This window comes from Wyeomyia smithii, chromosome 1, assembly GCF_029784165.1.
Source record: "Wyeomyia smithii strain HCP4-BCI-WySm-NY-G18 chromosome 1, ASM2978416v1, whole genome shotgun sequence".
NCBI classification, from domain to species: domain Eukaryota; kingdom Metazoa; phylum Arthropoda; class Insecta; order Diptera; family Culicidae; genus Wyeomyia; species Wyeomyia smithii.
The window spans coordinates 105,372,379-105,444,467 of record NC_073694.1 but is presented as its reverse complement, the minus strand read 5'-3'; the positions used below and the strand labels follow the sequence as shown (position 1 = coordinate 105,444,467).

General features: G+C 43.1%; 1 protein-coding gene and 2 pseudogenes across 1 annotated transcript; 2 read left to right on the top strand and 1 right to left on the bottom strand.

The window, feature by feature from the left end:
* The first annotated feature begins 29,541 nt into the window (after window positions 1–29,541).
* LOC129719341 (5.8S ribosomal RNA) lies at window positions 29,542–29,689 on the top strand (annotated as a pseudogene).
* Window positions 29,690–48,547: 18,858 nt separating this feature from the next.
* Window positions 48,548–48,695, bottom strand: LOC129719338 (5.8S ribosomal RNA; annotated as a pseudogene).
* Window positions 48,696–53,878: 5,183 nt separating this feature from the next.
* Window positions 53,879–55,744, top strand: LOC129717040 (uncharacterized). The gene has a single exon (XM_055666885.1). It carries the CDS (start codon window positions 53,879–53,881, stop codon window positions 55,742–55,744), a length of 1,866 nt encoding a protein of 621 aa, XP_055522860.1.
* The last annotated feature ends 16,345 nt before the right edge of the window (window positions 55,745–72,089 follow it).

Here is a 72,089-nt window from a genome sequence, read left to right as displayed (position 1 = left end):
GATAATGATGTTTCATAATTTTTACATTTTGATACATAACCTCTAAACTAATCCGACTACAATGAAATTGAATTGGATTTTATGGGACGGCAAGACCTTTCGTTTGCAATTAATTTCATAAAAATCGGTTCAGCCATCTCTGAGAAAAGTGAGTGAGAATAAAAATCTGCACATACACACACACACACATACACACACACACATACACACACATACAGAAAATGCTCAGCTCGTCGAGCTTAGTCGTGTGATATATGCCATTCGGCCCTCTGGAGCACTTTTAAATCTTCGGTTTTGCAAGTGATTGCTATACCTTTCTAGGAGAAAGGCAAAACGTGATATTCAGACAAATTTTACAAAAACTCGTAGATCTCTGTAAAGTTTCATGAAATTCAGAGATCTACAACTTTGTCGAATACCGCAAAGCTCTAGCGTGTAAGGGAAAAAAGTTGGCATCGCAACGCCACCATTGCGGCTAAATTCCGAACCAATTCAAACTTCCAAAATGACGCCCTAACTATACCAAGAAACTTTGTAGAAGATCGGCAACCGATTGGACAAACCCTAAGAGCGCTATTAATATCGTTCCGCTAGATTCCATTTCTGGCTCAGTGTGCACTGGAGCCACAAATCGACGTTTTTTTCTGTGTGGACTCATCACGGCGACCAGAGCTTAGGCGGCATCCATAAATTACGTAACGCTCATAGTGGTGAGGGGGAGTATACTTGGGCGTTACGATTTGTTACACAGGGGAGGGGGGGAGGTGAGTTCAGCGTTACGTAACGAAAAATCTCTGGAGAGACTCTCAAAAACGAGCCTTTTAATCAAGGAAATCCTTCTGCAGCGTGACGTAATTTTTTTGGGGGGGAAGGTGTTGGCGTTACGTTTCGTTACACATGGGGAGTGGGGGTCCGAAAATTGGGTTTTTTTGCGTTACGTAATTCATGGATGTCGCCTTAGATCTATTGTGATATTGCCCAGGTGTTTTCTGTGCTCGGCACTTCATATTATTAGCAGTAACACTATTGAAGTAAGTGATACGCTTATCATTCATATCAGTGCTTGTGTGTAATTACCTTTCCGTTTCAAGCTTACTGCTCTACTATACCGAGCCTCTGTCCATCCTAGCAATATCGCCTAGTTAAAATTCCCTGGAGAGAACTTTCATATGTTACTCACACCAGTTTTATTATAATAGGGACTTATTTTTGTTAGGAGAAGAGTCAACAGGGGTACTGTAGAATCCAGATTGAAGGAAGGGTACGTGGTGGGGAGCCTGAGAATAAACCCACGCTTGAAGTCCTTTGACAACCAAATGGCCTGATTCTACTAAAATTCGAACCCACCCGCTTACCAAACCGGACACTGTAACCTTGCGGCTACGGAGCTCCCCGACGTTAGACAACATTTTGAATTGTAAGATGGCAACTTCCGGTTTCTGGAAAGCAGCCTGAAATGGGCGATCCCCATTAAATATGAGTATCTCCGAACCAGAAAGATGCACAGAAGCTAAAAATTGATCACAGACACTATCTTGAATTTTATAATGGTGACTTCCGGTGTCTGGCAAACAGCCAGAATCATGCCGATGACAGAAATTTTAAAGTCCAAAATGACGACTTTCGGTTTCTGAAAAACAGCCAAAATAATGAAATATTACCCAATATGAGTATCTCTGAAGCCAGAATATTACAAGGAGCTAAAAAATGACCTCAGACACCATTATGAATTGTAGGATGGCAATTTCTGGTTTCTGGAAAACAGCCAAAAATGGCTGAAATCGACCACAGACCCCATTTTGGATTCTAGGTTGGCGACTTCCGGTTCCAACCAATATGAATATATTCAGAATTAAGGCGATGTACAGAAGCCAAAAATCGAGGATGTTGTCATTTCGATAAAACCAATCATTTCAAACGATTTGTTTTTTGACTTTGATCATACCCTATGGCTGATTCGTCGTGCATTTGCAGACTTCAAACACATCGCAAGGAATCAATGAATTTGGAACGTTCAAATAGTACGATACCACATTTAATTATGTTGAGGCCACATATTTCGATCATAGCAGGTATAGTTTTGAATAGTTTCTTTTCTTTCCATAACTTTTGAGCCACATATCAAATTGTTATGAAGTTTGTTAGTGAAGTTACCATTTGTGATTGGACACACATACTCATTATTTACTAATATATATCATAAATACTTAAGGTACTAACGAATCCCTCCCCCCCCTCCTTATATGTTGTGTGTGTGTGATATTCAAAGTAATCCTTTGATACAATACTCGAACCAGCTACTTCCACTTCTCATTTAAATATTTCCCAAAATTTACTAAATAGCAGCGAGAATAATTTTGGCCAGGTTTTCACTCGAGTTACTCTTCTGTGCGATGTGTTTAAAGTCTCCAAATGCAAGACGTATCGGCCATAGGATATGATCAAAATCAAATAACAAATCATTTAAAATGATTGGTTTTATAGAAATAACAACATCCTCGACTTTTGGCTTCTGTTCATCGCCTTAACTCTGAATATATTCATATTGGGAGGTATTTAGTTGTTTTGGTTGTTTTCCAGAAACTAAAGTGGTCGTCTTTAAATACAAAATGGTGTCCAGGGTCAGTGTTTGGTTTCTTTGCATTATTTTGATTACGGAAATATCCATATTGAGCATTATTCGGTCATTTTCGACTGTTTCCTAGAAGTTGCCATTCAGCAATTTAAAATGGTGCCTGAGGTCAATTGTTAGCTCATTGCATCATTCTGGTCCAGAGATACTCATATCGGATAGTATTTGTTTTTTTTTATTTAGGCTGTTTTCACAAACCGGTACTCGGCATCTTGGATTTCAAAATGGTATTTAAGATAATTTCTGGCATCTGAGCGTCACTATGGTTGAAGAAAAACCCATATTGGGTGTTATTTGATCATTTCCGGCTGTTTCCCTGGAACCGGCTGCCGCTGTGTATCATTATAGATCCGGAGATACTCATGTTAGACGGAAATCGGCCGTTTTTGGCTGTTTTCCAGAAACCTGAAGTTGCCATCCTACAATTCATAATGGTGTCTGAGGTCAATTTTTAGCTTCTTGCAATATTCTGTCTCCGTAGATACTCATATTGGGTGGTATTTGGTCACTTTGGGCTGTTTTCCAGAATCCGAAAGTCGTCATTTTGGACTTTAAAATTACCTGTGAAATCCATTTCTGTCATCTGGGCGTAACACTGGTTCCGAAAACATCCATATTGAATGGTGTTTGGTCATTTCCGGCTGTTTGCCAGATACCGGAAGCCACAATCTTAAAATTCAAGATTGTGCCTGTGATCAATTTTAAGCTTCTGTCCATCTTTCTGGTTCCGGAGATACTCATTTAATGGGAATCGTCTATTTCAGGCCGTTCTCCAGAAACCGGAAGTTGCCATCTTAAAATTCTGTTGTCTGAAGCCAATTTGTGGCTCCAGTGCATTATTACGGTTCCGGAAATTTCCATATTGGGTGGTATTTGGTCGTTTGCCGCTGTTTTTCCGAAACCGGAAGTCGCCATTTTAGATTTTGTAATGGATTTTGAAGACAATTTCGATCGATTTTAACTTCTGTGTATCATTCTAGATCCGGATAACATTATATTGGGTGGAAATCGGCCATTTTTGGCTGTTTACCATAAACCGGAAGTTGCCATCTTACAATCCAAAATTTTGCCTGAGGTCGATTATGAAACAAATTTGTTACCACTAAAAACATTCACCTGCCGAATATGGTTCCATTTAGTTGGTTAGCTCTCGAGATGTGCAGAAATTTGTGTTTCATTTGTATGGAACTTCTCCCTTCCAAAGGGAGAGGTGTCGAACCATTATGGACATATTTGTTACCCCTAAAACATTCACATGCTAAATTTTGTTCTATTTACTCGGTTAAATCTCGAGATGTGCAGTAATTTGTGTTTCATTTATATGGCACCCCTCCCTTCCAAAAGAAGGAGAGATGTCAATGTATTATGGACATATTTTTTACCACTAAAAACATTTACCTGCCAAATTTAGTTCCATTTAGTTGATTGGTTCTCGAGATGTGCAGAAATGTGTGTTTCATTTGTATGGAACCCCTCCCTTCCAGAAAAGGGAGTGGCGTTCAGCTATTATGGATATATTTGTTACCCCTTAAAATATCCACATGACAAATTCAGTTTCATTTGCTTGGTTTGTTCTTGAGTTGTGCAGAAATTTATGTTTCATTTGTATGGGACCCCTCCCTTCCAGAAGAGGGAGGGGTCTCAAACTATCATAGGAACCTTTATCGGCACCAAAAACCCCTTAATACCAATTTTCATTTCGATCGTTCGGTAGTTTTCGAGCCTATATGGATCAGACAGACAGACAGACAGACCGGCTTGACTTTTTATATGTATAGATTATAACATCAATATTTTAGAACCTATAAAGTGAATATTAATTTATTGGATTAAAGCGTTCATGTAAATCTATTTAAACAAATAAAAGTTTGAATGAGAAAGGCAGAGTCTGACCGCTAGGTGGATTAATTTAAGTTTTTTACAAATCAAATTTTGAATGAGAAAAGCTGGGTCTGACCGCTAGGTGAATTGATTGGAAATTAATTCGGGTGGAGTTCACCCGAATTAATTTCTTACCAGTTTTTTCTCGATAGAAATTGAATAATTACTTCGTTTTCATCTGAGTACAGAAGTTTCTGAAGTACTCGAGTGAAAATAATACACAAAATTTGAAAAAAATACATAATTTTGTGAAGTAGATATCTCAGCGGGTAGCAAGTATTAGCAAACGATGTTTTTTTTCAAATTGTCCATCAAAAAATCTTTATTTTCTGAAAATTTGAAGGAGGTGTTTTTTGGTGTTTTTGTGATATTTCAGTTTGAATATAACCATAGGTTTCATATAAAAATATATTGCTATGTATATATTGCATGAAATACACGGTCGCGTGTAAGAAGAAAAAGTTGGTGTCGAAGCGCCATCACTGCGGCCAAATCGCGAACTAAACTGAGTGTCAAGTTGAAGTTCTTATTACACTGAGAAACTTCGCTGAAGACTGCACATAGGTTGGATAGAGTATCAAAGTGCTGGACCGTCTATTTCATGCAATAAATACATAGCAATTGTATTCTTATATTAAACCTATGGTTATATTCAAGCTGAAATACCACAAAAACACCAAAAAACACTTCTTTCAAATTTTCAGAAAATAAAGATTTTTTGATTGACAATTTTTAGAAAAAATCATGGTTTGCTAATACTTGCTACCCGCTGAGATATCTACTTCAAAATATTATGTTTTTTTTCAAATTTTGTGTATTATTCTCACTTAAGTACTTCAAAAACTTCTGTACTCGGATGAAAATGACGTAATTATTCAATTTCAATCGAGAAAAAACTGGTAAGAAATTAATTCGGGTGAACTCATAAAATTATCACAAAAAACCTAAAATAATCCACCTAGCGGTCAGACCCAGCATTTCTCAGTCAAACTTTTATTTGTTTAAATAGATTTACATGAACGATTCAATCCAATAAATGTATATTCACTCTTTAGGTTCTAAAATATTGAAGTTGTAATCTATACATATAAAAAGTCAAGCCGGTCTCTCTGTCTATCTGATTCATATAGGCTCGAAAACTACCGAACCGATCGAAGTGAAAATTGGTATTAAGGGGTTTTCGGTGCCGATAAAGGTTCCTATGACAGTTTGAGACCCCTCCCTTTTCTGGAAGGGAGGGGTCCCATACAAATGAAACATAAGTTTCTGCACAACTCAAGAACAAACCAAGCAAATGAAACCAAAATTGGCATGTGGATGTTTTAAGGGGTAACAAATATTGCAATACTAGTTGGACGCCACTCCCTTTTCTGAAAGGGAGGGGTTCCATACAAATGAAACACACATTTCTGCACATCTCGAGAACCAATCAACTAAATGGAAACAAATTTGGCAGGTAAATGTTTTTAGTGGTAAAGAAATATGTCCATAATATTTTGACACCTCTCCTTCTTTTGGAAGGGAGGGGTGCCATACAAATGAAACCAAAATTTCTGCACATCTCGAGAAATAACCGAGTAAATAGAACCAAATTTAGCATGTGAATGTTTTTAGTGGTAACAAATTTGTTTCATAATCGACCTCAGGCAAAATTTTGGATTGTAAGATTGCAAATTCCGGTTCATGGAAAACAGCCAAAAATGGCCGATTTCCATCCAATATAATAATATCCGGATCTAGAATGATACACAGGAGTTAAAATCGATCTAAATTGTCTTCAAATGCCATTTTGAAATCCAAAATGGCGACTTCCGGTTTCGGAAAAACAGCTGCAAACGACCAAATACCACCCAATATGGGTATTTCTGGAACCGTAATGATGCACTGGAGCCACAAATTGACTTCAGACAACATTTTGAATTGTAAGATGGCAACTTCCGGTTTCTGGAAAACGGCCTGAAATAGACAATTCCCATCAAATATGAGTATCTCCGGAACCAGAAAGATGGACAGAAGCTTAAAATTGATCACAGGCACAATCTTGAATTTTGAGATTGTGACTTCCAGTATCTGGCAAACAGCCGGAAATAACCAAACACCATTCAATATGGAAGTTTTAGGAACCAGTACCAAATACCACCCAATATGAGTATCTCCGGATGTAGAATGATACACGGCGGCAACCGGTTCCAGGGAAACAGCTGAAAATGATCGAATAACACCCAATATGGGTTTTTCTTCAACCAGAATGACGCTCAGGTGCCAGAAATTATCTTAAATACCATTTTGAAATCCAAGATGCCGAGTACCGGTTTGTGAAAACAGCCTAAAAAAAACAAATACTACCCAATATGAGTATCACTGGAACCAGAATGATGCAATGAGCTAACAATTGACCTCAGGCACCATTTTAAATTGCTAAATGGCAACTTCTAGGAAACGTCGAAAATGACCGAATAATGCTCAATATGGATATTTCCGTATTCAAGATGTTGCATGGAAACCAAACACTGATCCTGGACACCATTTTGTATTTAAAGACGACCACTTTTAGTTTCTGGAAAACAACAAAAATAACTAAATACCTCCCAATATGAATATATGCAAAATTAAGGCGATGTACAGAAGCCAAAAGTCGAGGATGTTGTTATTTCGATAAAACCAATTATTTCAAACGATTTGTTATTTGATTTTGATCATGGCCGATTCGTCGTGCATTTGGAGACTTTAAACACATCGCAAGGAATCAATGAGTTTGGAACGTTCAAGTAGTACGATACCACAATTAAATTATGTTGAGGCTTCATATATCGATCAAAGCAGGTATAGCTTTCAATAGTCTTTGAATTTCAATGGTGGTGATACGGTGAACATGGTAGCTTGTGTACCGCTAGTGTCTCAATTAAAAAGTTTTTTTTTGCGTGAAATCAAGTGCTTCAGGTGATCTAGTACTAGTGATCCGACGGCCAAATTGGATACCTAAACGGATAAGTAGAAGTGTCTTTGCATGCTTTCGATTTATTCGTTCTTTTATTGATTTAATTTGTGTCAGCGCCGACCATCGCGTCTATATCACATAGACGCTACGGCTGCTGGGTGAAATATTTATTGTTATATTTTTCCATTGTTCGCTGCCTTTTCCTTCGCCGTTGCTGCTGGACGAGTCCAGCCGGCGGTTGTTTGTGCGTTTGATATGGACTGTGCAAAACGTGGTAATATAGTTCGTGTTAGCGATGATCCCGTTGTTTGCGTGGGTAAGTGCAAGTCTCGATTTCATCGAGTTTGCACACCGCAATAGCGGCGAAAGTCGTTAACGATAATGAAAATATTGTTTTTAAATGTGCTGCATGTTTATCGGCCCAAGATGATGGCGGGATAGATGATGTTTTGAGTGGTGAGATGACAAAGATGATGGGTACTTTGTTATCTATCTCTGAGTCGCTTACAAATTCTCAAAGCGGAATCGAAACTAAGATAAACATCGCGGTTGCTAACGGTATCGATACTATTTTGAAATCGATCAGCAATTCTCTTCGTGAGAGCATGGCATGCATTGAAGCCAATGTTGCCAAAAAGCTTGAAGATTTCAAAATAGAAGTAATCGAAAATGTTAATCGAGAGAAAAGTGTGCCAATGAATAGAAAGAGATCTAGAACTGAGAGAACGGTTCACTCTGAACTGGACTCTATTCCCAATAAGAAAAAAATTATTTCGAATAAATATGAAGAACCGATTGAAGACGCGATTATGCAAGATAACGAGGTTTTTTCTCAAAAATCTCCGACATACGCGAATGTTTTAGCGGGATCGATTGGGAATACGGTAAATAAATTAAAGCGCGCTGAAAACCGTAAGACTCGGCCGGTCATTGTGATTAAACCAGTCGAGTCTTCTCAATCTAGTGAAGACACTAGAATTTTTTTGAAAGAAAATTTGGATCCGAAAGTACACAAAATGCTCGATAATTGCTGAGTGTGCAATAGGGGATAATATTGAAGACGTGAAAAAAAACATTGAAAGCAATTTAGGTGAAAGGTACAATGCTGTCATTCCTACAAACGCTAAGCCAAAATTGAAAATTGTGGGAATGAGTGATCAATATTCCCCCGAAGTCTTCATTGACTTATTGAAAAGTCAAAATGATGGCATCGGAATCAATGAAGTCAAAGTTATTGCGCAATTTGAAAATTCACGCTTCAAATACAATAAATATAATACAATTGTTGAAGTTGATAGGGACACATTCGACCGCCTGATGTCTGCTGGTAAAGTAAACATTGGGTGGGATAGGTGTTCTGTTCAAGAGGCCATTAATGTTCTACGTTGCTTCAAATGTGGAGAATTTGGTCATAAAAACACAGAGTGTGTTAATTCCGAAACATGCTCTAAGTGTAGTGCACAGCACAAGACATCGGAATGCTCATCAATTGATTTTAACTGCGTAAATTGTTTAAAATCTAATAAAGACTTCAATTTAAATTTGGACGCTAAACATCCAGCATATAGTACACAGTGTCCAGTATTTCGGAGACTGTTTGAGAAAAGAAAGAGCAACATGTTGTTAAGTAAATAGCAGCTGAAGAAAACGCAATGTGAAAGGAAATTAGAAATGATTTATTTGAATATTGCTGGTTTATCTACAAATTATGTTGCTTTACGGCATCTTGTGGAAACAACACGTCCAATGTTAGTATTGCTAGCGGAAACTCATATAGTGGAAGCTGATGCATTTGATCAGTATAGCATTCCGGGTTACAAAGTTGCTTTTTGCCTTTCACATTCCAGACATACTGGTGGGGTTGCTATTTACGCCAAGGAATCAATCAAATTCAATATTCGATTAAACGAATCTTTTGAAAATAATTGGTTCCTAGGAATATCAGTTGAAAGAGGCATGACGGTAGGAAATTTTGGAATTGTGTACCACCTCCCCAGTACAAGTAACCAGCGTTTTTTAGAAACTTTAGAAAAGTGGTGGGATAATTTTATTGACTTGAGTAAATTAAATGTTATTGCTGGCGATTTTAATATCGATTGGCTTAATATACCAAATTCGAAGCAATTGAGGCAATTAGCAGATTTTTTCAATTTACAACAAACGGTTTTTCAAGTTACAAGAATTTCCAGACACTCTCGTACATTAATTGATCACGTGTTTTCGAATTTTGATAATGTTCATTCTTTCACTGAGGCCGATTATAAAATCACAGATCATGAGACAATTTGTGTTGTACTTGAGAATGATCAAAACCGTGATAATATAGTAAAAATTAAGTGTTGGAATAGATACTCGAAGCAAGCAATGTCTCAGCTTGTTTCGAGAAGCCTGAATTTTCAGCCAATAACAGGGAATTTCGACAATAAAGCAGCTGTTCTAACTAACACGTTAAAAGAGTGTACCAATAGCCTAGTTTCCGAAAAGTGTGTTGAATTGCATAATTCGAACAGCTGGTACTCTTTAGAACTTTTGCGTTTAAAACGTAAAAGAGATAAAAAGTACAAAAAATTTTGCAGAAGTAATGATAGCAATGATTGGAATAGGTACACCGCTGCGCGGAATATATACTCACGCACCTTGAAAAAGGCACGATGTGAATATATACAACGGAAGATTGATCAACATCAAAATAATAGCAAAGAGTTATGGAAAATTTTAAAATCATTAATAAAAAGTCAAGATAGTTGCCCGCAAACCATAACTTTTAATGGCTTAGAAGAACATTCGGCGCGAGTGATTGCAAGTAAATTCAACAGTTATTTCGTTGATAGTGTTCAATCGATCAATCAGAGTATTGATTTGGTCAACGAACCTCTCGAAATAATACAGCCGGTCCATAATAACTGTAATTTTTCTGGTTTTCATCCTATTACTTTTGCACAGTTGAAAGATATTTGTTTTTCTCTTGAGATATCGGCTGGTATCGACAGTGTCAACGCAAAAGTAATACAAGATTGCTTCCATGTCATTGGACACGATCTGCTGGACCTTACCAATGAATCACTGCAAACAGGGCACGTGCCTCAGGTTTGGAAGGAATCACTTGTGGTTCCTATCCCCAAGATTAATGGGACGGATAAAGCCGAAGAGTTCCACCCCATTAATATGTTGTACACATTAGAGAAAATTTTAGAACTAGTTGTGAAAGGCCAGCTGATGGATTATTCAAAAAGTAATGATTTGCTAATTCCAAAGCAATCAGGTTATCGAGAGGGTCACTCTTGTGAGTCTGCTTTGAATCTGGTGTTAGCAAAATGGAAAGAAAAAATCGAGGCTAAAGAAACTATTTTTGCAGTGTTTTTGTATCTAAAACGCGCTTTTGAAACAATTTCTAGGCCCTTATTGTTACAAACATTGGAGCGCTTTTGTATCGTAGGGACAGCATACAAATGGTTTGAGAGCTATTTGTGTGCTAGAACTCAGAAGACTCGTTTTAATGATTCTGAGTCGGATTCCATTGCTAATACACTTGGTGTACCGCAAGGAAGTGTTTTAGGGCCCATTTTGTTCATTATTTATATTAATGACATGAAGCGAGTTTTACGGTTTTGCGATATCAACTTATTTGCTGATGATACTGTTCTGTTCATTGCGGCCAAGAATCCTAATGACGTTGTGGCACTTTTAAATCAAGATTTACATTATCTGGTGAATTGGTTGAAATTTAAACAGCTTAAATTAAATATTAGCACAACAAAGTACTTAATCATTTCTTCTGCCAACTCCAGACCAGACGTGAATATTGCAATTGATGGTGAGACGATTGATCGCGTAAACGAAATAAAGTATCTTGGAGTGATTATTGATGACAAATTAACTTTTAAGTCTCACATTGACAATGTCATCAAGAAAATGACAAAAAAATACGGATTTCTGTGCCGATTGAAAAATGAATTGACTGTTAGTAGTAAAATTAGTCTTTATAAGTCAATCATTTCACCACATATAGATTTTTTCCCATCCATATTATTTCTTGCAAACAATACACAAATATTGAGACTGCAGCGCTTACAAAATAAAGCTATGCGATTAATATTAAGATGTAATAGATACACTTCCTCGAGTTTTCTGCTGGACGCATTGCAATGGCTTTCTGTGAAGCAAAGAGTTTATTTTCTGACAATGGTGTTTCTATATAAAATTTTTAATAATATGCTGCCTCGATATTTGTGTAATCGAATTGATAGGGGAAGTGATTTTCATAGGTACAACACTAGAAACGCGGATGATGCTAGAACACCAAATTTTCTTTTTGGAAGATCACAGAACTCTCTGTTGTACAAAGGAATAAATTTTTTCAATTCGATGCCAAGACAGGTAAAACGTGCAGCAACAATGGCGGAGTTTAAAAGGCTTTGTATTTCACACATAAAGTCTGTTTTGTAGACAGATTATATAGAATTTTTTGTAAATTAATGACGAAGATTGTAAAATTTATGTAATTTTTTTTAATTTATTGGGTAAACTAAGCTATTATGTTCACTGATGATGATGGATTTTTGTTTGAATTAGTTGTATAATATTTAATAGTAGAGTTTAAAAAAGAGTCGACTACACATGTTTGAGCCACGCACGCGTAGACTGACATAGACAATCTGGATATTGAGTACATCAGGATTAAACCCCTGAAATTGAAACAAAAAGCATATCGGGTTGGAAAGTTGCTTTTTGGTATGAAATAGCATATATGCTGTTATTCTGATTTTTGATATTTATCTGTTTTTACGATTTTGAACTAGGGTTGGGAGAAAAAACTGAAAAGACTTGGGTTCGCCTGTGGACTGTAAAGCTCGTTATCGAGAACTATAGTATCACAGGATCTCTCTCGTTGTTTTGGATCGTTATCCAGAGTCAATTCTGATTAGTTAACACTCCTAAATGTTAGGTTCAATTCCTAACCAAGTCCAGATAATTTTCGAGTTGTAAACGTTCTGGATGAGCCTTGGATCCATGATGGTATTGGAAAATCGTTTTTTTATACTCATTGTTAAATTATTGGTATTCTTTTGGAGGGTTACTATGTCTGTATTAATAACCAGTCCGTTATTTGTTTGCCAACTAGTTACATTGTATGACTCTATATAATATCTTACTTAGATAAATCGACCAGCTCAAACCGATGTAGGGGTATGAGGTGGGACCATCATCATCATCATCATCATCATTAGATTAGTAGTCATATCCTATGGCCGATTCGTCGTGCATTTGGAGACTTTAAACACATCGCAAGGAATCAATGAGTTTGGAACGTTCAAATAGTACGATACCACATTTAAATTATGTTGAGGCTTCATATATCGATCAAAGCAGGTATAGCTTTCAATAGTCTTTGAATTTCTTTTCTTTCCATAACTTTTGAGCCACATATCAAATTATTATGAAGTTTGTTATTCGTAAGTTTGAGAGATGACTCGCTCGTATGACACTAGTTGTGTTCAAATAAGTCATGTAATCTTTGTGATAATAAACTTTCGTTATTTTATTAACAATTTCATACATAACGGTTGCTTAAGTTGGATTACAATCAAACGGAATGGGAACGTATAGGGCAGCCAAACTTTGAAACCACGTGTTCATTGATAATTCATCAGTTAACCCTTAACTAGCCCGCTCATCTAATAATAATATTGATCAATTCGGTTGTGTAGTTTCTGAGATAATAAAGTTTCGTGATTTTCACATTTCGGTATATTACAGACGAAGTTACTGTTGGATTAGAGTAAAATTCAATAGGGTGTTATGAGGCAGCTAGACCTTTCATTTGACACCAATTTTGTGGAAATCGGGTCAGCCATCTCTGAGAAAAATGAGTGAGTCCAAGTAATCTTCGGAATATGTTTCTTTTCATAGCTGGATTTCACAGTTTTAAACATAACAGACAAATTAATAGTCCGATTGCAAAACAAATCAAGAGGGTCTTATGGGGCAACTAGACCTTCCATTTGGCACGGATTTTATGAAAATTGGTCCAGCCATCTCTGAGAAACATGAGTGAGATTAAACAGTCTTCAGAACACGTTTCTTTTCATAACTTTTGAACCACAAATTCAATCTTTATAAAATTCAAAAGTTAAGGGTTTTTCAGGTAGCCCGTTCATTTGAATCTAATTTTGTTCAAATCGGTGGTGTGGTTTTAGAGATAATGATGTTTCATAATTTTTACATTTTGATACATAACCTCTAAACTATCAATCCGATTACAATGAAATTGAATTGGATTTTATGGGACGGCAAGACCTTTCGTTTGCAATTAATTTCATGAAAATCGGTCCAGCCATCTCTGAAAAAAGTAAGTGAGAACAAAAATCTGCACATACACACACACACACATACACACACACACATACAGAAAATGCTCAGCTCGTCGAGCTGAGTCGTGTGATATATGCCATTCGGCCCTTTGGAGCACTTTTAAATCTTCGGTTTTGCAAGTGATTGCTATACCTTTCTGGGAGAAAGGCAAAACGTGATATTCAGACAAATTTTACAAAAACTCGTAGATCTCTGTAAAGTTTCATGGAATTTAGAGATCTACAACTTTGTCGAATACCGCAAAGCTCTAGCGTGTAAGGGAAAGAAGTTGGCATCGCAACGCCACCATTGCGGCTAAATTCCGAACCAATTCAAACATCCAAAATGACGCCCTAACTATACCAAGAAACTTTGTAGAAGATCGGAAACCGATTGGACAAACCCTAAGAGCGCTATTAATATCGTTCCGCTAGATTCCATTTCTGGCTCAGTGTGCACTGGAGCCACAAATCGACTTTTTTTTTCTGTGTGGACTCATCACGGCGACCAGAGCTTAGGCGGCATCCATAAATTACGTAACGCTCATAGTGGTGAGGGGGAGTATACTTGGGCGTTACGACTTGTTACACAGGGGAGGGGGGGAGGTGAGTTCAGCGTTACGTAACGAAAAATCTCTGGAGAGACTCTCAAAAACGAGCCTTTTTATCAAGGAAATCCTTCTGCAGCGTGACGTAATTTTTGGGGGGGGGGGGGAAGGTGTTGGCGTTACGTTTCGTTACACATGGGGAGTGGGGGTCCGAAAATTGGGTTTTTTTGCGTTACGTAATTCATGGATGTCGCCTTAGATCTATTGTGATATTGCCCAGGTGTTTTCTGTACTCCGCACTTCATATTATTAGCAGTAACACTATTGAAGTAAGTGATACGCTTATCATTCATATCAGTGCTTGTGTGTAATTACCTTTCCGTTTCAAGCTTACTGCTCTACTATACCGAGCCTCTGTCCATCCTAGCAATATCGCCTAGTTAAAATTCCCTGGAGAGAACTTTCATATGTTACTCACACCAGTTTTATTATAATAGGGACTTATTTTTGTTAGGAGAAGAGTCAACAGGGGCACTGTAGAATCCAGATTGAAGGAAGGGTACGTGGTGGGGAGCCTGAGAATAAACCCACGCTTGAAGTCCTTTGACAACCAAATGGCCTGATTCTACTAAAATTCGAACCCACGACCACCCGCTTACCAAACCGGACACTGTAACCTTGCGGCTACGGAGCTCCCCGACGTTAGACAACATTTTGAATTGTAAGATGGCAACTTCCGGTTTCTGGAAAGCAGCCTGAAATGGGCGATCCCCATTAAATATGAGTATCTCCGAACCAGAAAGATGCACAGAAGCTAAAAATTGATCACAGACACTATCTTGAATTTTATAATGGTGACTTCCGGTGTCTGGCAAACAGCCAGAATCATGCCCAGATGACAGAAATTTTAAAGTCCAAAATGACGACTTTCGGTTTCTGAAAAACAGCCAAAATAATGAAATATTACCCAATATGAGTATCTCTGAAGCCAGAATATCACAAGAAGCTAAAAAATGACCTCAGACACCATTATGAATTGTAGGATGGCAACTTCTGGTTTCTGGAAAACAGCCAAAAATGGCTGAAATCGACCACAGACCCCATTTTGGATTCTAGGTTGGCGACTTCCGGTTCCAACCAATATGAATATATTCAGAATTAAGGCGATGTACAGAAGCCAAAAATCGAGGATGTTGTCATTTCGATAAAACCAATCATTTCAAACGATTTGTTTTTTGACTTTGATCATACCCTATGGCTGATTCGTCGTGCATTTGCAGACATTAAACACATCGCAAGGAATCAATGAATTTGGAACGTTCAAATAGTACGATACCACATTTAATTATGTTGAGGCCACATATTTCGATCATAGCAGGTATAGTTTTGAATAGTTTCTTTTCTTTCCATAACTTTTGAGCCACATATCAAATTGTTATGAAGTTTGTTATTTGTGAGTTTGAGACATGACTCGTTCGTATGACACTAGTTATGTTAAAATAAGTCGAGATCGTATAGGGAAGCCAAATTTTGAAACCATTAATCATAATTCATCAGTTAACCCTTAACAAGCACGCTCTTCTGATCATAATATTGATCAACTCAGTTGTGTAGTTTCTGAGATAATGAAGTTTCGTGATTTTCACATTTCGGTACATTACAGACGAAGTACCAGTTTGATTACAGTAATATTCAATAGGGTGTTATGAGGCAGTTAGACATATTAATTGACATCAATTTTGTGGAAATGAAGTCAGCCACCTTTGAGGAAAGTGAGTGTCACCAAGTAGTCTTCGGAATATGTTTCTTTTCATAGCTGGATTTCACATTTTTAAACATAACAGGCAAAGTAATAGTCCGATTGCAAAACAAATCAATAGGATCTTAGGCAACTAGACCTTCCATTTGACACTGATTTTATGAAAACCGGTTCAGCCGTCTCTGAGAAACATGAGTGAGATTAAACAGTCTTCAGAACACGTTTCTTTCCATGACTTTGGAACCACAACTTCAATCTTCATAAAATTCAAAAGTTAAGGGTATTTCAGGTAGCCCGTTCATTTGAAATTACTTTGCATTACCAGTCAGCTCCAGGTCGAAGTGTCCCTTGCTGTTCGAAGAAGTCGTCTCCATTCAACTCGGTCCATGGCTGCAGCTCGCCAGCCATGTCGTCTGCGGAGCTCCTCGCTCGCTGCGCGCCCCATCGCCTTGTTCCAGTCGGGTTGTTATCAAGAACCATTTTCACCGGGTTGTCGTCCGACATCCTAACGACATGCCCAGCCCTCCGTAGTCTCCCGATTTTCGCCGTTTGAACGATGAGTGGTTCTCCCAGCAGCTGATGCAACTCGTGGTTCATCCGCCTCCGGCATGATCCATCTTCCATCTGCACTCCACCACAGATGGTACGCAGCACCTTTCGTTCGAAAACCTCAAGGGCGGTTGGTCCTCCACGAGCATAGTCCTGGTTTCGTGGCCGTAGAGGACTACCGGTCTGATCAGTGTTTTGTAGATGGTGGCGGATTTTTTTCAAGCGGAGCGTTCTCCGGAGTCCAAAGTAGGCACGATTTCCTGCCATAAGGCTTTGACGAATTTCTCTGCTGGTGTCGTTGTCAGCAGTCACCAGTGAGCCCAGGTACACGAACTCGTCTACGACCTTGATTTCATCACCGCTAATCTGAATTCGTGGCGGGAGGTTGACACTGTCTTCTCTGGAACCTGTTCCTCTCATGTACTTGGTCTTCGATGCGTTTATGGCCAGTCCAATTCGTCCGGCTTCAGTCTTCAGTCTGATGTACGTCTCCGTCATCTTTTCAATGGTTCGTGCTACAATATCAATGTCATCGGCGAAGCTAAATAGCTGAACAGACCTTCTAAAAATCGGTCCTCTCGTGTCGATACCAGAAATTTTAAATTAATTTTGTTCAAATCGGTTGTGTTGGTTTCGAGATAATGATGTTTCATTATTTTTACATTCTGATACATAACCTCTAAACTAAAAATCCGATTACAATAAAATTGAATAGGGTCTTATGGGACAACAAGACCTTCCATTTGCAAATAATTTCATGAAAATCGGTCCAGCCATCTCTGAGAAAAGTGAGTGAGAATAAAAATCTGCACACACACACACACACACAAACCGAAAATGCTCAGCTTGTCGAGCTGAGTCGAGCGATATATGCCATTCGGCCTTTTGGAGCACTGATTGCTATACCTTTCTAGGAGAAAGGCAAAAATATGTTTCGTGTTACCGAGTTTATTTACAAACGGGTCGAAATAATTTATAATACTTACAGAATTATACTTTGGCATATTTACAGAAAAAGTAAAAGACGCGTAACAAAAATGGTTGTAATAGTAGTTTTGGTTTTTGCGATATCCTGGTGTCCAATTCAGGTAAATACAAATGTTGGTCAGAATTCTTTTTGGAATGATGTACAACGGATACATAACGAATTGATGTGGTGGAAAATTGCGATACTTCCGAACAATAAAACTGATGCTATACTGCGGGTATTATAGAGTACGGAAAACATTCGTAGATAAAATAGATAAAATAGAGCACGCTAACCTGGGGGCTAATGCGGTCTCGATCAGCTAGATTCGTTGAGAGAATTCGTTATCGATATTGTTTTCGGCACATTTTGCATGTTGTAAGATAGTCGAGAAAATTTCCAGCTCGAAAAGCTCAGAACCGTGTGGGAGAGCTTGCCGACCGACATCGCTAGCCACAGAACCACGGGGACCACTCTTTTATAGAATAGAACATAAAATAAAATAAAACAAGGAGCAAAAAATAATATGATTTGTTACAAATGTGTGCAAACGAGTAAAATTTTGACATCGTGGTTACGTAATTGATGTTTGTCATCCTGATAGTTGAAGTTTTCCCATGCGTTTGACATGCAAACAACTCACAACTAACTTCCATAATATACCCGTAATTTTCAACCAAAATGACACTATGGGAGCATGCATAGCCACCCCCCCTCCCTCATCGTAGCATCTCATCATAAAATTGCAGACTCCCTCTAGTAAACAACGTAGTTACAAACCCTCTCCACTACGTCATTTTTGCCTTTCTCATAGAAAGGTATAGCAATCACTGGAAAAACTAAAGGTATGAAAGTGCTCCAGAGGGCCGAATGTCGTATATCACTCGACTTAGTTCGACGAGCTGAGCATTTTCTGTATGTATGAATGTGTGTATATGTTTGTGTCCGTGTGTGTGTGTATGTGCAACTTTTTTTTCTCAATCACTTTTCTCAGAGATGGCGGGACCGATTTCCATGAAATTAATTGCAAATGAATAGTCTAGTTGCCCCATAGGTTGCTATTGAAATTCATTGCAATCGGATATTTAGTTTAGAGGTTATGTATCAGAATGTAAAAATCACGAATCATCAATATCTCAGAAACTACACAACCGATTTTAACAAAATAGATGTCAAATGAAAGGGCTATCTCCAGAACCCTTAACTTTTAAATTTCATAATGATTAAACATATGGTTCAAAAGTTATATAAAGAAATGTTTTCCGGAGGTAGTCTCGAACGAAATGTCTAGTTGTTCCATAGGTTACTATTGAATTTGATTGTAATTGGTTGGTAACTTTGTCTGTTATTTATAAAAAGGTGAAATCACGTTATAAAAGCAAAGCTTATACCAAAGCCTGCTCAAACTCACTCACTTTTCTCAGAGATGGTAAGACCGATTTTCACGAAATCAGTTGCAAATGAAAGGTCGAGTGGCCTTATAACACCCTATTGAATTTCATTGTAATCTGATTTAGGCACCGTGTTTCAAAACGTGAGTATCACGAAACTTCATTATCTTGAAAACTACACAACCAATTTAAACAAAACTGGTGTCAAATGAACGGCTGTCTTGGAAATCCTTAACTAATGATAAAACATGTGGTTCAAAAATTTTTAAAAGAAACGTGTTCCGGAGGCTTCAAAACTCATTCATTTTTCATAGATTTAGCTGAATCATTTCTGCCTTTTTCCTGGAAAAACTAAAGGTATCCAGAGGGTCGAATGTAGTATATCACTCGACTCAGCTCGACGAGCTGAGCATTTTCTGTATGTATGTATGTATGTGTGTATGTGTGTGTGCGTGTGTGTGTGTATGTGCAACTTTTTTTCAGTGGAAAAAATGTATGTATGTGTGTGTGTGTGTGTGTGTGTATATTTGCAGATTTTTATTCTCACTCACTTTTCTCAGACATGGCGCGACCGATTTCCATGCAATTAATTGCAAATGAAAGGTCTTGTTGTCCCATAAGACCCTATCAAATTTTATTGTAATCGGATTTTTGGTTTAGAGGTTATGTATCAAAATGTAAAAATCATGAAACATCATTATCTCTAAAACCACACAACCGATTTGAACAAAATTGGTTTCAAATGAACGGGCTACCTGGAAATTTTATAAAGATTGAACTTGTGATTCAAAAGTTACGAAAAGAAACGTGTTCTGAAGATTGTTTAATCTCACTCATGTTTCTCACAGATGGCTGGATCGATTTTCATAAAACCAGTGTCATATGGAAGGTCTAGTTGCCCCATAAGACCCTGTTGATTCGTTTTGCGATCGGACTATTACTTTGCCTGTTATGTTTAAAAATGTGAAATCCAGCTATGAAAAGGAACATATTCCGGAGACTACTTGGACTCACTCACTTTTCTCAGAGATGGCTGTCCCGATTTCCACAAAATTAGTGTCAATTGATAAGTCTAGCTGCCTTGAATTTTACTGTAATCGAACTGTAACTTCGTCTGTAATGTACCGAAATGTGAAAATCACGAAACTTCTTTATCTCAGAAACTACACAACCAAATTGATCAATATTACTATCAGATGAGCGGACTAGTTTTTTTTTGTGAAAGATTTGGACCACTGCGACCATTGTTTTGATCTTTTGTGGTAAGCGGACAAGGTAAGCGTTAACCGATGAATTATGATTGAACACGTGATTTCAAAGTTTGGCTGCCCTATACGTTTCCATTTCATTTGATTATAATCGAACTTAAGCAACCGTTATGTATCAAATTGTTAATAAAACAACGAAAGTCTATTATCTCGAAGATTACATGACTTATTTGAACATAACTAGTGTCATACGAGCGAGTCATCTCTCAAACTTACAAATAACAAACTTCATAACAATTTGATATGTGGCTCAAAAGTTATGGAAAGAAAGGAAATTCAAAGACTATTTGAAACTATACTCACTTTAATCGATATATGTAGCCTCAACATAATTTAAATGTGGTGTCGTACTATTTACGTGTTTAAAGTCTGCAAATGCACGACGAATCGATCAAAGTCAAATAACAAATCGTTTGAAATGATTGGTTTTATCGAAATGACAACATCCTCGACTTTTGGCTTCTGTACGTCGCTTTAATTATGAATATATTCATATTGGGTGGTATTGGGTCATTTTCAGCAGATTTGGTTTCAATCTGGCACCGGAAATACCCATTTTGGGAGGTATTTAGTTCTTTTGGTTGTTTTCCAGAAACTAAAAGTGGTCGTCTTTAACCCGTAAAGACCCGGGACGGAACTTGTTTTTTGAAAATGCTCGTTCTCAGCACTGTAACGGCCGATTTGGGAAAACTTGGAATTTTGTTCAAGGGGAATAGTTGCTCTAAGTTTTGGTAAAGGTGCCACCCCTCTGAAATACACAGATTTAGAGAAAAACGAGTTTGAATTCACTACGAATTACAGTCCCACTGCATAGTGGTGCAAACTACGAGCCTGTAACCTTGCTCCAGATTATGGTATATCGGATAACTTCAAACTCATAGTTGCTCAGACGTTGTAGAACACAATTGTGTGTACTTGTGTGTGTGTGTGTGTGTGTGTGTGTGTGTGTGTGTGTGTGTGTGTGTGTGTGTGTGTGTGTGTGTGTGTGTGTGTGTGTGTGTGTGTGTGTGTGTGTGGGTGTGTGTGTGTGTGTGTGTGTGTGTTTGTATGTGTATGCATACATACGTGAGCGTGCGTATAACGTATTTTTGTAACCCAGTTTGGGTAATTGATACTCTATTGAAACTCGTCTTGCAATGGAATATCCCTTACGGAGGAAAATAGGAAAACCTTCTCATGTACCGTAAACCGGTGTGAGATTGTGCCACTTTTTTCCAATGCCTCAAAGACGCGCTCGAAATTATTTTGGCTTATAAAATCGATTTTGGAGCATTACTGTCTCTCTGAAACTCCTTTAATTATTTATTCTCCGTTTCAAAAAAGTTACAATTTTGTGATAAATCCACTTAAAGGTGAGAAACCAATCTTATTTTTGCATATGAAAATCCACTATGTTCCGACTTCGCGGTAAGTTATATAAGAAACTACTTCACCGAAGACACCATATTTCTATCTGCCTATTAGAATGAGCTTTTGTGAAAGCAAGTCTTTAGTTCTCTATAGAATGCCCGTCAAAATCTTTCAAATTTTTCGACGTAACTTTTCATAGCAATTTTGTATAATTTTCGAATATTCTACAATTTTGTTCATCATAGTAAATCACACAATGTTACTCGAGGAAGTGAATTTTCATCTCTTATGGTAACATTATCATGTAATCATTAGTTATTGAGGATTTTATCAAAATATTGCACTAACTAAATTTGTGCAACGTTTCAATACCAATCTTTAATAACTAAAGAAGTATAAGAAATGAAAATAAGCTTCCTTCGGTGAAATTTTATGTTTTGTTATAGTAAATGGCATTGAAAAACTGTAGTAAACCGTTATAAAAAGATATTGCAAAAATAGGTCCTAAGGGGTATTCTTTAAAAAATTGTTGTTAAAATGTTTATTCTAAAATGTGCAACAACTTTGCCGAACAAACTGGATTTTTATATGCGAAAATAAGAAATGTGAAATTCGTTTCTCGCTTTTAAGTGGATTGAGCAACTAGCAACAAAATAGAAACTTCTATAAAATGGATAAAATGTAATGGATTGTTTGTGGCGTGCGACGCCACGATGCCTAGGTCTCGTCCGCCTAGAGACGGTAGGCCACCGACATACTGGTGGAGCGATACGATAGCAGGCCTACGCAGTGCATGCCTCCGTGCAAGACGGAGGATGCAACGCGCACGTTCCGACGAGCAAAGAGCGGAACGCGATGCCGCATTCAGATTCGCTAAAGCAACGCTTAAGAGCGCAATCAGAGACAGTAAACGAGCCTGTTTCGAACGACTCTGTGCCAGTGCCAATTCGAAACCGTGGGGTGACGCCTACAGGATCGTTATGACCAAGACTAGAGGTGTGCTAGCCCCGGCTGAACAATCACCAGCGATGCTAGAAACGATCATTCAGGGCCCCTTCCCAAGCCACGAACCAAGTCCCTGGCCTCCGGCTGACGAGTCACCACCAACCGTGAGTGACGGCAGCCGTGCAGAGGCAGACGATGCGGTAAGGGTGACAGAAGATGAATTGACATACTGGTGGAGCGATACGATAGCAGGCCTACGCAGTGCATGCCTCCGTGCAAGACGGAGGATGCAACGCGCACGTTCCGACGAGCAAAGAGCGGAACGCGATGCCGCATTCAGATTCGCTAAAGCAACGCTTAAGAGCGCAATCAGAGACAGTAAACGAGCCTGTTTCGAACGACTCTGTGCCAGTGCTAATTCGAACCCGTGGGGTGACGCCTACAGGATCGTTATGACTAAGACTAGAGGTGTGCTAGCCCCGGCTGAACAATCACCAGCGATGCTAGAAACGATCATTCAGGGCCTCTTCCCTAGCCACGAACCAAGTCCCTGGCCTCCGGCTGACGAGTCACCACCAACCGTGAGTGACGGCAGCCGTGCAGAGGCAGATGATGCGGTAAGGGTGACAGAAGATGAATTGATCGAGATCGCAAACTTCCTGAAGGTAGGCAAGGCTCTGGGACCAGACGGAATCCCGAACTTGGCCATCAAAGAATCCACCGGGTTGTTCAGGGCGGTTCTGCAGAAATGCCTTGACGACTGCCTCTTCCCGGACGTGTGGAAGCGCCAGAGGCTGGTGCTGTTGCCGAAGGTTGGGAAACCACCAGGTGACCCATCGGCATACAGACCAATCTGCCTGCTGGACACGGCGGGCAAGGTGCTTGAGACGGTAATCCTCAATAGACTGGTGAAATATACAGAAAGTGAGAACGGTCTATTAAGCAACCAGTTCGGTTTTCGAAAAGGTAGGTCCACGGTGGATGCAATCCTCTCCGTCACCAGAACGGCTGAGGTTGCAATCCAACGCAAGAGGGGCATTCGTTACTGCGCGATCGTCACGCTCGACGTGAAGAACGCGTTTAACAGTGCCAGCTGAGACTCCATAGCCTTAGCGCTACAGAGTCTCAGAGTGCCGACGCCGCTGTACAAGATTTTGGGTAGCTACTTTCAGAATCGAGTGCTAGTGTATAACACAAACGAGGGTCAGAAAAGCGTTCCAGTTACCGCAGGTGTACCGCAAGGTTCCATCCTGGGCCCGATACTGTGGAACGCCATGTATGACGGCGTGTTAAAACTAACACTCCCTCCAGGGGTGGTGATCGTGGGCTTCGACGATGACATAACTCTTGAGGTCTATGGCGAGTCAATTAGAGAGGTAGAGTTAAAGGACGCGCTATCAATGCGCGTAGTGGAAGACTGGATACACTCCAGGAAACTGGAGCTAGCGCACCATAAGACTGAAGTTATTGTCGTAAATAACAGAAAGTCGGAGCAGGAGGCATCGATCAGTGCTGGTGCATGCACTATCGCCTCAAAACGCTCGCTGAAGCTTCTGGGGGTTATGATCGACGACAAGCTCACGTTCGGGAGCCACGTCGAGTATACCTGCAAGAAAGCTTCCATGGCTGTGGCAGCGCTATCTCGCATGATGGCAAACAGCTCGGCGGTCCGTAGCAGCAGGCGCAAAGTCCTTGCTAGCGTGACCACGTTCATACTCAGGTATGGAGGACCAGTGTGGTCCAAGGTATTGAGTACCTCCTGCCATCGCGGCAAACTAGGGAGTACGTACAGGCTTATGTGCCTAAGGGTCGCGTGCGCATACCGAACAGTGTCGTACGAGGCGGTTTGCGTCCTGGCTGGCATGATGCCCATCAGCATCATCGTCAAAGAGGATGTAGAGTGCTTCGACCAACGCGACACGAGGGTTATACGCAACACCATACGGTCATCTTCAATGGCCAGGTGGCAGCGGGAGTGGTCCAACACTACAAAAGGTAGATGGACACACCGACTCATTCCAGAGTTAGCATGCTGGATTAATAGGCGCCATGGGGAAGTAACCTTCCATCTGACACAGATCCTGTCAGGCCATGGCTGCTTTAGGCAGTACCTGCATAGGTTCGGGTACGCCGAGTCCCCTATGTGCCCCGCTTGTACGGGTGCGGAAGAAAGCGCGGAGCATGTGTTCTTCACATGCCCGCGTTTCGAGCGGGTACGGTACGAAATGCTGGCAATAAGTGGGATGGACACCACGCCAGAGAACATCGTGCGTAGGATGTGCGAAAATAGGGATATCTGGGATGCGGTCTTCACGGCCGCATCACAGATCGTTAGTATTTTCGATCGATTTGCCCCAGTTAGTTAATGGTTAACTAACTGGCCTGTATAGGCTGCTCTGCTACCCATAGAGGTAAGTGCGAAAAGCACGACGGGCCCTCTCCCTGAAGTAATGCCTAACGGCGGTCCCGGGGAGACCAAGGGCTTTAGCTGTTCAGCTTAAGGTTGCTCAGCATGGGTAAAAGCAGACATACACCACAGTCCGGGTGTTTGGATACTCAGCACGCGATGATGACGGTCGATCATGCCAAGCACTGTATACGGGATGGTACACTACGTGCCGGCTACGTGACATTATCATTCATCGCACCCGAGACATACACCACAGTCCGGGTGTTTGGATACTCAGCTACACGCAATAATGACGATCGATCATGCCAAGCACGGTATACGGGTTGGTTCACTATGTGCCGTCTACGTGACATTGATTGTATGCCCGCGACGATGACGATCGATCATGCCAAGCACGGTGTACGGGAAGATACACTACGTGCCGGTGTTTTGTCTTCCCAGGTGTGCGCAAAAAACTGTCGAACTCTGTAATTATTATACATTTTCGTAATTATAGGTCTGAGCCTAAGTGTTCAAAATTAATATATAATATTAGTTACTTAGAGTTTAATATCAAATTTGAATTTAATTAAACTAAATCCTAATCTAAACCTAACGCTAAATTCTTAAATTTATCCTAATTACTTACGCTACAGTATAACTAAAACTAATTAAATGAATCACCCTAAAGATACGATACTATTACAATGAAACACATCTAAAATTCATCCACTGATAAGAGAACGAGAGTATGAACGCGTTGTCACACGAAGATCGATAAATAGGTGATAGATTATAAATGATAGAATGTAAGGACAGTACCGAATAAACCCCAAAAGAAGACGGATCAAATTTTTGCACTCTACAAGGCCTGTGCGTTTCTTTTTACTTGATATCGCCAATCTGAATTTGACGGGAAGAAGGCCATATTATTCCGTGGTGTTTGAACCGCTGGTGTGAAAGACCAGTCTGAAGCCTTTCTGGGCCGTGTCTCCGTATACGGAAGAAAATCCTCCGAATCCTCGCCAGCAGATTGGCAAGCCCCAACACTAAGGTTGATATCGAAAAAGTACGCCTTACTGATATCGAGCAGTCAAGTAGCATCGCAGCTAACCTTGTGAAGCTTCTTACGCTACCACCACGGCACCACGCGGGTTCGGTAACCGGGGAACCGGTGTCGTACACTGCATGGCCAGTAGATTAGCTAAGATTATGGGTGGCGAGCCATACACCTAGGCGTCTATCGTCTCGCAGGGCGAAGTATGGTACTTTACACCGGCCTTGTGTAAGTACAAGTGGGCAGGCTGACGGTTGGTGTGCCTGATGCCTGCCTGCGCAGCAACGTACTGGTCCTATTCGTTGTATGACGGTCAGATTAGCTTGGTTTATGGGCGGGCGAGCCTCACACCCAAGCGTCTACCATCTCGAAGGGCGAAGTGTGGTACTTTACACCGGCCTTAAGGTACAAGTGGCGATGCTTAGATTTGGCGTACTTGATGCTCGCTGCGGCGGGCTGTATACATATGTGTGCATGGTAGTGCAGCGTATGGGCACTGTACACTCGAGAGGGAAGTGCATGAATGTTATACGGCTACCACGTTACAAATGTAGCGGCAGTAGCATGTATTATGACCCCAACCGAGAATGCCGACCCACAAATGTGTGTGGTAAGCGCGCAAAGTGGGAATCTTTTGACTAGTGTTATGCTTCCGATATACGAGAACGGATAGACTGCGTTTGGTTTTCGCTGATGTCCGCATTCCACGTATATCGGATGGAATGCGAAAGAGGTTGAACGATACGATGGAAAAGCATTGCGGTGAGGTTGTACGGAGCAATATACACAATAAACAATAATATCGCACGCTAGCCTGGGGGCTAATGCGGTCTCGATCAACTAGATTAGTCAAGAGAATTCGTTATCGATATTGTTTTCTGCACATTTTGCATGTTGTAGGATAAGTACAACGATACACCGTGCCCCAGTGCTGTTTCGAGAAAATTTCCAGCTCGAAAAGATCCTCGACTCGATCGGGAATCGAACCCGATATCACAACCGTGTGGGAGAGCTAGCCGACCGACATCGCTAACCACAGAACCACGGGGACCACTATACACACACATGAGTAATATGCGCACACAAGGCCCGCTTGAGGGACACATCTATTGGGAGAGCGCGTGCGTTGCAAAGACGCCGCAATCGATCAGGGCACGTCAAAGCGTTTGTGAGCTAATTAAATGAATTCTGGTTGATCCTACCAGTAATATACGCTTGTCTCAAAAGTTAAGCCATGCTTGTCTAAGTACGAACAGATTTAATGTGAAACGGCATAAGCCTCAGGTTAACAGCTATAATTTACAAGATCATTTAACTAGTTACTTGGATAACTGTGGAAAATCTAGAGCTAATACATGCATAATGCAGGGACCTCGCGGAACCTGCGCAATTATTAGTCAAACCAATCGTCCTACGTGACGTGTTGAGTTGAAATCTGGATAATTTTGTTGATCGTATGGTCTAGCACCGACGACAGATCTTTCAAATATCTACCCTATCAACTATTGATGGTAGTATAGAGGACTACCATGGTTGCAACGGGTAACGGGGAATCAGGGTTCGATTCCGGAGAGGGAGCCTGAGAAATGGCTACCACATCCAAGGAAGGCAGCAGGCGCGTAAATTACCCAATCCCGGCTCGGGGGGGTGGTGACGAGAAATAACAATATAAGGCTCTTGTATGATGTCTTATGATTGGAAAGAGTTGAGCATAAATCCTTCAACAAGGATCAAGTGAAGGGCAAGTCTGGTGCCAGCAGCCGCGGTAATTCCAGCTCCACTAGCGTATATTAAAATTGTTGCGGTTAAAACGTTCAAAGTTTATTCTTGTCCAACACGGGTGCTACATCGGATAATGATCGTAGGTCACTGGATTGCTGCGACTATAAGACTGGGTGTGCGGTGCATTTGCAGGCCGGTGTGCGTTTGCGCGTGCATCGCGTTCGCCCGCCGTTCAGTGGCGTCTGATGCCTTTCATTGGGTGTTGGAGTTTCCCACAAGCCCAGCTGCTATTACCTTGAACAAATTAGAGTGCTCAAAGCAGGCTACTACTATGGCCGTGAATAATCTTGCATGGAATAATGGAATATGACCTCGGTCTCAATATTCGTTGGTTCGTGATACAGATCAAGAGGTAATGATTAACAGAAGTAGTTGGGGGCATCAGTATTACGGCGCGAGAGATTAAATTCGTAGACCGTCGTGAGATTAGCTAAAGCAAAAGCAATTGCCATGGATGCTTTCATTAATTAAGAACGAAAGTTAGAGGATCGAAGGCGATTAGATACCGCCCTAGTTCTAACCGTAAACTATGCCAATTAGCAATTGGGAGACGCTACATTTTGGTGCTCTCAGTAGCTTCCGGGAAACCAAAATCAGGCTCCGGGGGAAGTATGGTTGCAAAGTTGAAACTTAAAGGAATTGACGGAAGGGCACCACCAGGAGTGGAGCCTGCGGCTTAATTTGACTCAACACGGGAAAACTCACCAGGTCCGAACTTATTGAGGTAAGACAGATTAGAAGCTCTTTCTCAAAGATAAGGGTAGTGGTGCATGGCCGTTCTTAGTTCGTGGAGTGATTTGTCTGGTTAATTCCGGTAACGAACGTGACTCAATCAATTAAATAGAACGTTGTCAGTAGTCACATGACGATCCCGTTCGGTTGGACCCGGTTTCGCGGTGGTGGTCGGTCTTCCGGTCGGTCTGATCTGTGAGGTCATCGGTGCTTTCAACCGACGGTGTAGTGTGACCTGATAATACGTCAACTTCTCGAGGTTGACTTCTACTTAATGGGACGCTTTGTGTTCAGCAAAATGAGATTGAGCGATAACAGGTCCGTGATGCCCTTAGATGTTCTGGGCTGCACGCGCGCTACAATGTGAGCAGCAGCGTGTACCCTATCCCGAAAGGGACGGGAAATCACTGAAATGCTCATTTAGTCGGGATTATGGATTGAAACGGTCCATATGAACCTGGAATTCCCAGTAAGTGCTGGTCATTAGCTAGCGTTGATTACGTCCCTGCCCTATGTACACACCGCCCGTCGCTACTACCGATGGATTATTTAGTGAGGTCTCTGGAAGTGAACATTTGTTGGTCCCTCGCGGATTGCATTTGACTCGCTGAAGTTGACCGAACTTGACGATTTAGAGGAAGTAAAAGTCGTAACAAGGTTTTCGTAGGTGAACCTGCGGAAGGATCATTACTGATGCATGTCGTGCGAATCGACTGGCCATAGGACTCAAGTACGTGGGTCCACTGCGCGTGCGCTTCCCGTGCGCGTCGCGTAGAAACAATCACGTCCTACCATTGAGTGTTTTGCTCTTTACTACTGTCATCGTGCGCTTGCTTTGCCTGCTTGTGCGCACGGGTGGTACGGGCCATCGTTAGTCTCTCTCGGCGTATGTAGTGGTCCCATGCGAAATCCGTTTCAGACTAGTGGTGCGAGCCGGAGGCACAGTGCGCATTTTTTTTATGTTTTGATATGTTTTGTGCTATTGTTGATATTTTGCGAAAAAAACCCTAGGCAGGGGATCACTCGGCTCGTAGATCGATGAAGACCGCAGCTAAATGCGCATCAGAATGTGAACTGGACATGAACACCGACTAGTTGAACGCATATTGCATATTATACACCCAGTATGATGTACACATTTTTGAGTGCCTATATTTATCGATTCAACTATACGTGTACCCTCCGCACGTATGCGTAGTGATGTTTTCCTACCTTCATTGGTGGTAAAACATTGAAGATCATTGTGCTCGCCCACAATGCCGATATGTACAACCGTTACCCAAGTGTGGCAACGTGCCGGTTGCTGCGTCTAGGTAGTACAGTACGGCAAATAATCTATAAGTAGGCCTCAAATAATGTGTGACTACCCCCTGAATTTAAGCATATTAATAAGGGGAGGAAAAGAAACTAACAAGGATTCCCCGAGTAGCTGCGAGCGAAACGGGTGGAGCGTAGAGGCGATACCCGGTGCGGTGTCTGCCTGGTTCCGTGTACTGGAAATTTTGTCATCTGCCATAATCATAATCAGTCCCGATTCAAGTTCAACTTGAACGTGGCTTTTACTCCCATAGAGGGTGATAGGCCCGTAGAACGGCGCTGATGTTGGAAAATTTTTCCATGGAGTCGTGTTGCTCGTTGGTGCAGCACCAAGTGGGAGGTAAACTCCTTCTAAAGCTAAATATCGCCACGAGACCGATAGCGAGCAAGTACCGTGAGGGAAAGTTGAAAAGCACTCTGAATAGAGAGTCAAAAAGTACGTGAAACTGCCTAGGGCTCAAGCCCAGTGAACTCGATTATCCGAGGCGGAGATATTCACCTGTGGCTGGGCGGTTCGCCCCGGGGCATTTATCTCCTAACACAAGAGGACATTGCGATCCATTACAAACAGCTTGTAGCCCCCGTGGCAGCAAATCGGGTCCGACAGGTTGCCCCTAGGTGCTGGTTGTTAGTTCCACCGTAGCGACGTTCAGTTCTGAAGGCCTACGTCGCGAGCCGGAGCCTAACGCACGTGGTGTGCAGTCAGACACGTGATGGACCCTACGCGTGACACCGTCCTGTATGCCTTCTTGCATACTCCAATAACACCGTCCTGCATGCTTTCATGCATACACACTCCGGTTTTTGGTTATGGCGGACTGTCGATCGGCAATGAGCAAATCGAGGTACCTTCAGGACCCGTCTTGAAACACGGACCAAGAAGTCTATCTTGCGCGCAAGCCAATGGTGAGCCGCGTGCCCCTCCCGGGTGCGCTGGTGTTTTTATGAACAACCAAAGGCGTAAAAAACATAACTCCTTACCTGCTCGTTCCTACATCCCCGGGTGTTATAAACGGCATGCAGTTGGCGGGAGACACGTGTTCGCACGCGCCTTCCCGCCACCGTGCCATAACATACCGCGAGTGTGCAGGATGTGACCCGAAAGATGGTGAACTATGCCTGATCAGGTTGAAGTCGAGGGAAACCCTGATGGAAGACCGAAGCAGTTCTGACGTGCAAATCGATTGTCAGAATTGGGCATAGGGGCGAAAGACCAATCGAACCATCTAGTAGTTGGTTCCCTCCGAAGTTTCCCTCAGGATAGCTGGAGCACGCAACGTTTCGGATCCTATTCTTATCTGGTAAAGCGAATGATTAGAGGCCCAAGGTTCGAAATGATCTTAACCTATTCTCAAACTATAAATGGGTACGTACGATAACATTCTTGGTTGATGTTGTTGCGCGAACACGACGAGCGCACCTCTAGCGGACGCGTCCACTCAGTTGACGTAAAAGATACCGGTGTGCTTCGTGGGGTTATTACTACCTCTCGGTATAAGGTTTCCTGTTCAGCGTTCAGTCATGTCTTCATTCCTGGCTATAATGTAGAAGACGGAGCCTGTCGGGCCTTGCCGTTCCATGTCCTAGCGGGAGATTCGAAACGGGCTCGGCATCTGGCGTGCGTGGCTTTGTTGCTGCGTATGGCGGTGTGTCGGTTCCCGGTAGTAGAACCCTGCTCATGAGCGGTAAGGCCGCAGCTCAACTTTCATACAGTACGCAAATGACAGTAAGACATCTGAATATTCCAAGTCGTGGACAGTGCCAGGTGCGGAGTTTGACTGGGGCGGTACATCTCAAACTCCCTGAAGGTAGGCAAGGCTCCGGGACGGAATCCCGAACTTGGCTATCAAGGCGGCCATCAAAGAATCCACCGGGTTGTTCAGGGCGGTCATGCAGAAATGCCTTGACGACTGCCTCTTCCCGGACGTGTGGAAGCGCCAGAGGCTGGTGCTGTTGCTGAAGGTTGGGAAACCACCAGGTGACCCATCGGCATACAGACCAATCTGCCTGCTGGACACGGCGGGCAAGGTGCTTGAGAGGGTAATCCTCAATAGACTGGTGAAATATACAGAAAGTGAGAACGGTCTATCAAGCAACCAGCTCGGTTTTCGAAAAGGTAGATCCACGGTGGATACAATTCTCTCCGTCAGAACGGCTGAGGTTGCAATCCAACGCAAAAGGAGGGGCATTCGTTACTGCGCGATCGTCACGCTTGACGTGAAGAACGCGTTTAACAGTGCCAGCTGGGACTCCATAGCCTTAGCGCTACAGAGTCTCAGAGTGCCGACGCCGCTAAACAAGATTCTGGGTAACTACTTTCAGAATCGAGTGCTAGTGTATAACACAAACGAGGGTCGGAAAAGCGTTCCGGTTACCGCAGGTGTACCGCAAGGTTCCATCCTGGGCCCGGTACTGTTTTTTTTTTTCAAAGGTGGCGGGGAAATCTGCAAACAGACACCTGAGAAGAGAACTCAGGGTGTGGGGATGAGACTAGGGGAGAGATGCTGGGGTAGTTACACTCGCCCAGGCACCTACTGATCCCTGTCCCGACCCACTAAAACCCCTCCAGTCTCCAGCCCTGGTCTTCCCGGAACGACGGTTAAGTATTACGTCGGGGAGTGGCTTTTGTGCGTGATGCACCCACTTTACTCTTATAACCTCCTAGCTAACTACCTGGAGACTGGTAATTAGCTACCACTGGCGTGTTGGTGGTTGACCCGCCACACACGTTGCAGCTCCAGAACAATCTGAGAGGCGGCCGCACAGACCGCGTTCCAGATGTCCGGGTCGTCGCACATCCTCCGGACTAGATTGTCCGGAGTAGTGCCAGGCCCGCTCACAGCCATCATGATGCTTCTCGCTCTTACGAAACGGGGGCATACGAAGAAGACATGCTCAGCAGTCTCCTCCTCCTCCACGCACTCGGGATACATGGGGGACACCGCGTGTCCGAACCTGTGCAGATATTGCCTGAAACAACCATGGCCTGACAGGATTTGTGTCAGGTGGAAGTTCACTTCACCATGTCGTCTCCCGACCCAGCCGGATATCTCCGGTATGAGTCGGTGCGTCCATCTGCCCTTTGTGGAGTTGGACCATTCCCGCTGCCAGCGGAGCATCGAGAATGACCTTCTGGTACCTCGTATGCCCCTTGTGTCACGTTGGTCGAAACACTCTCTGTCCTCCTTGATGGCGATGCTGATAGGCATCATGCCGGACAAGACACAGATTGCATCGTATGACACCGTACGATACGCACTCGCAACTCTCAGGCACATGAGCCTGTAGGTGCTTTCCAGTTTACCACGGTAACTGTTAGTACCTAGCGCTCTGGACCACACTGGCCCACCATACCTAAGTATGGACGAAACCACGCTGGCAAGAAGTCTTCGCTTGCTGCCATAAACCGCTGAGCTATTGGACATCATACGAGATAGTGCTGCAATAGCCGATGAGGCTCTCTTACAGGCATAGTCGACGTGACTCCCGAACGTGAGCTTGTCGTCCACCATAACCCCCAAGAGCTTCAGGGATCGCTTCGAGGTGATGGTGCAGTCTCCGACTCTGACCACCGCCTGTTGCTCCGATTTACGGTTGTTCACAACCGTGACCTCCGTCTTATGATGCGCGAGCTCCAGTTTCCTGGAGCGCATCCAGTCCTCGACCTTGCGTATACAGTGCGCGGCCGTCAACTCGACCTCCTCGATGGACTCGCCGTAAACCTCCAGCGTTATGTCGTCTGCAAAGCCGACGATCACAACCCCTACAGGGAACTTGAGTTTCAACACTCCGTCATACATGACATTCCACAACACCGGGCCCAGGATAGAACCTTGCGGAACTCCTGCGGTAATTGGGACGCACTTCTGACCCTCCTCTGTGTCGTTAACAAGTATTCGATTCTGGAAATAATTTTCCAGAATCTTGTACAGCGACACCGGTACATGGATGCTCCTGAGCGCGAGCGCTATGGAGTCCCAACTGGCACTATTGAACGCATTCTTCACGTCGAGCGTGACGATTGCGCAGTAGCGTATTCCCCTTCTCTTGCGCTGGATTGCTACCTCCGCCGTCTTGGTGACGGAAGAGATTGCCCAGCGTGGACCTGCCCTTCCGGAAGCCGAACTGGTTACTTGCCAGACCGTGTACACCCTCCGTGTACTTCACCAGTCTGTTGAGGATGATCCTCTCAAGCACCTTGCCCGCGGTGTCCAGCAGGCAGATAGGCCTATATGCCGATGGGTCCCCTGGCGGTTTCCCAGCCTTCGGCAATAAGACCAGTCTCTGCCGCTTCCACCTGTCCGGAAAGAGACAGTCATCCAGGCACCTCTGCATGACTGCCCTGAACAGCCCGGGGGCCGTTTTTATCGCCAGCCTGATCGCCAGGTTAGGGATACCATCCGGTCCCGGTGCCTTGCTCACCTTTAGGGATTTGGCGATCACGATGAGTTCCTCATTCGTAACCCTTGCCTCCTCCCCTGCCTCGACACGGCTGTCGTCGCTCACGGATTGGATGCTCGGCAGGTTGGCCGACCATCTCTGGTCTATGTCTGAGATACTGGAACGTCGGACGTGAGACTCGACCGCCGGAGGCCAAGGACTTGGCTCGTGGCGTGGAAAGAGTCCCTCGGTGATACGCTCCAGCATCGCTGGTGATCGCTCTGCAGGCGCCAGCGCGCCTTTAGTCTTGGCCATTACGATCCTGTAGGCGTCACCCCACGGATTTGTATTGGCATTCGCACATAGCCTATCGAAGCAGGCCCTCTTGCTGGCCTTTATCGCACTCTTTAGCATCGATCTTGCCGAACTGAATGCTGCGCGGCGCTCTGTCCTCTCTTCTTCGTTTCGCGCACGCTGCATCCTCCGTCTTGCACGGAGGCACGCACTGCGAAGGTCGGCTATCGCGTCCGTCCACCAGTAAACCGGTGGCTTTCCATTCCTAGGTTGGCGAGTCCTAGGCATGGTGGCGTCGCACGCCCGCGATAGCATAGCAACTAGTTGGTCAGCAGTCGGGCGGAGCCAACTGCTCCCCTCGCGCTCCCTTCTCATTGCCTCTTCGAATACCTCGGCATCAAAGTGCGATGTCTTCCACCCGCGAACGGTCGGAGTGTTGGCGCTACCCGTCGCTTGCCGCCTCTCGTTGTTGTCTACACTAAAACAGACCGCCTGGTGGTCGCTATTAGTGTAGCCATCGTCTACCCTCCAGTTCTTGATCAGTCCTGGGCTGGAGAACGTCACGTCGATGATCGACTCCGCACCATTTCTGCTAAATGTACTTTTGTTCCCAACGTTGGCCAGATCTAGGTTGAGCTTTGCAAAAGCCTCCAACAGGATCTGGCCCCTCTGGTTCGTGAAGCAACTTCCCCACTCAACAGCCCAAGCGTTGAAGTCGCCCGCCACCACCAACGGCGTTAGGCCCGTTAGCTCCATGGATAGGAGGTCGACCATCTGGATGAACCTTTCGGTAGACCAACGTGGCGGAGCATAGCAACTGCAGTAGAACACTCCGTTCACCTTAGCAACTACGTACCCTTCTTCTGAGGTTGAGACAACCTCCTGAACCGGGAACTTGCTCGTCGTACATATGGCCGCCAATCTGGACTTATCCGCAACCCAGTTACCGTTTCCGGGAGGGATGCGGTAGGGGTCCGATATGACGGCGATGTCCGACAACGACTCAGTGGCTGCTTGGTGTAGCAGCTGCTGAGCCGCGAAGCAATGGTTCAGGTTCAGTTGCGTCACCCTTACGCCCGTGGTTTCGCAGCCGGCTTACCGGCTGGGCACCTGGGGCCTCCCATAAAGTGTTTGGCGTCCCGTTTCCCGGAACATACCATGCACTTGGGAGACTCCCCACAGTCCTTTGCTTTATGGCCTGCACCTCCACATCGCCTGCACAGCTGGCTCCTATCGGGCCCCTTGCAGGTCCAGGACTTATGTCCGCCCTCGAAGCACCGGAAGCAAATGTCTGGTTGCTGTAGTATGCCCAGAGGACATACCGACCAGCCGACCTTCAACTTGCCCTCTTTCAGGGCCAGGTTAGCGTCCGCCGACGGTAGTCGGAAGGTAGCTACCTGGGTCCCCGCCGGACCTTTGCGGAGGCGGATTGACTCCTTAGCCACCTCCACCCCGCACTTCGCTTTAAGGGCTTGTGCAATGTCGCACCCCTCAGTGATTTCGTCCAGGTTTTTAAGCTGGAGAGTCACTTCTGAGGTGAGTGCCCGCACTTGCACCTCCTTCCCTAGGACCTTTTCAGCTACCGTTTTGTAGGTAGCCCCCTTGTTCTTGGCGTCCTTCCGGAGCTCAAGTATCATCTCGCCAGTGCGAGATCGGCGGATACTCCGCACATCCGCCCCCAGATCCTTGAGCTGGGTTTCCCCCCTCATCTTCTTCAAGACTTCTGAGTACTTCGACCCATCTGTCTTGAGTATGAGGGCATCACCCCTACTCCGCGCCTTTTTGACCTTTTTTGGTCCTCTGGCTGCTCCGCCATCCTGACGCGTCGCACCTTCCCGACGCTTCCTACCCTCTACGGTAGTCCAAGGATTGCCCGTAGCCTCCACCTGTGCCTTTTCCGCGGTGGACCTTGAACCGGTTGGCGTGTGTTCCCGTGGGAGTAGCACGACCAATCGTTTCTTGGTGTTCCCGGGGGCCGTTTCCCCCGGGGACTGCCTCGTTCGCTTAGCGACCTGCCCCGTGGAGCAGACCGACGCGAACGAGGGGGCGTCTGTCTGCACCTCTTTAGATGCAGTCGCCCTCCCGGTCCTGGCCGCTTTCTCGGCCGCCTTCACCCGAGCTACGAGTTCTTCGTGCTCCTTTCTGGCTTCATCAATGGTGCTCCGAAGCAGGAGGAGGCTCTGCTTCAGGTCGCCAGCGATGTTTCGCCTGTTCGCCGAGAACTCGATTATGGCATCGAGTTGTTCAGACAGCGCCGCCACTCTTGGCCGCGTGTCCATGCACCTTTCGACGGCCTTGACTAGCAAGGGACCGTCCACCGAGATGTCTGGTGTGGACACCGACGGATTCGCCGTTTTTCCACCTCCAGACTTCGCCGCATCCGTCTCCGCCTTCTTCTGCGGAGACCGCTGGATGCCACCTCGTGCGAAGGGATTTGGTAACCCCTCCGCACCCGTCTCTTTTTGGTTCTTCGAGCTCATTTTGTTAATTGGGTCCCCCTTCCAGCCGCTATCCTTGTCCATAGATGAGAAGTCGCTTGTATGGTCCCATGGTAATCTATGCCGAAGCAGTGAGGCCATGGGTAAGGGGGGTCGCCATAGTACCTTATGAGCACTATGACGCCCCCGCCCGCGTAAGTCAGGAAAAGGGCATCTTGTCCTAGGACTAGTTCCCCCCCATCTGATCCTTCTCTGCCTGATTCCCACCAGGCAATGGACGCGGAACGTACTGGAAGGCCTGCCAGGTTTTACGGGACGGAGACCCCTGCACCGGGTACCATCTCGCCGTTTCAAGCCGCTGTCACGCGACTTTACTAAGGGAGCTCGATGCAGGTGCCAGCCCTTGGTCGTGGTTCCTTAGCGTATCCGACTCGAATCCGTTTCGTTCGCTGCCAGTTGCCATAATTGGGACCTTACTGGCGTCGGCCCCAATGGACGGGGGAGTGCATTTGGTTGATGGGAGCGGCACTACTCGCTCCGTCAGAGATGCTTCCGGGTAATTGTGGCATTTACGAGGAGTCGACGGCCCAGTGTCCGACCCTCACCACCCCTAAGCAATCTCCCGCTGCTGGTCCAGGGCTGTTAGGTACTGTCAGCGGTCGCCCTCATATAACGTGACCTCGGCGGTCGCCACGCGCCGACCCGTGGTGGCATGCAGCTCTGCAGTCTAAGAGGATCGAAACATACACCTTTCTGCAACTCGCAACTCCCAGCCTGTAAACCTATCGTTTGTAGGGGGTCTCAGGTATCGAAATCATATATTGATGCTTAGCAGCGCCACCGACATTCCAGTATCCCAGACACTAGTCGTATGGCGCCGCGCAAGGGCTCTGTCTGACGAGAGCAGCAATAAGATGCCAACGTGGTAATCACACTAGCAGATCTTGTAGGTTTCTAGGCCACATGATCAACGACCACCTATAGGAGGCACTGTCAGCTCAGTTTGGTTACGTCCTTAGAGGCGTTCAGGCATAATCCAACGAACGTAGTGTTATACCATAGTCCGGTCGAACTAGTATTGTGCCATTGGTTCGCACCTGTGGTTCCTCTCGTACTGCACAGGATTTCCGTTAAGACAGCGGCTACGCATACATTAGTAGGGTAAAACTAACCTGTCTCACGACGGTCTAAACCCAGCTCACATTCCCTTGAAAGGGTGAACAATCCTACGCTTTGTGAATTTTGCTTCACAATGATGGGAAGAGCCGACATCGAAGGATCAAAAAGCCACGTCGCTATGAACGCTTGGCGGCCATAAGCCAGTTATCCCTGTGGTAACTTTTCTGACACCTCTTGCTAAAACCTCTTTAAACCAAAAGGATCGTGAGGCCTAGCTTTCGCTGTCTCAATATGTACTGAACATCGAGATCAAGCCAGCTTTTGTCCTTATGTTCAGCATGTGGTTTCTGTCCTCACTGAGCTGACCTTTGAACACCTCCGTTATTGTTTTGGAGATGTACCGCCCCAGTCAAACTCCGCACCTGGCACTGTCCATGACTTGGAATATTCAGATTTCTTACTGTCATTTGCGTACTGTATGAAAGTTGAGCTGCGGCCTTACCGCTCATGAGCAGGGTTCTACTACCGGGAACCGACACACCGCCATACGCAGCAACAAAGCCACGCACGCCAGATGCCGAGCCCGTTTCGAATCTCCCGCTAGGACATGGAACGGCAAGGCTCGACAGGCTCCGTCTTCTACATTATAGCCAGGAATGAAGACATGACTGAACGCTGAACAGGAAACCTTATACCGAGAGGTAGTAATAACCCCACTAAGCACACCGGTATCTTTTACATCAACTGAGTGGACGCGTCCGCTAGAGGTGCGCTCGTCGTGTTCGCGCAACAACATCAACCAAGAATGTTATCGTACGTACCCATTTATAGTTTGAGAATAGGTTAAGATAATTTCGAACCTTGGGCCTCAAATCATTCGCTTTACCAGATAAGAATAGGATCCGAAACGTTGCGTGCTCCAGCTATCCTGGGGGAAACTTCGGAGGGAACCAACTACTAGATGGTTCGATTGGTCATTCGCCCCTATGCCCAATTCTGACAATCGATTTGCACGTCAGAACTGCTTCGGTCTTCCATCAGGGTTTCCCCTGACTTCAACCTGATCAGGCATAGTTCACCATCTTTCGGGTCACATCCTGCACACTCGCGGTATGTTATGGCACGGTGGCGGGAAGGCGCGTGCGAACACGTGTCTCCCGCCAACTGCATGCCGTTTATAACACCCGGGGATGGAGGGACGAGCAGGTGAGGAGTTATGTTTTTTACGCCTTTGGTTGTTCATAAAAACACCAGCGCACCCGGGAGGGGCACGCGGCTCACCATTGGCTTGCGCGCAAGATAGACTTCTTGGTCCGTGTTTCAAGACGGGTCCTGAAGGTACCTGTCATGTAATTAAAATAAACCCACTAATAACTTTCCCTTTCCTAATAAACGATCCCATAAATTAAATAACAAATCCTGAAAATAAACAATTTTCCATTTCCTAAGTTTATGAGTCTATAACTCAAAACTTTATAACCGTCCCAAACACTTATCCAAATATTCAGTTTCATTACGTAAACATCTTCCCATAGTCAGATTTCCCTGATACCAAACCAACATTCCAATGAATCCATTCCCACAATCGAAATCGATTGTTCTTAGTATCAATTTCCATAGACGCAATCCTCATCACTTTAAGCCACGGCAATAAACCCAAGTGCACTTCGCATGCACTGTCCAAAATCCATAATTTCCCACAGAAGTGTTTATTGCCTACGCATGCACTAATTATATTTCGAACCGTAACCAATATCCACTAACCGTCATGATCATTCTTTTAGATTCCGCTTTGATCAATTTCGTTCGTCACCGATCCACTTGTACGATCGATGACGCTACCTATCTCTGTCGCGCGGGCATGTTTATATGGAGCGACACGCGACCGATGTTTGTTTTGTTTTGGTATGCGTAGTCCGACTGGCTGCGCATAGCCGGTTCCAATAAGTATGCGTTTAGACTCCTCCCATCAGTGTAACTAGATTAAGAATTTTTGTACTCCGATTAAAAAGCTAAAGAATAAAATAAACAGAGATGTTTCGACCAGGAAAGGAAAAGGTCATAACTCTTTTAATCCTTCAATCTTAGATGGCGACCGGACTTAGCGAACCGGGATAAAAATTTTAGAAGTTAAAATTGTGATGGGCGCGAAACATAGAACTCAATGAATAATAGTGAGAAATCACCGATGGTTGTGAAATAACTGCTTACAAAACTGGACTTAGCGAACCGAAATAAAAATTTTAGAAGTTAAAATAGTGATGGGCGCGAGATATTGGATTCGATGAATAATAGTGAAGAATTTTAGCGAAACAATCGAAAAAACTTCAGTGAAACATAGCGAAACAATTGAAGAAATTCAGTAAAACGTAGTGAAACAATCGAAGAACTTCAGTGAAACATAGCGAAACAATTGAAGAAATTCAGTAAAACGTAGTGAAACAATCGAAGAATTTCAGTGAAACATAGCGAACCAATTGAAGAAATTCAGTAAAACGTAGCGAAACAATCGAAGAATTTCAGTGAAACACATACGTACGTTAAAAAAAAAAAAACTATAGTGAAATGTTAAATTTTTTTTTTTTGAACAAAAATAAATCATAATAAAACCAACATGGGTAAAACCTATTCTAAAGTGGAAACATCCTACAACGGGGACCCACAAGTAAAAATAATTAATAATCAAGAGTTACACAGCGAAGCGCTGCAATCTCACGAAGTTTTAATATGGTCAGTCTCACTGATTAATATAATACAACTAATAATAACTGCATACGAACTCTTAAACAAACGAATAAATAGACGTGCAGTTAAGATAGCCAAAAGCTTAAATGACATAAATGCCTAAAGAAAATATTAAAACTTAACAAAAAAAAAAACAATTTGAGTGAAAATGACGAAACATATTATGGACGACTTCGAAGAGTGAGTGGAATACTTCCAAATGTGGGAGCGGGCGATAAAGGAAATCACCCCATTTGTCCAGAAAAGATACGCGAAATGTGGGGAACGAGAAATCGAAATATTACTCACCTTCAAAGTTAGAGGAAAGCTGGAATTCAAACTTACTAGGTTTGAAAGAGGGATAGAAGTCGCAGAGGACCTTACACAGGAATTCATCAAGACGTGGAAGATGCTAAACCTACCAAACTAAACATAGTTAAGATAAGTACAACCAATACAAAAAATATATACATGTTCTATTAAATGTAACAATATATTATAATTATATTTCTTTTATAAATCAAAATCAACGAACTATCTAAATTTCATAAACCAATACCAATATAGTAGTAATATAGTACAAGAGTACTAATAAACAAATGACTGAAGTTATACTATTATGAGTGACGACGAGTTATGGACGATTAAAGAAACTAGACGTTTACAGGAACTGAACCTTTATTGTAGGAAGGCTGTTAACACTAAGCTTTCTAAAGAAACCATACACAAAAAGCTAAAATTGTTAAACGAGCTTAACGAAGTTCTTGAGAACGCTACGTTAGGTTTAATAACTTATACAAAGTATAAGAAAATTTTAGGAAATACAAAACTAATACTACATAGAAAACTACAAACAAATCAAAATTTAACAAGTGACTTACCAATAATGTCGACGACACCTGAACCAACGTTTGATGTCAAACAGGCGACATCCATCGTGCAGCCCTATGACGGCAATGCAGATGGACTAGCGGCATTTATTGACTCTCTTGAACTATTGCAAGAGATGATTCCTAAGAGCCAAACTGAAATGGCTATAAAATTCATTAAGACACGGATTTCGGGTAAAGCGCGAAATGCTTTACCAGAAACAATTAACACAATAAACGACATTGCCAGAGTAGTTAAAGCAAAGTGTAAAGACACTACTACTCCTGACAACATCGTTTCAAAATTAAATGCTACTAAGCATCGAGGCGATGTAAATAAATTCTGCACAGAAATTGAAACTCTGTGTGAAAAGTTACACAACACATATCTTTCACAAAACATACCAGCAGATGTTGCTAATAAAATGACAACAAAAGCTGGTGTTCACGCTTTAATTGAAGGCATTCAAAATAATGATACTAAGATTATTTTGAAAGCTGGAACTTTCACTTCAATAAATGAAGCGATAATAAAGGTAAACGAGAACGACAAAGTGGTCGCTCCGAATAGTATATTCATAGCCAAAAATAATCAGAATAATAACAGAAATTATGATAACAATAACTCTACTAATTACCAAAGAAATTTTAGGAACAGAGGAAGAGGAACCGGTTATATCATAAACAGAAACCAAAGACGTTTCAATACAGAACCTAGGAATAATTTCAATAGAAACTATCCTACCAACAGGAACATGTGGCAGAATAACATGCGAAATTCACAAAATTATAATAACAACAATAATTTCAACAATAATAATTTTAATCATAATTCTCGAAACCAACAAAATTTTAGAAATAGAATGATGTTAGCGAGTGCTCTACAAAATATAGCACCTAATGGAGGGCAACAAAACCAAAATGCCTTGGTACCAATAAATTTACCAGTAAGAGTACCAATGCAAACGCCGATATCACAAGCGGCACAAAATCTAAATAATAATTTAGAGCAGCATTTTTTAGATCAAATGTATTAACAATAAATATGACTGCATCAAACTTTATAAGAGTTGGAGTGCAGATGGCAGAAAGAGTCTGCACCTTTTTAATAGATTCCGGTGCAGATATATCGATTTTTAAATTAAACATGGTTACTCGAAACCAACCAGTTAATTCGAGATGTACAATAAAGTTAACAGGTATAACCGAAGGAGAAATTGAAACTTTGGCAACTACCGAAACAATTTTGAATTTTGGAAATGGCATACAGACTAAACATATTTTTCATTTAGTAAAAGAAGATTTTCCAATTTTTACAGACGGAATTTTAGGAAGAGATTTTCTAGTAACATACAAATGCAATATTGACTATGAATATTGGCTGTTAAACTTTAATATTAACCACATGCCAATTTCAATACCAATTCAAGACACGGTAGATGAAACATATATGATACCAAAAAGATGCGAAATAATTAAATACATGAATCATTTCAAAATTACAGAGGATATGGTAGTTTTCGCACAAGAACTCAGCCCGGGAGTTTTCTGTGGGAATGCTATTATTTCTCCAAATAACCCATTAATTAAAATCATGAACACAACAAATCAACCAAAATACATACGGAAAATGGAAATCAGACCCGTTATGAAACCTTTGAAAGAATTTAATATCATAAAAAAGGAAACACAAATTTTGAAAAATATAAGGCATACCGAAATATTAAAAGACATCGATATAGCTAATGTACCAATTTATGCTAGAGAAAAACTGAAAAAATTAATTGCGAAATACGAAGATATTTTTTGCTTGAAAGATGAACCGCTCTCAGTAAACAATTTTTACACTCAAAGTATTAACACTAGCGATAAAGTTCCAGTGTACATACCAAATTATAAAATGATACACTCTCAAGGTGAAGAAATTGAGAGACAAGTGAGAAAGATGTTAAGCGAGAAAGTTATTGAACCATCATTGTCACCATTTAATAACCCAATATTATTAGTACCAAAAAAATCAACAGATGATAACAAAAAATGGCGTTTAGTAGTTGATTTTCGACAATTGAACAAAAAAGTTTTAGCAGATAAATTTCCACTGCCAAGAATTGATACAATTTTAGATCAACTGGGCAGAGCAAAATTTTTTACGACATTAGATTTAATGTCAGGTTTTCATCAAATACCTTTAGATGAAAATTCCAGAAAACGTACAGCTTTTTCAACCCAATCTGGACACTATCAGTTTACAAGACTACCGTTTGGTTTAAACATTAGCCCAAACAGTTTTCAAAGAATGATGACAATCGCACTAGCTGGACTTACACCAGAAAATGCTTTTGTGTACATTGATGATATAATTGTAGTAGGATGTTCGATACAGCATCACTTGACCAACCTTGAAATAGTTTTTAACAGGTTAAGAAAATATAATTTAAAATTAAATTTAGAAAAATGTAAATTTTTTCACACCGAAGTAACTTACCTAGGACACATGATAACAGATAAAGGCATATTGCCTGATAGTTCAAAGTACGAGACCATTAAAAATTATCCGTTACCACAAAACGCAGATGATGTTAGACGTTTCGTAGCGTTTTGCAACTATTACAGAAAATTTGTACCAAATTTTGCAACCATAGCTTTTCCATTAAACCAGCTATTGAAAAAGAGACAGCAATTTTTATGGTCTGATGATTGCCAAAGAGCATTTGAACAGCTTAAGAGATATTTAATATCTCCAAAAATTTTACAATACCCAGATTTTTCAAAACCTTTTATATTAACGACAGACGCCTCCGATGTAAGATCCGGAGCAGTCTTGTCACAAAACTTTAATGGCAACGATTTACCCATTGCCTTCGCAAGTAAGAGCTTCACGCCGGGTGAACGCAATAAATCAACAATATTAAAAGAATTGACTGCTATTCATTGGGCAGTTAATTATTTTAAACCTTATTTATTTGGAAAAAAATTTACCATCAGAACAGATCATAGACCATTGGTTTTTCTGTTCAATATGAGGAATCCAACATCTAAGTTAACTAGAATGAGATTGGATTTAGAAGAGTTTGATTTCACAATTGAGTACATAAAAGGTAAAGCCAATGTAACTGCTGATGCGTTATCACGTATATATATTACCTCTGATGAGTTAAAATCATCAAGCACCTTTGTTGTTAATACAAGATCTATGACTAAAAATAAGGAACTTAATTTAAAAACGACAAACGACAATGACAAGATAGACAAAAAAACTGACAACGGTAGCAAGACTGATCACCTAGCTATCTATACAACAGACAACCCGACTGAAACGAAACAATTAATTAAACTTAAGGTGACGTTAGAAAATAATTATGTTATATTTACAATTTTTAAAAGCGCACAATACACGCGAGTGAAACAACTGATAAGTCAGTTTGCAATTTACAGAACTCAAAATCAATTCTTAGAAATTGCATTATTGAAATTATATGAAGAATTGAGAAATATGAATATTACGAAAATTGCGCTATGTAGTCAAGACATGCTACTTAAATGGGTACCCACAGAATTATTGAAGAAAATCGCGAATGAGAAATTAAAAGATTTACAAATTATAATATACAATTCACCAAAGTTCATTAGTGAACCAGGTGAAATACAAAAAATCATAAAAAATTTTCACGTGTTACCAACAAGTGGACATGTTGGACAGCACAGACTATATTTAAAATTAAGAGAAATCTATGTTTGGAAAAATATGAAACAAACAATAATAAATTTTATTAAGAATTGCGAAGCATGCAAAAGAAAAAAAGTGTATAAACACACCAAAGAAAAAATGGTAGTTACTACAACACCATCAGAACCTTTTGAAGTGATAGCTATCGATACGGTAGGACCACTTACCAAATCGAACCAAAATAATAGATACATTGTATCTATACAATGTGAATTAACCAAATATGTAGTACTGATACCAGTTCCAACAAAGGAGGCTAACGTAATAGCAAAATCCTTAGTTGAAAATTTCATTTTAATCTACGGAAAATTTTTAGAGCTAAAATCCGACCAAGGCACGGAATATAAAAATGAAGTGCTAGAAGAAATTTGTAAATTACTACAAGTTAAACAAACTTTTTCCACAGCTTATCACCCTCAGACAATAGGTTCTCTTGAAAGGAATCATAGATGTTTAAACGAATACCTACGATCCTTCATTTCCGAGCACCAATCTGATTGGGATGATTGGATACATTTTTATGCTTTTAACTACAATACAACACCCCATAGTAATCATGGATATACACCATATGAATTAGTTTTCGGAACAAAAGCAAAATTACCACAAGAACAATACACTGACAAAATCGACCCAGTCTACAACTTCGACTTATACAATAAAGAATTACAATACAAACTTCAAAAATCAAATCAAATTGCTAGACAAAAACTTATACAAGACAAAACCAATAGAGTAGAAAATTCAAATTTGCACACAAACCCAATTAACATTAAATTCAATGACCTAGTTTATATCACCAATGAAAACAGGAAAAAACTAGACTCATTTTATACAGGCCCATATAGAGTCATAAATATTGAAGAACCAAATTGCATAATAGAACATATACATTCTAAAAATAAAATTCAGACTCACAAAAATAGACTAATCAAAGCATAATTACAAGATCAAATTTTTCTTTTATTTTCAAATATTATATCAAATGTATTTACCAAATTTTATATATACATTTACAAATAACATTCTTAAAGACTTTATGATTATATGTACAAAAAAAAAGAGAATTTTCATATTTACATTTATATTATATTTTTCATTTTATATCAAATTATAACATATTTTCTGACCCACCGAGCCTAACTTTCAAAAAACAAAAAAACATATTAAGAAATCAAAAAATCATTGCCAAGAAAGTAGGTAAAGTGTTCGGAGCTTCTCTCCGAATGCTGTGAAATTCGGTTAGACTACATTTAAGGAAAAAAAAATGTAATATCCATTAGCTTTTGTAAGGGAGTTTAAACACGATGTATTTCTTATCTTTTAACCCCTTGGATGATCAACTTTATTACATAAAGTTTGATCACTAAAAGGAGGGTGATGTCATGTAATTAAAATAAACCCACTAATCACTTTCCCTTTCCTAATTAACGATCCCATAAATTAAATAACAAATCCTGAAAATAAACAATTTTCCATTTCCTAAGTTTATGAGTCTATAACTCAAAACTTTATAACCGTCCCAAACACTTATCCAAATATTCAGTTTCATTACGTAAACATCTTCCCATAGTCAGATTTCCCTGATACCAAACCAACATTCCAATGAATCCATTCCCACAATCGAAATCGATTGTTCTTAGTATCAATTTCCATAGACGCAATCCTCATCACTTTAAGCCACGGCAATAAACCCAAGTGCACTTCGCATGCACTGTCCAAAATCCATAATTTCCCACAGAAGTGTTTATTGCCTACGCATGCACTAATTATATTTCGAACCGTAACCAATATCCACTAACCGTCATGATCATTCTTTTAGATTCCGCTTTGATCAATTTCGTTCGTCACCGATCCACTTGTACGATCGATGACGCTACCTATCTCTGTCGCGCGGGCATGTTTATATGGAGCGACACGCGACCGATGTTTGTTTTGTTTTGGTATGCGTAGTCCGACTGGCTGCGCATAGCCGGTTCCAATAAGTATGCGTTTAGACTCCTCCCATCAGTGTAACTAGATTAAGAATTTTTGTACTCCGATTAAAAAGCTAAAGAATAAAATAAACAGAGATGTTTCGACCAGGAAAGGAAAAGGTCATAACTCTTTTAATCCTTCAATCTTAGATACCTCGATTTGCTCATTGCCGATCGACAGTCCGCCATAACCAAAAACCGGAGTGTGTATGCATGAAAGCATGCAGGACGGTGTTATTGGAGTATGCAAGAAGGCATACAGGACGGTGTCACGCGTAGGGTCCATCACGTGTCTGACTGCACACCACGTGCGTTAGGCTCCGGCTTGCGACGTAGGCCTTCAGAACTGTACGTCGCTACGGTGGAACTAACAACCAGCACCTAGGGGCAACCTGTCGGACCCGATTTGCTGCCACGGGGGCTACAAGCTGTTTGTAATGGATCGCAATGTCCCCTTGTGGTAGGAGATAAATGCCCCGGGGCGAACCGCCCAGCCACAGGTGAATATCTCCGCCTCGGATAATCGAGTTCACTGGGCTTGAGCCCTAGGCAGTTTCACGTACTTTTTGACTCTCTATTCAGAGTGCTTTTCAACTTTCCCTCACGGTACTTGCTCGCTATCGGTCTCGTGGTTATATTTAGCTTTAGAAGGAGTTTACCTCCCACTTGGTGCTGCACCATCGAGCAACACGACTCCATGGAAAAATTTTCCAACATCAGCGCCGTTCTACGGGCCTATCACCCTCTATGGGAGTAAAAGCCACGTTCAAGTTGAACTTGAATCGGGACTGATTATGATTATGGCAGATGACAAAATTTCCAGTACACGGAACCAGGCAGACACCGCACCGGGTATCGCCTCTACGCTCCACCCGTTTCGCTCGCAGCTACTCGGGGAATGATTGTTAGTTTCTTTTCCTCCCCTTATTAATATGCTTAAATTCAGGGGGTAGTCACACATTATTTGAGGCCTACTTATAGATTATTTGCCGTACTGTACTACCTAGACGCAGCAACCGGCACGTTGCCACACTTGGGTAACGGTTGTACATATCGGCATTGTGGGCGAGCACAATGATCTTCAATGTTTTACCACCAATGAAGGTAGGAAAACATCACTACGCATACGTGCGGAGGGTACACGTATAGTTGAATCGATAAATATAGGCACTCAAAAATGTGTACATCATACTGGGTGTATAATATGCAATATGCGTTCAACTAGTCGGTGTTCACGTCCAGTTCACATTCTGATGCGCATTTAGCTGCGGTCTTCATCGATCTACGAGCCGAGTGATCCCCTGCCTAGGGTTTTTTTCGCAAAATATCAACAATAGCACAAAACATATCAAAACATAAAAAAAAATGCGCACTTTGCCTCCGGCTCGCACCACTAGTCTGAAACGGATTTCGCATGGGACCACTACCATACGCCAAGAGAATAACGATGGCCCGTACCACCCGTGCGCACAAGCAGGCAAGCAAGCGCACGATGACAGTAGTAAAGAGCAAAACACTCAATGGCAGGACGTGATTGTTTCTACGCGACGCGCACGGGAAGCGCACGCGCAGTGGACCCACGTACTTGAGTCCTATGGCCAGTCGATTCGCACGATATGCATCAGTAATGATCCTTCCGCAGGTTCACCTACGAAAACCTTGTTACGACTTTTACTTCCTCTAAATCGTCAAGTTCGGTCAACTTCAGCGAGTCAAATGCAATCCGCGAGGGACCAACAAATGTTCACTTCCAGAGACCTCACTAAATAATCCATCGGTAGTAGCGACGGGCGGTGTGTACATAGGGCAGGGACGTAATCAACGCTAGCTAATGACCAGCACTTACTGGGAATTCCAGGTTCATATGGACCGTTTCAATCCATAATCCCGACTAAATGAGCATTTCAGTGATTTCCCGTCCCTTTCGGGATAGGGTACACGCTGCTGCTCACATTGTAGCGCGCGTGCAGCCCAGAACATCTAAGGGCATCACGGACCTGTTATCGCTCAATCTCATTTTGCTGAACACAAAGCGTCCCATTAAGTAGAAGTCAACCTCGAGAAGTTGACGTATTATCAGGTCACACTACACCGTCGGTTGAAAGCACCGATGACCTCACAGATCAGACCGACCGGAAGACCGACCACCACCGCGAAACCGGGTCCAACCGAACGGGATCGTCATGTGACTACTGACAACGTTCTATTTAATTGATTGAGTCACGTTCGTTACCGGAATTAACCAGACAAATCACTCCACGAACTAAAAACGGCCATGCACCACTACCCTTATCTTTGAGAAAGAGCTTCTAATCTGTCTTACCTCAATAAGTTCGGACCTGGTGAGTTTTCCCCTGTTGAGTCAAATTAAGCCGCAGGCTCCACTCCTGGTGGTGCCCTTCCGTCAATTCCTTTAAGTTTCAACTTTGCAACCATACTTCCCCCGGAGCCTGATTTTGGTTTCCCGGAAGCTACTGAGAGCACCAAAATGTAGCGTCTCCCAATTGCTAATTGGCATAGTTTACGGTTAGAACTAGGGCGGTATCTAATCGCCTTCGATCCTCTAACTTTCGTTCTTAATTAATGAAAGCATCCATGGCAAATGCTTTTGCTTTAGCTAATCCTACGACGGTCTACGAATTTCATCTCTCGCGCCGTAATACTGATGCCCCCAACTACTTCTGTTAATCATTACCTCTTGATCTGTATCACAAACCAACGAATATTGAGACCGAGGTCATATTCCATTATTCCATGCAAGACTATTCACGGCCATAGTAGTAGCCTGCTTTGAGCACTCTAATTTGTTCAAGGTAAGGCAGCTGGGCTTGTGGGAAACGCCAACACCCGATGAAAGGCATCAGACGCCACTGAACGGCGGGCGAACGCGATGCACGCGTAAACGCACACCGGCCTGCAAATGCACCGCACACCCAGTCTTATAGTCGCAGCAATCCAGTGACCTACGATCATTATCCGATGTAGCACCCGTGTTGGACAAGAATAAACTTTGAACGTTTTAACCGCAACAATTTTAATATACGCTAGTGGAGCTGGAATTACCGCGGCTGCTGGCCCAGACTTGCCCTTCACTTGATCCTTGTTGAAGGATTTATGCTCAACTCTTTCCAATCATAAGACATCATACAAGAGCCTTATATTGTTATTTCTCGTCACCACCCCCCCGAGCCGGGATTGGGTAATTTACGCGCCTGCTGCCTTCCTTGGATGTGGTAGCCATTTCTCAGGCTCCCTCTCCGGAATCGAACCCTGATTCCCCGTTACCCGTTGCAACCATGGTAGTCCTCTATACTACCATCAATAGTTGATAGGGTAGATATTTGAAAGATCTGTCGTCGGTGCTAGACCATACGATCAACAAAATTATCCGGATTTCAACTCAACACGTCACGTAGGACGATTGGTTTGACTAATAATTGCGCAGGTTCCGCGAGGTCCCTGCATTATGCATGTATTAGCTCTAGATTTTCCACAGTTATCCAAGTAACTAGTTCAATGATCTTGTAAATTATAGCTGTTATACTGAGGCTTATGCCGTTTCACATTAAATGTGTTCGTACTTAGACAAGCATGGCTTAACTTTTGAGACAAGCGTATATTACTGGTAGGATCAACCAGAATTCATTTAACTCGCTCACAAACGCTTTGACGTGCCCTGATCGATTGCGGCGTCTTTGCAACGCACGCGCTCTCCCAATAGATGTGTCCCTCAAGCGGGCCTTGTGTGCGCATATTACTCATGTGTGTGTATAGTGGTCCCCGTGGTTCTGTGGTTAGCGATGTCGGTCGGCTAGCTCTCCCACACGGTTGTGATATCGGGTTCGATTCCCGATCGAGTCGAGGATCTTTTCGAGCTGGAAATTTTCTCGACTCAGCACTGGGGCACGGTGTATCGTTGTACTTATTCTACAACATGCAAAATGTGCCGAAAACAATATCGATAACGAATTCTCTTGACTAATCTAGTTGATCGAGACCGCATTAGCCCCCAGGCTAGCGTGCGATATTATTGTTTATTGTGTATATCGCTCCGTACAACCTCACCGCAATGCTTTTCCATCGTATCGTTCAACCTCTTTCGCATTCCATCCGATATACGTGGAATGCGGACATCAGCGAAAACCAAACGCAGTCTATCCGTTCTCGTATATCGGAAGCATAACACTAGTCAAAAGATTCCCTCTTTGCGCGCTTACCACACACATTTGTGGGTCGGCATTCTCGGTTGGGGTCATAATACATGCTACTGCCGCTACATTTGTAACGTGGTAGCCGTATAACATTCATGCACTTCCCTCTCGAGTGTACAGTGCCCATACGCTGCACTACCATGCACACATATGTATACAGCCCGCCGCAGCGAGCATCAAGTACGCCAAATCTAAGCATCGCCACTTGTACCTTAAGGCCGGTGTAAAGTACCACACTTCGCCCTTCGAGATGGTAGACGCTTGGGTGTGAGGCTCGCCCGCCCATAAACCAAGCTAATCTGACCGTCATACAACGTATAGGACCAGTACGTTGCTGCGCAGGCAGGCATCAGGCACACCAACCGTCAGCCTGCCCACTTGTACTTACACAAGGCCGGTGTAAAGTACCATACTTCGCCCTGCGAGACGATAGACGCCTAGGTGTATGGCTCGCCACCCATAATCTTAGCTAATCTACTGGCCATGCAGTGTACGACACCGGTTCCCCGGTTACCGAACCCGCGTGGTGCCGTGGTGGTAGCGTAAGAAGCTTCACAAGGTTAGCTGCGATGCTACTTGACTGCTCGATGTCAGTAAGGCGTACTTTTTCGATATCAACCTTAGTGTTGGGGCTTGCCAATCTGCTGGCTAGGATTCGGAGGATTTTCTTCCGTATACGGAGACACGGCCCAGAAAGGCTTCAGACTGGTCTTTCACACCAGCGGTTCAAACACCACGGAATAATATGGCCTTCTTCCCGTCAAATTCAGATTGGCGATATCAAGTAAAAAGAAACGCACAGGCCTTGTAGAGTGCAAAAATTTGATCCGTCTTCTTTTGGGGTTTATTCGGTACTGTCCTTACATTCTATCATTTATAATCTATCACCTATCTATCGATCTTCGTGTGACAACGCGTTCATACTCTCGTTCTCTTATCAGTCCGATGTGGCATCACTAGTTGTCTGTTCAGTTGAGTATGTTTACGTCGATTATTTATATCGTTTTTTTGTAGTGTTTCCACACTTTTCGGTTATCGCACACCTATCGAACTCTTCTTTGTTCTCCTGTTTGTACTGAGCAAGTGAAGTATTGTGCGGAAAATCGCCTCAAAGTGCTTAATTCAATGAAACTTTTGACGTGCTAAGTGCAGTGTTTTTGTGTTTGTAACCAGCTTGCTTTGCTGCACTGTTGTCCTGCTCGATTTTTTTCTCAACAGCGCCATCTCTCCGTCAAATCAACAATAAGCCTATCCACAAACCCTCCGTTTGAACCATCACAACATACTGCGAAGACAATCTATTCCAAGACTGTCCACATTACCGATAAAATACAGCCTAGTAGTGGGTGTTGGAACTTCATATATAGCATATATTAGCTATGGCTAAAACGTGTGCAAAATGCTCCGATGCTATTTCGGGCATCGATTTTGTTACCTGTCGTGGTTATTGCGAGGCGACATTTCACATGAGTACCTGTGCTGGCGTGTCACGCGCGCTGCTAGGGTACTTTACTTCGCACAAAAAAAAATCTCTTCTGGATGTGTGACAATTGTGCCGAGTTGTTCGAGAATTCCCATTTTCGTATGCTGTCATCTAATGCTGGTCCATTGCCACAGCTGAACTCGCTAACTAACGCGATCTGTGAACTACGCGGCGAAATAAAACAACTACACACGAAACCGGCTGCCCAATTTTCGCCGTCTCTACGGAATCGTTGGCCAGCAGTAGATCAACACAGGCCCTTCAAGCGACCTCGAGAATCAGATGCAGCCCCACGATCTTCGGACAACTGCACTGCTGGTAGTAAGCGGACTCTGGATAACTTCGTCGTAGCACCCGTTACCAATAACACTGACGAAAAATTCTGGTTGTACATATCTAGGATTCGACCTGATTTCTCTACGAAATCTATGTCAACTATAGCGAAAGCCTATCTCGAGACCGACAACGACCCCGTTGTTGTCAAACTTGTTCCGAAGGACAGGGATATTAGCACGCTTACGTTCGTGTCTTTCAAAATTGGAGTTGATCCATCCCTAAAGGCCAAGGCACTAGATCCAGAAACCTGGCCGGAGGGTACTCTCTTTCGCGAATTCGAGGATTATAAGGCACAAAAATTTCGCGTACCGCTGAAAACCAAAAAATCAACGACACCGCTATTGCTATCCCAGGCTTCGTCTCCAGTAACGCCCATGATGGGATTGAGCTAAACCCGGAATACCCCCTCGCAGCTACACAACCATGCCACAGTGACCGATCCACCATCTTCGAGCTAGCGACTTATATGGCTATACCGGGACGCACGCAACAAGGTTTAAAGGGAGTCCCCTCTGACTCTGTCTCGGTTCTACCATCTTCGAGAATCGATAATCTCTCCGATCTTCGTCAATGTTCCCGCCAACAGAGCCGTCCCGGTACTGAGTTCAGAGCATTAGAGGGGGTCTTCCAGCCTGTTATCTCAAGCAAGTATCCGACTCAGACGCGTTTCGATTGCTCTTTGCTCCCCGACACCTTTTTAAATTTCAGCGTCGATAACGAGGCCTCCAATATTGGAATGCAGCTGCAACCGGGACGCAATGTGGAAAGCAATATGGAAGCCCCCGGTTCCTCTGCCCCAGTCGCGCTTATTGCAGCCAGCGCTCACCACAGTCGTCTCGGTCCTGAGGGCAGATGTGGATCGGGGGTCTTCCATCCTGCTTCAGCAGGCAAGTATAATTACAACTCGTCTCAATCGATGCCTGATACCGCTTCGCATTTCAGCTGCGTTTCCGGCACTTCGATAACACGACCAACAAGCAGCCTGCTTTCTAGCCGCCACCAAGAGGTCACCGTGTACTACCAAAATGTCGGCGGTATGAACAGCGTTGTTGATGATTTCCGCGTTGCCGTCTCGGATCTTTGCTACGATATCATAGTTCTTACGGAGACTTGGCTGGATTCCCGCACACTTTCTCGTCAGGTGTTTGGAAATGACTACGAGGTTTTCCGTTGTGATAGGAGCTCCGATAATAGTCGCAAATCTACTGGTGGTGGCGTTCTCGTGGCTGTTAATTCCAAGTTCGAAGCCAAAATTTTAGTGGATGCTGCCTCTTTGAGCCTGGAACAAGTTTGGACAGCGATCAAACTGGGCGATCGTAAGTTGTTTCTCTGCGCTCTGTACATACCTCCGGATCGAGTACATGAGCGTGAATTGATTGTTGCTCATTGTCAATCAGTCTTCTCAGTGTTGGAAACTGCAAAAACAACAGACGAAGTTATGGTGTTCGGCGATTTCAATCTTCCCCGGATTTCATGGAGAGAATTTCGAGACGGGTTTTTCTTTCCGGACTTGGATCATTCGAGCATCCATCCTATCGCAGCTTTACTTCTGGATTGCTATAGCTCAGCCACACTCACTCAAATTTACCATATCACCAACCTGAACAACCGCATTCTAGACCTCTGCTTTGTGAGCGCCCAGGACACGGCCCCATATTTATGCGAAGCCCCTGCTCCATTGGTTAAAATAGTCCCCCACCACCCACCATTATTCGTGACTATAAACGCCGAATCGAAACGCGACCTTGACACTGCATCTGCTACCGTATCTTACGACTTCCGCAAGGCTGATCACCAGAAAATCGCTGAGTTTTTCTCCGAGCTCGACTGGAACTCTATTTTTGACTCCGTCGATGCCGATGTCGCCGCTCAAACTTTCTCCAACGTATTGGCCTACGCCATCGATCGATACGTCCCAAAGAAGTGCCAGCATCCTGCTCCCCGACAGCCGTGGCAAACAAGAGAACTTCGGCAGTTGAAATCCCAGAAGAGAGCTGCCTTGAAAAAATTTACTAAGCACCGTACACTGTCCCTAAAACGTCATTACGTGAGAATCAACCACACCTACAAAAGTGTTGCGAAACGATGCTTTCTCCGATATCATCAAGATTTACAGAGAAAGCTCAAGGCTCGTCCCAAGCAGTTTTGGCGGTTCGTCAATCAACAACGACATGAAGGTGGTATACCCTCTTCTATGACATTCAACGGTAAGGAAGCAACCACCCCGCAGGACATCTGTCAGCTTTTCTCCGAAAAATTTGCCAGCGTGTTTACTGACGAGACACTGACGAACGTGCCGCCAGTAATACCCCACAGTCCGGTCAAACTTTGAACACTTTTCATTTAGACGCGACAATGATTTCTAGAGCCTGCTGCAAACTCAAAGCTTCATTAAATCCAGGTCCTGACGGGATTCCGTCGACGTTTCTTAAAACACAGATTGATAACCTAATATCTCCGCTTCTGCATGTTTTCCAGCTATCTGTCGCTTTCGGCGTCTTCCCGTCCTGCTGGAAATCGGCGTACATGTTTCCAGTACACAAGAAGGGAAACAAAAACGATGTGAGCAATTATCGTGGCATCACATCGCTCTGTGCTGTTGCCAAACTGTTCGAGCTTGTTATCATGGAGCCTTTGCTCGCTCACTGCAAAGCTTTCATAAGCACTGACCAACATGGATTCACAGCCGGTCGCTCCACCGCCACCAATTTACTTTGCCTCACTTCGTACATCAGTGACAGTATGGCGAAACGTGCTCAGACGGATGTTATTTACACTGACTTGACAGCTGCCTACGATAAACTGAATCATCGCATAGCCGTTGCAAAACTTGACAATCTTGGAATCAACGGGAATCTTTTACTATGGTTTCAATCGTACCTTACCGGTCGCCGTCTAACCGTTGCTATTAGGGATTGCCAATCCTCTTATTTTGACGCTACGTCTGGAATACCGCAGGGAAGTCACTTAGGACCGCTAATCTTTCTGCTCTATTTTAATGACGTGAACCTAGTCATTAAAGGACCACGGTTGTCTTACGCGGATGACCTCAAACTCTTTCTTCAAGTTCACACAATTGAAGACTGTCACTTTCTTCAACGTCAGCTAGATGTTTTTGCCGATTGGTGCCATCTGAACCGTATGGACGTTAATCCATCCAAGTGCTCGATTATATCATTTCGCGAAAAAAAACAGACTATAAACTACAAATACGCTTTGCTTGGAACTGAGATCGAGCGCGTAAACCAAGTTAAAGACTTGGGGCTAATTTTGGATTCCCAGCTCACTTTCAAGCCTCACATTTCATTCACTGTCGACAAAGCCTCTAGAGTTCTGGGATTCATCTTCAGGATCGCTAAAGACTTTACGAATATTTACTGCCTTAAATCATTGTATTGCGCTTTATCTCGCTCTATACTGGAGTACTGCTCGGTTGTCTGGACTCCTCATTACAACAATGGCGTGGAAAGAATAGAATCAGTTCAACGGCGCTTTTTGAGATTCGCTCTTCGTAAACTGCCATGGACGGATCGCTTCTGTCTACCAAGCTATGAAAGCCGCTGCTTATTAATTCGTTTGGAGCTTCTGTCTGTCCGTAGAGAAACAGCCAGGGCATTGTTCACCACTGACCTTTTACAAGGCCGCATAGACTGTCCCGCTCTTTTGGAACAAGTAAATATAAACGTGCGACCTCGTGCTCTGCGAAACAATTCGATGCTACGACTGCCTGCTCAACGAACTAACTACAGCATTTTTGGCGCAATGGTGGGTCTCCAAAGGTTGTTCAACAGAGTATCTGCTCTATTTGACTTTAATTTACCTCGAACGCTTCTTCGTCGGCGATATCGTTTATTTTTTTCAAGATCTGACTAGTTCAAATGTTATATTGTTTGTAATATGTAATATTGTATTGACTCTCTGAAGATATTTTGATTGCTACTTTAAGTTACACCATTTGGGCACCTGCCTGCCTGTTGGTGAATATACCAAATAAATAAATAAATAAAAAAATCAGTGGATGAATTTTAGATGTGTTTCATTGTAATAGTATCGTATCTTTAGGGTGTTTCATTTAATTAGTTTTAGTTATACTGTAGCGTAAGTAATTAGGATAAATTTAAGAATTTAGCGTTAGGTTTAGATTAGGATTTAGTTTAATTAAATTCAAATTTGATATTAAACTCTAAGTAACTAATATTATATATGAATTTTGAACACTTAGGCTCAGACACCCACCTATAAATACGAAAATGTATAATAATTACAGAGTTCGACAGTTTTTTGCGCACACCTGGGAAGACAAAACACCGGCACGTAGTGTATCTTCCCGTACACCGTGCTTGGCATGATCGATCGTCATCGTCGCGGGCATACAATCAATGTCACGTAGACGGCACATAGTGAACCAACCCGTATACCGTGCTTGGCATGATCGATCGTCATTATTGCGTGTAGCTGAGTATCCAAACACCCGGACTGTGGTGTATGTCTCGGGTGCGATGAATGATAATGTCACGTAGCCGGCACGTAGTGTACCATCCCGTATACAGTGCTTGGCATGATCGACCGTCATCATCGCGTGCTGAGTATCCAAACACCCGGACTGTGGTGTATGTCTGCTTTTACCCATGCTGAGCAACCTTAAGCTGAACAGCTAAAGCCCTTGGTCTCCCCGGGACCGCCGTTAGGCATTACTTCAGGGAGAGGGCCCGTCGTGCTTTTCGCACTTACCTCTATGGGTAGCAGAGCAGCCTATACAGGCCAGTTAGTTATCCATTAACTAACTGGGGCAAATCGATCGAAAATACTAACGATTTGTGATGCGGCCGTGATGACCACATCCCAGATATCTCTATTTTCGCACATCCTACGCACGATGTTCTCTGGCGTGGTGTCCATCCCACTTATTGCCAGCATTTCGTACCGTACCCGCTCGAAACGCGGGCATGTGAAGAACACATGCTCCGCGCTTTCTTCCGCACCCGTACAAGCGGGGCACATAGGGGACTCGGCGTACCCGAACCTATGCAGGTACTGCCTAAAGCAGCCATGGCCTGACAGGATCTGTGTCAGATGGAAGGTTACTTCCCCATGGGGCCTATTAATCCAGCCTGCTAACTCTGGAATGAGCCGGTGTGTCCATCTACCTTTTGTAGTGTTGGACCACTCCCGCTGCCACCTGGCCATTGAAGATGACCGTATGGTGTTGCGTATAACCCTCGTGTCGCGTTGGTCAAAGCACTCTACATCCTCTTTGACGATGATGCTGATGGGCATCATGCCAGCCAGGACGCAAACCGCCTCGTACGACACTGTTCGGTATGCGCACGCGACCCTTAGGCACATAAGCCTGTACGTACTCCCTAGTTTGCCGCGATGGCAGGAAGTACTCAATACCTTGGACCACACTGGTCCCCCATACCTGAGTATGAACGTGGTCACGCTAGCAAGGACTTTGCGCCTGCTGCTACGGACCGCCGAGCTGTTTGCCATCATGCGAGATAGCGCTGCCACAGCCATGGAAGCTTTCTTGCAGGTATACTCGACGTGGCTCCCGAACGTGAGCTTGTCGTCGATCATAACCCCCAGAAGCTTCAGCGAGCGTTTTGAGGCGATAGTGCATGCACCAGCACTGATCGATGCCTCCTGCTCCGACTTTCTGTTATTTACGACAATAACTTCAGTCTTATGGTGCGCTAGCTCCAGTTTCCTGGAGTGCATCCAATCTTCCACTACGCGTGTTGATAGCGCGGCCTTTAACTCTACCTCTCTAATTGACTCGCCATAGACCTCAAGAGTTATGTCGTCGGCGGAGCCCACGATCACCACCCCTGGAGGGAGTGTTAGTTTTAACACGCCGTCATACATGGCGTTCCACAGTACCGGGCCCAGAGTGGAACCTTGCGGTACACCTGCGGTAACCGGAACGCTTTTCTGACCCTCGTTTGTGTTATACACTAGCACTCGATTTTGAAAGTAGTTACCCAGAATCTTGTATAGCGGCGTCGGCACTCTGAGACTCTGTAGCGCTAAGGCTATGGAGTCCCAGCTGGCACTGTTAAACGCGTTCTTCATGTCAAGCGTGACGATCGCGCAGTAACGAATGCCCCTCCTTTTGCGTTGGATTGCAACCTCAGCCGTTCTGGTGACGGAGAGGATTGCATCCACCGTGGACCTACCTTTTCGAAAACCGAACTGGTTGCTTGATAGACCGTTCTCACTGTAAGATGTCCTTTTAGAACATCGGATGGAGAAGGCTATTTCTTTCTATTCAGTAACCGAACTAGGGTAGAAGACTACCGGTTCAGGCTGAAAGAACTTAGTAAGACAGTTGCTATCATACCAATTGATTTGTATTCAGTAAATTTCTTCCTTATATATGATTTGTACATTTTTGCTTAAACCCATCCTAATAGTAAGTATGAGCGAGACCTCTGGACTGTGTGGCTATATGCAAAGGGTCTAGAATGCTGCGTCAGGTCATATTTCGGCTATTGAGTCTATGCACTGGTACGGTTGCGTACGGGTGGTAGAGAAAGAGGCAAAGAAGTAATTGTCTATCGGTGTGTGGTATTCTTGCGTGACAATTGTCGCATATGGTTGTAATAACATTATTTAGCATTTCTGTGTTATGCGTTTAGCTGATGGCTATTTTGGGTTGTATTGATTGTATTAACTAGGGGTGCTCAAGTTGTCACATGACACCTCCCTTTTTTAGAAGAATAATGTAATGTAATGAAATGGAATGGAATTGTTCAATTGTTGCCTGAGTCCATTCATCCCGTAATAGGATTTTATAAATTTTTTTTCAGTTTGCCTGTGATCTTATAAACTATGTTTAATTATATGATAGTGTATTACAATTATCATTTGACAATTCTGTTTTTATGTACTGTTTGGGTTTCTTTTGATATAGCGTTTTGTATTGTTACATTTGGGTGTTGTATCTGAATAATGATAAATGGTCCTGAATATACTGAATCTAGTTTTCTACGGTTTTCCTTTTTCAACCATACTTTGTCTCCTATGTGAACATTAATTGGTTTTGAGTCTTCTGCTTGTTTTCATACTCTGTTTATTTTTGATTTTTCTAGTAAAGCTTTTGCTTTATGAGCTGCTAGTTGTAATTTGAATTTTAATTCTTTCTGATATGAATCGTAGTTATAAATTGGAGCTATAGTAATGGTTTCTCTTAATTGTGTTGGGTAATTTGCTTGTGTACCAAAGACAAGTTCAAATGGTGTGAAAGTATGTTCAGTATGTGGCGTAGTGTTGTAGAAAAATGTAAAAAATTGTATTCACGAATCCCAGTCATCATGTTGTTCATTAACGAACTGTCTGAGATATTCGTTTAAACAACGATGACTTCGTTCGAGGGATCCTATGGTTTCTGGGTGGTATGCTGTGGAGAATTTTTGGTTTATGGAGAGAATAGTACATATTTGTTGAAATATTTCATTTCTATATTCAGTACCCATATCGGAATTAACTATCTTAGGGCATCCGTATATTAAGATAAGGTTTTCTACTAGTGCTTTTGCTAAAGTAGTAGCTTGTTCATCTACTATTGGTACCGTTATTACATATTTCGTTAAATCACATTGGACTGTTAATGCGTAACGATTTCCTTTTGTTGATCTTGTTAGTGGACCGATGGTGTCCATTGAAACAAGTTCAAAGGCTCTTATTGGTGTAGAAGTGTTTTCAAAAACTTCTTTTGTTTTAATCTTGTGTTTATTTTGTTTGCATGGTATGCAATTTTTCACATATTTAGAAATACTGTCTTTCATATTAGACCAGTAATAGTTTCTTCTCAATTTTTGTAGTAGTTTGTTTATACCTACGTGTCCTCCTAAAAGGGTATCGTGGTTTTCTTTTATCAATTGATTTATTTCATCAGCCTTTTTCAAAACCGTTGCTGGTGTGTAGATAATAATTATGACGTCATTTAAATTCTCATTACATGCTGCTTTAAATTATTCCCGGGAAACGTAACTAAATATTGGATCCTTTTCACTGATCGCAATTTTCTTTATTTTTGTTGTTTTGGCCAAATCGTTTACTAGTTGCATGCATTCTTTTAAAAAGATTGTACCTTTGTGTTGGAATTCAGGTTTTTCGTTTTTACTGATATGCTCATATAATTGTCGATAAGTTCGAATGTTATTTTTGGTAAATTGAAAGCTTCGATGTTGTTAATTGAATCGTAGGCTTCAAGCTGATCAATCTTATTGGCTGTAGATTCGCTTTTTGTTGCTTTATTATTTTGTTGTGTTTTGGACCTCGTCTGCATTGGAAGAATTGACATAGTTTTTAGAGTATCAGAGTCAATTGCAACACGTGAAAGAGCGTCGGGCCCTACGTTTTCTCTTCCTTTTACGTATTCAATATTGAAGTTGAATTCTTCTAAATCTAGTCGCATTTTTGTTAATTTAGACGTTGGATTTTTCATTGAAAAAAGGTGTACCAAGGGGTTATGGTCTGTTTTTACAATGAATTTTCGTCCATAGAGATATGGTCTAAAATGAGAAATTGCCCAGTGTATGGCAGTGAGCTCTTGCTCTATCGTTGACTTGTTACTTTCTCCTTTAGTAAATTTCTTACTGGCATAAGCTATAGGTAATCTGATGCCATCATGTTCCTGTTCTAGTACAGCGCCACATGCTATTTTTGAGGCGTCTGTGCTAATAATGAACGGTTTTTTAAAATCAGGAAATTGTAGTATTCTTTGACTTAAAAGTTCGTGTTTTAATGTCTCAAATGCATTTTGACATTCTTTTGTCCAGTTGAATACTGCCTTTTTGACTAAAAGTGCGTTAAGGGGTGCTGCTTTATCTGAGAAATAGGGTATGAATCTCCTATAATAATTGCAAAATGCGACGAATCTTCTAACGTCGTCTGCATTTTGTGGTCGGGGATAGGTTTGGATTGCTGAAAATTTTGATTTGTCGGGTTGTATGCCTTCCGCTGATATGTCATGTCCTAAGTATGTCACGTTTGCACAGAAAAATTTGCATTTTGCCGGGTTAAGTTTCAAATTATATCCTCTTAATTTACGAAAAACATGTTCTAAATTGGTCAAATGGTGTTGAATCGAACATCCGATTACAATGATGTCGTCAATGTAAAGGAAAGCACATTCTGGTGGTAGTCCGCTAAGGGCTATCGTCATCATGCGTTGAAAACTGTTGGGAGATATATTTAGTCCGAAAGGTAGTCTATTAAATTCGTAGTGTCCAGAGTTGGTTGAGAATGCTGTAAATTGTTTGGATTTTTCGTCTAGTTCAATTTGGTGGAATCCTGACATTAGGTCAAGCGTGGAAAAATATTTAGCTCTACCCATTTGGTCAAGTATGTCGTCTATTCTGGGTAAAGAAAACTTGTCTGCAATAACTTTCTTATTGAGCTGTCTGAAGTCTACTACTATACGCCATTCTTTGTCGTTATTCGTAGTCTTTTTTGGAACTAGTAAGACGGGTGAATTGTATGGGGATATAGATGGTTGGATAATGTCTTCGTTTAGCATTTTCGTCACTTGTTTGTCTATTTCTGTTCTGTGTATCTCTGGGGTTCTGTAGTTTTTTATGTATACTGGAGATTGGTCGTTTAAGTTGATTTTTTGTTTGTAGAAGTTATTACATGTCAGCATGTCAGTCTGTAGTGCAAATATATCGTCGTATTTTGAGCATAGGTCCTCGAGTTTGTCTTTAATATAGCTTGGTGTGTCGTTTGAATTCAGTTCTGATATGCATTGTGTTTTTCTGTTTTGGTTGGTTTGTTTGTCGAAGGAAAAGATGTTGTAGTTTTCTAGTGGTAATATATTGTCTGCTAAATGTTCTCTAATTTTTATTGTGAAATTTGTTGTATTAATTAATTTGATTATAGAACTTGCTGCATTAATAATTGAATTTGCGCAAAACACTTCTGGTTGAATTTCTTTGGAGAGGATTACGTAATCTTGGTCAGGTTTTTCTATCCGAATTTGTCTAAAAACTTCACAACGTGGTGGTATTAATATTTCACCGTTTAATTTATCTTGTATGGGAATTTCTATTAGTTGGGAATTTATAAAGCTTGATAATGTCCATGTGTCATAATCTAGTATGCAACGAAATTTAACTAGAAAATCTCGTCCGAGTATTCCATCCGTTGGGATTGGTACGTCTGTTGGAATGATGTGGAATTGATGGTTTATTAAACAGTCATATTGAAGTATCAAAGGTATGTCGATACTTCCGAGTGTGTCTATGGATTGCTGGTGGATTCCTGTTATTGCACATGTATTGCTTTGGTCTATTGTACCTACTGTATGTAGTTTGATAGGTTTTAAAACTGATATTTCCGCTCCCGAATCTAATAGAAAAGTAAATTTGGAGTTTGAATTTTTTATTAATAGGGTTACAAAATTTGTCAATGAGGTGTTTATATTATAGATTTCGTTCAATTTCTTTGCATGTTGGCTAATTGAACTTGTTGTGGTTCTTGATGTTGTGGCCGATATGCAGCTTGGGCCATTGGTTCTCCCCCAACTGGCTCCTGTTGGGGGGCCAGTTGGTTTTCCGGAGCCATATAGTAAACGTTTGGTCTGTATAATTGAGGTCTTTGATTTGCTCTCTGGGGGTTATTGTTTTGGTAACGAGGGTTACCACGTCTGTAATTGTTGAATCTATTTCCGTTATTGAAATTATTCCAGTTATTCCTATTCTGGAAATTTTCGCGGTTTTGCTGTCGATTTTGATAGTGGTATCGGTTATTGTTTTGCTGATAACCTCTGCCTCTGAATGGTCTATTATTGCTGTAATGGTTATAAGTTAGTACATTCGCAGACTGTACTTCGGCTTCGTTCTCCGAAGCTTTTTCTATGGCTTTGGTCAGTGTATCAAATTGTCCTGCCTTAAGTAGTAGCTTAGTCTCTGCTCTTTTAGTACCGTTAATAAGTGCTTTAATTCCTGCACTTGTCGCTAGTTTGGATGCAGTGTCTAGCGGGACCTTTTCATAAATGTATGTTTTTTCTAATTCGAGAGGTAATTGTTCGATCTCGTTGGCGAATTTGCTAAAACTTTCCTTCTGCTTCATAGTGCTTAATTTTGATACTATGGTATTTGGGGAAGTGGTTTGACTGCACTTTAGTTTTAATTTATTAATTAAATCGTCAATGTCAGCTGGAGCGTCTGTTGCTGCAGCTCGCGCTTTGCCTTCCAGTTTTGACAAAATGGTCTGGATGGCAGCGTCTTTATTTTCGTTGGTGACTAATGCTTTGCAAGCACCAAGTGCTGCTAGTACATTAGGTAATTTTTCTGGTTTACCATCGTATGATGGTACCAGTGACGATATGATTTTTATTATCGCTATTACGCTAGCCATTTTAGAATTGTGTAATAGTTTTACGCGGTTACAAAATATTACTGTGTTAACCAGCGCTTTAAATTTAGTCTTTCTTTCTGGGGAGTATGTTAATTTTTGTATAAATATTATATTAATTTCGTCATATAATGACCTTGTTAGTTTTGTGTAATATATGAGCTGTGTCGATGATAACTGCTCTTCGAATATTGCTAGAATGTTTATTATTTCGTTGTAGGTTGTTTTAATAATACCTGCTTGTCCGATATAGTATTTCGTAAAAATTTTCTATTAGGGTTTTTCTTAAAGTTTACTAGTAAGTTTTTTAGTATTATTATTTTGGTCTCTATTTGATCTTCCATTCAATAGTTTTTCTTATTTGTACTACGTGTTTTACCTTTCATTTAACAGGCTGGTAATCCATTCCGTTTCTGCTACTGTTTGTGGTTATTGTTTCTGCAGTTGTTGCTGTTATTGTTGTTGGTGTGCACCAGTTACTGCTTTCTGCTGTCGCTGTTAGCAGCGGTGTGCTGCGTACTGCTCTCCACTGCTACCTTGTTGCGCTGCTTGTTGCTGTCATGACGATTAACCCGATGAGTTCGCGACGAATCCTAGGATCTCTTATGTTTTACGGCGTCCCGATGCGATATTACTCCTTTTGTTGTGGACATTAAAATGTATCCATTTCTACTTTTTAGTAGTTTTTCACTCCACTCTGATATGTCCGTATTTCTGACTTTGATCGTCTGAGCCAGGGCTTCAATGGAATTTACTGCGCACGCGACTTTTACTGCGCGCGAGTTTGTATAGCTTTTCAACACTGTTATTGTTTTTTCGGCTAGTAGCGTGTCTATTAACTGTTCTATACTTCGCTGCTTGGTCTCAATTATTATCGGAATGTTTGTTGACCTTGCATGCTCTAGCCTTTTGATTGCTTTCACTAGTGACGTTTTCGCCGTCATTTTCACTCTTCACTATCGTTCTCGTCGTATTCTAATCTGTAATATCGTGTTATGATTTCACCTGTTTGGGCATCTACGACCCACACTTCTACTGCGTAGAAGGTCATTGTCACTTAGTTTTTTCCGTGTACGCGGTTTTGCTATTTTAAGCGATGTTGTTACTACTGAAACGCACTGCCATGTTGGCCACTCGCTCTGCTTGATTCTTATGGTGGTTGTTTAAAATTCGTACAATTCCATAGATTAGCACTACTATTGCGATCGCGCCTATCGCCACTGTTTGTATAGTGGCATGGGCACTATAAAAATTGTTTTCTGTTTGGTCGCTTCCGAACCACCCCATGATTTCACTTTCACTTTAGAATTTTGGTTTAGTTTTGCCCAACGTTGGCGTTTTTCTTCATAAAACTGTTTTTTCTGCGCCTTTGTTAATTTGGCTGGCGTCTTGCGAATTATTCGTTTGTTTTCTGTTTTGGGGATGTAGGCTGGTGAGTCAGCGTTGTCCCAATTTTCTTCCATCACTTTTAGCTGAATGTTTATTTTCGTGCACTTGGTATCATAATTAATAACCACTTTTACTGCGTTGTTATTTCTTCTTCACTGAGCACATATGCATACACTTGTTATCATCTTTCGTACATGAACGAAACAATTTATATTCGCGGATCGCGGGTGGTTTAGAATCGCGTTTTAATTTTTAACTTTCAGGGTCTACTGATTGTAGATAACCTGTCACGGTATGCCATGTAAGATGTCCTTTTAGAACATCGGATGGAGAAGGCTATTTCTTTCTATTCAGTAACCGAACTAGGGTAGAAGACTACCGGTTCAGGCTGAAAGAACTTAGTGAGACAGTTGCTATCATACCAATTGATTTGTATTCAGTAAATTTCTTCCTTATATATGATTTGTACATTTTTGCTTAAACCTATCCTAATAGTAAGTATGAGCGAGACCTCTGGACTGTGTGGCTATATGCAAAGGGTCTAGAATGCTGCGTCAGGTCATATTTCGGCTATCGAGTCTATGCACTGGTACGGTTGCGTACGGGTGGTAGAGAAAGAGGCAAAGAAGTAATTGTCTATCGGTGTGTGGTATTCTTGCGTGACAATTGTCGCATATGGTTGTAATAACACTATTTAGCATTTCTGTGTTATGCGTTTAGCTGATGGCTATTTTGGGTTGTATTGATTGTATTACCTAGGGGTGCTCAAGTTGTCACATGACATCACTTTCCGTATATTTCACCAGTCTATTGAGGATTACCCTCTCAAGCACCTTGCCCGCCGTGTCCAGCAGGCAGATTGGTCTGTATGCCGATGGGTCACCTGGTGGTTTCCCAACCTTCGGCAACAGCACCAGCCACACGTCCGGGAAGAGGCAGTCGTCAAGGCATTTCAACTCACGGTTGGTGGTGACTCGTCAGCCGGAGGCCAGGGACTTGGTTCGTGGCTTGGGAAGAGGCCCTGAATGATTGTTTCTAGCATCGCTGGTGATTGTTCAGCCGGGGCTAGCGCACCTCTAGTCTTGGTCATAACGATCCTGTAGGCGTCACCCCACGGGTTTGAATTGGCACTGGCACAGAGTCGTTCGAAACAGGCTCGTTTGCTGGCTCTGATTGCGCTCTTAAGCGTTGCCTTAGCGGATCTGAATGCGGCACCGCGTTCCGCTCTTTGCTCGTCGGAACGTGCGCGTTGCATCCTCCGTCTTGCACGGAGGCATGCACTGCGTAGGCCTGCTATCGTATCGCTCCACCAGTATGTCGGTGGCCTACCCTCTCTAGGCGGACGAGACCTAGGCATCGTGGCGTCGCACGCCCATGGCAGCATCGAATTTAGATGGTCCACATCCGGGAGTGGTTCGCCCCCTTCGTGCTTCCATCTAATTGCCTGCCCAAAAACATCTGCATCGAAATGCAATGTTTTCCAGCCGTAGAAGGATGGAACATTGGCTTGCTTCCGCACGCCTACCTCATAGCGGATCGATTGGTGATCGCTATTCGTGTAGCTGTCGTCTACCCTCCAGTTCGTGATCAGTCCCGGGCTGCAAAACGTCATATCGATAATCGATTCCGCACCATTTCTACTGTAGGTGCATTTTGTACCAACGTTAGCCAAGTCTAAGTTGAGCTTTGCCAAAGCTACCAACAAGACCTGGCCCCTCTGGTTTGTACAGCGACTTCCCCACTCGACAGCCCAAGCGTTGAAGTCGCCCGCAACCACCAACGGCCATAGGCCCGTCAGTTCCACGGTTGCTTGATCGACCATCTGTGCGAACGTTTCGGTAGACCAACTTGGCGGAGCATAGCAACTGCAGTAGAATACTCCATCCACTTTGGCTATAACGTACCCCTCTCTGGAGGTCGACACAATCTCCTGAACTGGGTACCTGCCTGTCGTGCAAATGGCCGTCTTCCCAGACTTGTCCGATGCCCAGTTACCGTTTTCGGTTGGGATGCGGTATGGGTCCTAGACGATGGCCACGTCCGACGACGACTCAGCAGCTGCTTGGTGTAGCAACTGCTGCGCCGCATAGCAGTGGTTCAGGTTTAACTGTATCACCCTCAGGCCTGCGGCTTAGTAGCCGGCCGTGCAGCCGGACACTTGGAGCCTCCCATGACGTGTTTGGCATCCCGTTTACCGGTGCATACCAGACACTTGGGAGGTGCACCGCAGTCCCGTGCCTTGTGGCCTGCGCCACTGCAGCGGCGGCATAAATTGGACCTGTCGGACCCTTTGCACGACCAGGATTTATGCCCCCGCTTAAAGCACCTGAAGCAAACGTCAGGCTGTTGGAAGGTGCCCAGAGGGCAGACCGACCAACCTACCTTCAACGTGGCCTTCTTCAGGGCCTTGTTACCCTCCGCTAATGGAAGCTTTCTGGTAGCAACCTGGGAGCCGGCCGGGCCCCTGCGGAGACGAACTACTTCTGCGGTCACTACCACTCCTCACTCTCGCTCGAAAGCTTGTGCTATATCACACACTTCGGTGATCTCGTGCAGGTTTCGCCTAGCACTTCCTGGGCCGTCTTTTTATAGGCACAGCCCTTGCCCTTCGCCTCTTTGCAGAGTTCGAGGATCATCTCGCCGGTGCGTGACCGACGAATTGACCTGACATCCGCGCCGAGGTCTTTGAGCTTGGATTCGCCTCTCATGGCCTTCAAGACTTCAGCGTACTTAGACGCATCCGTCTTGAAAATGAGCGGGTCACCCTTGCTCCGCCTATTCGCCCCTTGCGGCTTCTTAGTGCGGTCGCCGCGCATCGCACGTCGTTCCCGATTCTGCCGCTTTTTGTTCACCACGCTGGTCCAATCCGTGGCTTCGCCGTTTGCCGGTTCTTTGCCCGGCTGGACGACGGGCCAGCTTCCTGGCTGTCCCCGAACAACCGCCTTCGTTGCGTCCTGGGGGCCGATTCCCCCGGAGAGCCTCTCGCACGTTTGCCAGTCGGTTCAGTTGAACAGACTTCGGCAAACGATGCTGCCGCTGTTTGTGTGTATTTAGACACAGCTGCAGCACTCCCTTTTTTAGGCTGGTTAAGCCTTGCCTCTAGCGCGAGTGCCTTGCTTTCGGCATCGTTAGCCCGTTTAAGGGCTTGCGAAAGCTCGGATTTTGCGCTGCAAATGTTCATACGTAGCAACAGAAGACATTGCTTCAAGTCTTTTGATATGTTTCTACGTTCGTCCGAAAACTTGAGTATTTCATCAAGTTGTACGGACACCGTCTCCACGCTCGGGAACTTGTTCATGTGGCTTTCTACCGCAGAGAGTAGCATAGCCCCAGATATCTATTCCCGCTCCTTGGCAACGTTGAACAGGAAACCTTATGCCGACCGGTAGAAATAACCCCAGCACTTGTTCCACCTAATCATGTAAGTAAGACAACCGTAAGAGTAGTGGTATCTCATTGACGCCGGAGAGATAATATTTTACCTCGGCTCCCACCTATTCTGCACCTCTTATATCACCTTACAATGCCATACTATAGTCAAGCTCAACAGGGTCTTCTTTCCACGCTAGTGTTTCCAAGCCCGTTCCCTTGGCTGTGGTTTCGCTAGATAGTAGATAGGGACAGAGGGAATCTCGTTAATCCATTCATGCGCGTCACTAATTAGATGACGAGGCATTTGGCTACCTTAAGAGAGTCATAGTTACACCCGCCGTTTACCGCGCTTGCTTGAATTTCTTCACGTTGACATTCAGAGCACTGGGCAGAAATCACATTGTGTCAACACCTGCGAAGGCCTTCACAATGCTATGTTTTAATTAGACAGTCAGATTCCCTCAACCGTGCCAGTTCCGAATTGACTGTTTATTGATGACTGCAGCCCAAGCCGGGAACACACGGCCACACCTGGACGGCCGGGAGTGCCCAGCCACCCCAGTCTTCAGAGCCAATCCTTATCCCGAAGTTACGGATCTAATTTGCCGACTTCCCTTACCTACATTAATCTATCGACTAGAGACTCTAAACTTTGGAGACCTGCTGCGGATTCGGTACAATCTGTTGAAAGTTTGCGTGCCCCAGTCTTCGATTTTCAAGGTCCAAGAAGGGAATATCGACACAGCAACTTGATGCCATGCTCTACCAGCCTGTCCAACCATATCTCTCTATGAAAGACTTCCATGGCTAGTATGACTGTTAAACAGGAAAGAAAACTCTTCCGATACCTCTTGTTGGCGTCTCGAAGGAAAGGATTCATGTTGCCATGATTTCAAAGGCGCTACCGTTCCCGGTGTGCACGCCAATGCAAACGTATACTCAACAGGCCCCGGAATTGTAACCGGGTTCCCTTTCGCCCGCTCAATATATACTAGTGGATGTTGCATCACCGCATGTGTGTATTTGATTAAATGCCTAATATATATCAGGTTTTCCATAGAGCTTAGGATTGGCTAACTCGTGCTCAACTGCTGTTAACACGAAACCCTCCTCCACTTCAGTCATCCAAGATCTCATTCGAATATTTGCTACTACCACCAAGATCTGTGCTAGTGGCCTTCGACGCGCACCACCAGACCCTCCTACTCACTGACGTGTCAAAGTGACGGGGACGAGCGAGCGCCCACCGGCACCGCTTGTACGTCAGCGGTAATGTATAGGCAAACGACTTAAGCGCCATCCATTTTAAGGGCTAATTGCTTCGGCAGATGAGTTGTTACACACTCCTTAGCAAATGACAACTTCCATGTCCACCGTCATGCTGTCTGTAGCAATCAACACCTTTCATGGTATCTATGATGCGTCGTTTATTTAGGCGCCGTAACATTACGTTTGGTTCATCCCACAGCACCAGTTCTGCTTACCAAAACTTGGCCCACTAAGCACACCGATATCTTTTACGTCAACTGAGTGGACGCGTCCGCTAGAGGTGCGCTCGTCGTGTTCGCGCAACAACATCAACCAAGAATGTTATCGTACGTACCCATTTATAGTTTAAGAATAGGTTAAGATCATTTCGAACCTTGGGCCTCTAATCATTCGCTTTACCAGATAAGAATAGGATCCGAAACGTTGCGTGCTCCAGCTATCCTGAGGGAAACTTCGGAGGGAACCAGCTACTAGATGGTTCGATTGTTCTTTCGGCCCTATGCCTAATTCTGACAATCGATTTGCACGTCAGAACTGGGTTTTTATAACACCCGGGGATGGAGCAGGTAGTCTCGTCCGTAATCCCGCACAACGAGTGAGTTATGTTTTTTACGCCTTTGGTTGTTCATAAAAACACCAGCGCACCCGGGAGGGGCACGCGGCTCACCATTGGCTTGCGCGCAAGGTAGACTTCTTGGTCCGTGTTTCAAGACGGGTCCCGAAGGTACCTCGATTTGCTCATTGCCGATCGACAGTCCGCCATAACAAAAAACCGGAGTGTGTATGCATGGAAGCATGTAGGACGGTGTTATTGGAGTATGCAAGAAGGCATACAGGACGGTGTCACGCGTAGGGTCCATCACGTGTCTGACTGCACACCACGTGCGTTAGGCTCCGGCTCGCGATGTAGGCCTTCAGAACTGAACGTCGCTACGGTGGAACTAACAACCAGCACCCAGGGGCAACCTGTCGGACCCGATTTGCTGCCACGGGGGCTACAAGCTGTTTGTAATGGATCGCAATGTCCTCTTGTGGTGGGAGATAAATGCCCCGGGGCGAACCGGGTGGGCCCGGCCCAGCACAGGTGAATATCTCCGCCTCGAATAATCGAGTTCAACGGGCTTGGGCCCTAGGCAGTTTCACGTACTTTTTGACTCTCTATTCAGAGTGCTTTTCAATTTTCCCTCACGGTACTTGTTCGCTATCGGTCTTGTGGTGATATTTAGCTTTAGGAGTTTACCTCCCACTTGGTGCTGCACCATCGAGAGGACTGGCAACATGGCCAA

Excerpts from the sequence above, each read along its gene's own strand:
- LOC129717040 (XM_055666885.1), top strand. The coding sequence starts at position 53,879 with ATGGCTATACCGGGACGCACGCAACAAGGTTTAAAGGGAGTCCCCTCT.